Below are 62,455 nucleotides of genomic sequence, written 5' to 3'. Positions count from 1 at the left end.
TCGGGTTAAATAACATTGTCATGATGCACTTATACATGACGTTGCAACTGAAAAAGGTGTGTTTTGTTCTTGGAACAAGCTTTGGTTTACAAAATGGGGTCATGTTTTTTTTTTAGAAATAGAAAAGAAACTCAATTTTAAGATCCCCCCGCTACACTACAAGTGAAAATGAGAGAGAAATATTAGTATTTTCAATTAAAAGGACAATATAATATTAGCGTTATTAAAACGTTATAGCACAAATTACTTAGTGAAATTCAACTATTTCACTCATTACTAGACTACAAACACAGAGACACCAAGGTGCATAGTGGGAAGATGGCTGGATATTCTTTAGCCCTTGTCTTCCGGCCCTAATGCCCTAAAAGTGTTATTTTTCTCATTTATAAAAATTGGTAACAACAATTATAAAAGATTATCCTGTTTCCACGGCTTATCTTTCTTGCTCTGAGTGATAAAGAGGAAAATGTTTCAGTTTTAAAATTAATAGCAAACAAGAACTCGTAGTTCTTTACGGTAATAAAGTAATAACTATTATATGCTGTTAAGTTTTATAAGCAAGAATTCGCTATTTCGTTTTACATTTTAAGTGTTTATGAGACCAAATGAATTGGAATAAAAAAGATATGTTTGTTTTATGGCTTTTTTTACCTGTGTGTACCAAAAGCAATCACAGTTTTCATAGTCTTCTCTAACCCTCCACAAAACGAAAAAAAAAACGTTTGCCTTGAGATGCTTGAAAATTACCCTTTTAGTATCTTCTGCACGTCATTGCAGAGAAGTTCAATGAAGAAAAGCATTACGTCACTGCTTTGTAAATGATAACAACCTTCAAACATAGTACCAATTTTAAGGTACTTAAACATTCAGAAAATATCAAATTGTGTACAAAAAATTAGTATATTTCGTAAGCAACTTTCGTAACAATCTATACTCAGTAACTTTTACCCTTTGGACACGTTAATGTAACGGGTGATAAGTTTCACACCTTAACACTTTTGATCTCTATTTAATTTGCTTTAAGTGTAAAGCTACACAATGGGTTATCTTCACTATGCCAAGCATGGGTATAGGGCCACTTTCTTTTTTTTTTGGTGTTACAAGCCTGAAAGCTTACATCTGACCCATCGGGAGAAATGTTGACATTGACAATTACTAGACTGATCTAAAATCTAATTTCATAGTTTATGATATAAAACTTATACGAGTATGCATTTTGGAATTATTAGATTGCATTTAATAAAACTCAGTATATTGGTTTAGTATTAAGTGCAAAATTGGTTACATTTTATTTCTCCAGTTAAAAGCATCACTAAATAACATTTTGGTTACCAATTTATATCTCTTGTAATGTTCAACAGATGGCGCACCGACAATTACTTTAAAATGAAAGCAGTGAATAAATGGCACCATCAACCAGTGTAGTAGTATCGACGTAGTGGGAGAAAATTTCTAATTAGCTCAATTGATCCTAAAATTTATATAATTCGAATTCAGTTCGACCCATTATTTATTGAGTACTCTATGCAAAACTATGCAGTAGTTAATCTTAAGAGTCTATATCATTGTTACTTTTACTTTGAAAACTTTTGAACTCTTAGGCATGCGATATTTTTGTTGGTCTTTTAACATAAAATAGCAAATCAACCCGAAGTAAAATCACGCATATGTATAGATAGATATACTAAATTTAATAACCTAAAATTATTTCGAGTCAAATGTTGAAAATCGGAATTATTCTGATAACTGCTTTAACCCCTAAATTTTGTACGTTTTTTTTCTTACCTTTTGTTATTAAAACTTTGTCTTCCTTTGTAAAGGTGCTTCCATCGAGCTGTCTTTTACTTGAAAAGAAGATGTATGCGATTTATTTCCAATGAGTGAAGTTTCTTTTGAAGTAACAGATTTTATTACTCTCTCTTGTGGAACTACAAAACTTGGTTTAATATCGTGAATCACAGACGACTTAAAACCCTGAAATGAGATGAACGATTAGCCCTATAAGAGTTAGCTAACAAGCTCATAAAGGAACTCTGTTTGGACGGAAATGGATGACTGTCTACAAGTTTTGTCTTTTTCTTGTTTAGAGGCGAAATTATATGAGACATAATGGTGGTAGGACTTGATGTTTTTTTCAGTTTACTTGTTCTTGGAGTTTCTGTAGTAGAAGAAAGAGAACTAAATTTTGATAGGTCCTTACACAAGGTAGATAGTCCACCAAGAATACTTTTATTGAAAAGATTGTTATTGAAGAGAGAAGGCGAAACTACACCGTTCGTTATCTCTAACATTAAAGAAGTTTTCTCGTTATTTGACACCCTTTCGTCAGTAAACAATTCATTTATCATCGTTTCTGAATTTTCTTTGGTTGATTTTTTTTCTTTTGCTCGATTGCTGTTCAACGACGTCTTAGTTCTCAAATCGTGTACAGTTCTAAGTTCAGGCGTTGTTTTAGCACCAGTTGAAATGGGTAGAACAGGAGCAGAGTGAACAAAAGGAGAATTTTCCAAATACTTAGTGTTTGTCAAACGTTGTTTTGTATTGGATCTGAATAAGTCAAATGAACATTATTTGATATTATAAAGTTAGAATCTTGCTGGATCCAAAAGAAGAAGTCCTCCATATTTCAAAAGATGTAGATGTTCTTAAAGGTGTATCTTTTGCAGATGTAGTGTCTTTGGAGTTCGTATAGAATTCGTAACTTGGTTCAGGTATATATCTGGTGCTTGGAGCGTTGGGACTGTTAAACGACGGTTGAGTGCTGAAATAACTTCTGGAGACACCGAGAATCTTTGCTGTGATCTCAAGTTTTCATCACTGTTTGGAATTATGTCCACTTCCTTTTGGCAGATATCATTAAGAAAAAACTGTTGATTCCAGAAAAAATAAGTTTCAGGATAGATTTTAAACACGAGTTTGTAATAAAAACATAAATTTTTATTTCTAAAAGATGACATTTTGACTGTAGAATACTTTTTTTTTATATAATACTACTTAGAACAATGAGATTAGTCTAACTGAGTTCTAGGTCTGGTAATTCTGCTGAGTAATGTAAAGCAGCATTTTACTTTAGTATTTGTCACTCTCAAAACGTTTTTTTTTCTGGATGAACGTGCCAGAATGGTAAACCGGTACCATTTAACGAGGCTCTGCATGAGCAGGTGGTTAAGGTTTTCGAGATGTAATCTGAGAGTCGCAGGTTCGAATCTCCATCGCACCAAACATGCTTTCCCTTTCAACCGTCGGGGTGTTATAATGTAATTTTAAATCCCACTATTCGTTGGTAAAAGAGTAGTCCAAGAGTTGGCGGGGGTGGTGATGACTAGCTGTCTTCTTTCTAGTCTTACACTGCTAAATTAGGGACGGCTAGCGCAGATAGCTCTCGTGTAGCTTTGCGCGGAATTCAGAACAAACCAAACCAAGCCTACCGAGTGATCAATGCTGAAATTAAATGTTTCAAATGTTTATTTATATTGTTAATACAGCAGGTATGTACAAGAACGGTTGTGTAAACCTTATTGCTTTTTCTCCTTGTAATCATTGCTGTACATGCAACTTGTTTTATAAACATATCTATTTGTACAATATTAGTAACATATACGTTGTATTATCCTGGAAAAAATTTAACTGGAACAGGTTTATGATATACATATGTCATCATTATGCAAGCTCTTTAACAATATTTATGAATATTGCATAAAACTCTAAAGTAAAATGTTGAAGGCAAACATGCATTTTGACTATCAACAAATATATGGCGTTTCAATGGTCAGAACTCCGTTATTCCTTTTCCTGGACCTCGGCCCTCATAACAAGAAAACGTATACAGACTTAGTTACGTAGTTTGTGGTAGATGTTTTAAAATAACTAGCAACTGTTTTATATCATTAATGAAACTGGAATGTTATTATTACAGAAACTATCATTACTTACAAATACCAATAGATATTTAATTTTAATTAATAAATTATTTATGAATTATTGAGAAATCGTTTGCCCCTCGCTAGTACAACGGTAAGTCTACGGATTTACGACACTAAAATCAGGGTTCGATTCTCCTCGGTGGGCTCAGCAGATAGTCCGATGTGGCTTTGCTATAAGAAAAAACACACACAGAAATCGTTACAGTTAAACCTATTTCTAGCAGTATACTAATGTTCTGACGTCAGAGTCGGACTGTTCCACTTTGCAAATTCCTGTACCTACCTTTGACGGACGAGATTATGCACCAACGCTAATAGTCAATTATGAGTTATCAGAAAGTAAAACCTAATTATCTTAGAAAGCATGAAGAAAATATGACGTAGATGCCTTGTCTATTCTCTGATTCGCTACTTGTGATGCAGCAGGCAATTTTCGCCGAATTTACAGCTCACCAGTGGTGCTTAAAAGAGTGAACCAAATGAATAAGGTAAGCTTTACACACTAATGGAATGCAAGCATCTTGTTTGGTTTTGATGTATAGCTTTTATTTAAAACAATTTGTTGGTGTTTCCTAAAATCAAACCCGAATGAAAGTTATGAGAAAAGCGATCTCAAATCTTAACTGTAATTAAATACATAACAGCGGACAGTGGCGCTCATAGCCTTCCAGTAACTTTGTGCGAAATGTAACTAACAACAACATAATAATGACTTTACAAAAAAAAACTAATCACCTCAAAAAATGACAACTCGATTCCAAGTACAACTGTATTGTATTGAAAACCACGTAAAAAAAAACGCAACTTTGTATGAATTGATATTTTAGACTGACCTTCTACTCGCGACCTCAAAAGAATAATGTTTCTTAGTGTTGTAGCGGGAAACAATATGAACAGCCTATCATACAAGGTGTCAGAAGAATCGGAAACCATAGAATGAATTTTACAAAAATTTTTCACACGCTATTCTTGTAATTCGAAACATGTTTGTATTAACAGTAGGATTATTTCAATCTTTGACAGCGCCATAATCAGTCACGTATCTGAAATTAAGAAAAAACTGCAAATCACTTATATTTCCAGACTTTTGGGGCATCCCGTATAACATCAGTTATTTCTGGAACAAAATATTACATAATTCCGACACTAGGGGTCAGTGAGTTCTGCATTACTTACCCCATTTCTCATACATGATTTAAAAAATAATACTTTTATATTTAGTTAATATTGAAATAATTAAATTCAAGGCCCGACTAATACATGTACAGCATTAATGACTACTGATGCTATTAGAATGTAAGCAGTGGCTCATAAACATCATTTGTGGTTTGTCATGAATTTCACGTGAATCTACACGAGGGCTATCTGCGTTATCCGTCCCTAATTTAGAAGTGAAAACTAAAGGAAAGGCAGCTAGTCACCAGAGCTCACCGTGCTACAAGAGAGCTATCTGCGCTAGCCGTCTTTAATTTAGAAGTGAAAGACTAGAGGAAAGGCAGCTAGTCACCAGAGCTCACCGTGCTACAAGAGAGCTATCTGCGCTAGCCGTCTCTAATTTGGCAGTGAAGAACTAGAGAGAAGGTAGTTGACCATCACTTTGTTGGGCTACTCCTTACCAACGCGTGACCCTCAGTCGAGCTCTCTAACCCTCTGACCATGCCGAGCCCAAGTCATTTGTCTATACAAGCGTAAGTATTGTAATTTTATGTTATTAGGTGTTTTTTGTAACATTAACCTCTCTTCTCGAGCTTAATAACTAACTTATAAACAAGGTAAATATCAGTTTCTGTAACATTCAGTTTACTACAGGTTTGCTTACACCTGTGTCACCTTACCCATCTCTACAATATTTGTAATATTATGAACAAATTACATCGTTTTCATAAATAAAAAATATGCAGCAGAGAATTCCACGTTTACTAGTAAATCTGGTCAAACTCCCACCTGTATGCGAACTCGACTGCTATTAATATACTGAACAGACTAGTATGTTAAGTGTTAGTTAGATTTTAGCGGCTCTGAAGCTACATCTAAAACAATATCACAGAAAGTTATGCAAAACATTCATTAAATTTGTAAGTTATACTTTCTTTCACTTAAACTAATATGTGGTATCGAAAACACTAAATATATCAGCTATAGTGCTACTCACTTAGGTTTGGTTCGGTTTATTATGAATTTCACGCAAAACTACACGAGGGCTATCTGCGCTAGCCGTCCCTAATTGAGCAGTGTAAGACAAGAGGGAAAGCAGCTAGTCATCACCACCCGCCGCCAAATCTTTACCAACGAATAGTGGGATTGACCGTCACATTATAACGCCCCACAGTTGAAAGGACGAGCATGTTTGTGCGACGGGGATTCGAACCCTCGACCCTCAGATTACGAATCAAGTGCCTTAACCACCTGGCCATGCTAGGTCCTACTCACTTAGGACAAACTACTACATAATATTGTTTATATTTGGGATAGCCAAAAGAGAACAAAATACATATTTGATTGTTACTACATGGTATTGCATTCGTTATTTATAGGATAAGCTAAGAAATCCTAAAATATAATACTTGTTATATCTGAGACAAACGAAAGTACGTTACAATAGGTTATTGACATTTTATGACAAGTTCATGACCCAAAACAGAGAATACACTACTAGCTATTTAACGGTCACTATGGTGATAGGCATTACGTCACTAATTTATTCTGAGATACAGCACCAAAATATTGTACATCATTGGTTACTTATTCGACAAGTTAAGTGCACTTGCTGTATAGTATTGGTTATTTTAGACAATTCAAAAAAACTGTGGCCCTACATGGTCAAGCGGTTTGGGAGCTCAACTCTCAATCTGAGGGTCAGGGTTTAAACCGTCACACCAAACGTGCTTGTCCTTTCATCCGTGGGGCGTTATAAAGTTACGATCAATCCCACTATTTGCTGATAAAAAGAGTACCCATGTGTTGGCGGTGGTTGGTGCTGCCTTCCTTCTAGTCTTACACTGCTAAATTCTGGACAACTAGCGGAGATCTCCTCCTGTAGCTTTGCGCGAAATTCAAAAAAGCTTTTTATGTTAGTGGTTATTTTCCAAAACAAGTTACTATATACGAAAGGTTATTTCTTGGACAAGTAAAAAAAATCTACTATGAATTATCGGTCTTTTCCAGAAACGGGCAAAACAGTGCAGGGAAAATATTTTAGAAAGTTTCCATTACGTTTATCATTGGCAAGACTTACTCTTTACATATTGAACATTATTAAATTATCGAATTTACTTTGTCAATAAAATAATAATGGCAGCATACACACAGACACCTACCTGAAGCGTAAAAATAGAACCAAAACAAAAATCTTCCCCAGGTCTTTATGAACCAGTGAACGTAAGAAACGAGAAATGACATGCTGATTTCGAGTTCTTCCAGTTACTTCCCAAAACACGTTCCGAACGTGTGTATAGTAATGCTTTTCAATTGACTCGCCAGCTCAAACTAGTATTGTTTTTCCATGTAGCTGTGATTAGATTACAAAGAGAATCAGTATCAGATTCTAACAGAGAGAGCACATAATGGGATGTTTGTCATTTTTCAGTTATCAACATGCCCTTCCTTATCTTTATCAATACCGAGTTATTTACCACAAGACAATATATGGATATACCAAAATACAGTCGTAAAGCTAGGTTCATAAAAATCTTCTATTTACATTTTAATTTTGTTTTACTTTCTTAAAATTAATATTACATTAACAGACATAATCTCACATGACAAGGCCGAATCGGTTTAATCTAAAAAATTAGATTTTAAATGTTATTTATACATATATGTTTATTTCAAAAGCTGCTTTTACAGCATCTACTTTACATGTTATTGACAGTAAAAATTATAAATAACATTCACACTTTTATTCCCAGGAAATGTTAACTGGCAGTATTCTCTCAAGTTTTGCATACAGTATACGTTATTTCACAAACGTGCGTAATTCAAGCACGTGTGTTTACATTTTGTAAATACTAAACTGAAAGCTTTTAAAAAATTATATTCGACATTTTTAAATTTCCAAATACAGAAAGAAATATAGTAAAAGTTGTTTGTTTGTAATTTCGCGCAAAGCTACACGAGGGTTATCTGCGCTAGACGTCCATAATTTAGCAGTATAAAACTAGAGGAAACTTGCTCTTGGGCTACTCTTTAGCAATGAATAATGGAATTGACCGTCACATTATAACTTCCCTACAGTTGAAAGGGCGATCATGTTTGGTGTGACAGAGATTCTGAACTCCTGACTCTCGGATTAGAGCGCCCCAACCACCTGACCCATGCTGTTTCTGCTGAGCTACTTCAAATTATAACAAAATTCACGAGCAATTATATTCCAAATTAGAATGATTCATAAGCTCTGTGCTCATCATGGTAACATTTAACACTAACTTGGCAATCCAGTTTTCCTATATTTTAAAGTATACATTTCAAGCGTTAATAATTATATACAGTTCAATAACCTAAATATTTCACATAATAGTTTATTTCAATTGGTTTATTTTCTTATGAATAAATCTATTTAAAAGAGATTGTTATTTTTATCAGTTTCCGCACGTTATTTTTCTTCACTGAATGTTATGAACGCACAAGATTTTATATTCGAAACACCAAGTACAGCGCAATATACTTTTACAACAGCACTCCACTTCTTATACTATCCAACCATCTTAAATGAATTTTACTGAAATGTTCTGAAGTTTTGGTACTATAATAGTGTTATATAATATTAGTGCTTAAAAAAAATTGAACTATAATAAAATGCCGCCCAGTAGCACAGCGGAATGTCTGTGGACTTACAACACTAGAAACTAGGTTTCGACAGAGCACAGTTTGTTTGTTTGTTTGTTTTGAATTTCGCACAAAGCTACTCGAGGGCTATCTGTGCAAGCCATCCCTAATTTAGCAGTGTAAGACTAGAGGAAGGCAGCCAGTCATCACCACCCACCGCCAACTCTTGGGCTACTCTTTTACTAACGAATAGTGGGATTGACCGTAACATTATAACGCCCCACTGCTGAAAGGGCGAGCATGTTTGGCGCGACCGGGATGCGAACCCGCGGCCCTCAGGTTACGAGTCGCACGCCTTAACGCGCTTGGCCATGCCGGGCCGACAGAGCACAGATAGCCCATTGTGTAATTTTGTGGTTAACCACAAACAGCCTATACTGAAAAAAAAATTCAATGTAAAATTCTGCACTATAATTCTTGTTTACCACCATGAGTTATTTTCTTTATCCCTCGAGAGAAATCCGATCTCATATTTTAACACTGTGAGGGTCTGCCACTTTAAGCTTTCATAAGTTGATAGCTTCTTTCTAGTGTCAGCATCGCTTCTTCTCGAAGCATCATTAATGGTCATAAAACACTTTTCAGAAGGAGTTTGTGGTACAAAAAATATTAATTGCAATGACCCTTGTTTTATTAAAGATAAACGAAAAAACAACTAAAAGTTCATATAACGAATGGATTTTGTTCACTTAGTTTTTTCAGTTACGCGCTTCGACAGATGTAATTTTAAAACATTTACTTACCATTATGGAGAGGCATCTCTTAACGATGGCTGAAATTATACTACATGTAAAGACTTATGCATTCTGTAGTTTTAGATTCCAGTTATTGACACTCCTGTCTATTACACTGGTTTATAAAGAATCAACAATACAACATCTTAATAACCGGTTCGATAGAATAATATGTTTTAATTCATTAATACTTTATTCACTGTAGAGATTTTAATGTTTCTATATTCTGAAGACTGTGAATTCTATACCGTTTTTATATCTATATGTGCAAACTGGATCACCAAATAAAAAACATGAAGTTTTTCAGGGACTAAAAGTGATCTATAATGCGAGAAAAAAAAGATATAAGCTAATTTTACTTATAAATAATTGTATACCGTTATGGTAGATTGCCTTAAGTGAAAGGTGAGAGACCTTGTACTGATTGTCTTTAAGCAGTCATGTGAAGCCAAGTAGACAATTATGCCAACAGAGGACCTCATTTTTATGCAGTATCGATATCCACCTAGATATATTAACATGTGGTTTATTCTGCCACAAGACTTCAAGAAACTTGATAATTTCTTACATAACATAAATCGAGTCTTTACAATAAACAATAGCCACCTATATTTGAGAAAATCACATACTTTCGTATATAGCGTGGCTGAAAACAAACATAAGTGAAGTGAAGTTAATTTACTTAATAAGTAAATATGTAAATATAAGTTAATAAGTTAGCTATGATACATTTTGTAGTAATCGACATTTTTCAGTGAATGTTTTGTTTAAACAGTGAGTAGCCAGGTGTGATGGAAAAAAACAAATAAAAAAGCAGATATAGGTTATTAGTGTTCCTTTCAGCCCGGCATGGCCAGGTGGTTAAGGTACTCGCCTTTTCAGCCGTGGGAATGTTATGATGTGACAGTCAATCCCATTATTCATTGGTAAAAGAGTAGACCAAGAGTTGTTGGTGGGTGGTGATGACTAGCTTCCTTCCCTTTAGTCCAGTGGTTCTTAACCTGGGTTCAATCGAACCCCAAGGGTTCGGTAAGTTAGTCTCAGGGTTTGGCGGAGGTCAAGACACACACACTGTGTGTGTGTCCGTTTCGTTCACCCCACTCGTATGATTCGTGACATCATGCTCCACTTGGCCATCATTAGCTGCGGCTGATCACGTCACATCACTTGGCCTTAATATCTGTGCTGCAAGGAACTTCGTGCGCTTAGCAGTCGACTTGTGACTGTAGTAATCGTGCGTCATTTGTGATTTTTTCCTAATCTTTCAATCCCTTCATACTAACTGTGTAGAGTATAAACAAAAGTGGTCGGACGAATACGTACAATATGAATTCACGTGTATAACGGAACACGATAGAAGTCACCATTCTCAATGCGTGATTTGCAATGCCAAGTTGAGCAATTCTAGTCTAGCACCGGCAAAACTAAGAGAACACTCCCTAAAGCTGCATCAAGATGGGAAATACAAGAACACAACGCTTGCTGAATTCAAGGTAAAGAGAGCCAGGTTCGATGAAAAGGCTACTTTGCCTGTTCTTGGCTTTGTACCCATCGACAAATCAATCCTCACAGCATCGTACGAAGTTGCGTACTTGATCGCAAAGCAGGGCAAACCACACACCATTGGTGAAGCACTCGTAAAACCAGCTACGTTGAAGATGGCGAATATCATGCTGGGAAAAGCTGCTGAAAATAAGTTATCCCAAATTCCTCTTTCAAATGACACCATCAGCAGCAGAATAGATGACATGAGCGATGACATCTTGGCTCAAGTAGTTGCAGATCTAATTTAAAGATCAGCAAAATGCAGCCTTCAACTCGACGAGACCATCAACGTTTCCAATCTAAGCCAGCTTGTTGTATTCGTGCGCTATGTGAAGAACGACGAGATAAAAGATTTTTTTATTTTGTAAACCTCTTACAACAACAATTAAGGAAGCCGACGTGAAGAAACATGTGGATGACTTCTTAAGAGACAACGATCTTTCATGGGATATGGTTTCTTCATTTGTTCGGACGAAGCTCCTGTCGTTTTGGGACAAAACTCTGGTTTTGTGCGTTGGTGAAAACCGATGCACCACACATCATTGTAACGCACTGTGTTCCGCACAGGTATGCGTTGGCAACAAATTTTGCCTTCAAAACTGGCAGAAGCATTAAAAATTGTAATGGAATGTGTGAACTTTGTGCAAAATAGTGCTCTGAAACACCGCATCTTCAAAAGCTGTGTAATAAAATGGACTCTGAATTCGAGGTACTTCTGTACCATTCTAACGTTCGGTGGTTATCCGGGGAAAGGTGCTGAATCGTGTTTTTCCCATGCATGTGGAATTAGCCCTGTTTTGTGAGAGCACCAACATTGCCATTCAGATTGCTTCGAAAAATCTTGAGTTCATTCTCATTTTGGCGTACATGGCCGATATCTTTAATGCTCTCAATCAACAGATGCAGAGCGGTGGAGTCAACATTATCGAAGCGGAAGAAAACCTGAAGGCTTTTCAAAAAAAGCTACCGTTTGGAAACGACAAACGTTTTGCTTGATTTTCTACATACAAAATTCACTTATTTGCTTCTTAGAGATGTGTGACTATAGACATTTTAGTTCAGTTTTGATTACAATTTATTGTAATTAAGTTTTACCTCATAACCACTCTCATGTCTTTAAAATATTTAAATAAACATATAAACCTGAACAATAAGACAATGACGCTTAACTCATTGAATGGACTTGTATGACAGCCATATTTGAGGTGCATCGCCATCATATATACAAATTAGGTCAAATTTTTGCATAATTTGAATCTTTAGGTTATAGTAAACTGTTGTTTCCATGTGTGTTTTGGCTGTTTAAAATAGTTTAAAGGTATACTTGAACTAATTAGACATATATATATAAATCTGAATATTCTAAAAAAAGTATATAAAAGAGATATAGATTATCAACAATTACAGTTACAAAAGATAAAGCTGTACAAATAAATTAGTTGAAATTAATGTAGTCTCCTAGAATGTAAAATGAAGTAATATTTAACAAATCCTGAATTGTTTAAGATTACTATACTTGGAAGTGATTCATCGTTGTAACTTTTCCACCCATGGAAGTATTAATATCACTTACATAATTCTAGCAAATCAAGTGAAAAACTGCTGCTATTGTGAGATTCATGAAGAGTCAAAGGTCCAATAGTGTTATTGGTTTCATGTTCTATGTACTTTAAAATCAGCATCTTTGTAAGCTGTTTATTTGATTAATAACTTGTAAACTTTCTGGCCAATCCTTGGACACCTTGCTTTTCACTACTTTTAAGAGATTCTATTTACAACCTGAAGCTCACACAGAAAAGATTTTGATCATAAATCTTTGGCTTGGTCATGTCTGTCATTGAGTATAATAGAGATTGTGTAAAGGACACCAATTATTCCTTGAAGAACAGATTCAGATAATACTTGCAGTAAAAAAACAACAAAAAAAACATACGTGATTATTAATGGAGCTGGTAAGACCAAGTTTGTAGAACTTCCGCTTCAAGCTAAATAGTTCATGAATGGCCAGTTGCGTAGCATGTGAAACTTTCATTAACTATGGTTAAAAGGGTTATTAACACATTGCTAGATGGCAGAATCAGTAAAACTGTCAAGATTAAAACTAACTTCTTACCTGCATCAGTGACATCAATGTCAGCAGTTCTACTGGGCAGTCTGGTCCAGAATACTATGACATACAACCACTTTGTTTCCTAAACTTCCAGCATGGGGGATTCACTGAAAAAAGCTGGCTATAGTGAAATGTGCTATATATTTATCATAATAAATGATAAATGATATAGAGTATTGCATTAAGTCAGTTGTCTCTCTTGATAAAATTTGAAACAATTACAATCTTAACAGATTCTAGAATACAAAAAAAATAAATTATAAACAACTTCATTTTTGATACCTTGAAAATGATATATCAGTAAAAACTGATACTGTATACTGTAATGTATACTGTAAAAACTTGTAAAATGATTAAGTGCAGTTGAAGACCTAAACTTTATCTGTAAATAACTCCACATTTTTTGGGGAAATAGGTTCTAATATAATGTTAAAAAAAGCTCCAACTTCTTAGAAGCATACATACTATATCATTGTAGTTTTCTCCTTTCTATCTCTTCTTTAGTGATATCCCTGTGGACTACATTATTGTTTTAATTTCTGAGTGAAGTATGAGTCATTATGTAAAAATAGTAGTTCACTTGTATAAAGTTTTCCAGGGAAGATTGTTTCTCTACAACTGTTGTACCAGCCACACTATAGACATAAGTGTTGCCAATTTAATTGTGTCAGACAAGCTGTAATTGAAACTAAGAAATAGTTTGCTCATTGTAAAATTGGCAAGTTGCACGAACCCAGCACTGTGTATGGAATATTAAATATTTATTACCTTTTACATCTGTGATTAAACTTGTGTATCTGTTCCTTGCTACATCAAAATATCCTAGTCAGTTATAAAGTATTTATTATGTCTGTGCAGTTTTTGAAAGTTTCACACTATATTTCATTGAACACACTTTCTGAATATTAAATTTTGTATCATTCTTACACACACAATTTGTCAACACCTTGAGAAGCTGCTATATATTCTTATATAACATTAAAGATTGGACAACAGAAGGCCATTCAACCCATCAAGGTCATTTAACATCAAGGTCACATTATTCAAACATCTTTAGCATTATAAGTTATTGGTGATGAGTAAAGGACATTATACTTAATTCAATTAGAAAGGTTATTAATAATTATTAGTAATTTTGTGAGAAAAACATTGGTAATATATATATAAACAGCAAGATTAATTTTTTTACACAGTAAAGTGTGTTTCGATAGGTAAAAAGAACTACTGAAATTGGTACTCTTTAGTTTGTTTAGAGATCAATGCTGTATGAAAAAGCTTTTGATTCGAATACGGAGTTTGAAATAATTTTGATATGTTTACAAAAGTTTGTGAAACTATAAAGTCAAATAGGAAAATTGATAAAAAATAAGTTGTGGGTGGAAACTTTAAGTAATTTTATAAATTTTAATGTATCATAAAATAACCGTATAGTTTGATTCATAAATAGCAAATTATTACAGAATATTTAAACAGGTGTTTTACATGAATTCATCAGAAATCAAAGTGATTGTGTGAATTTGGAACTGGGGATATTTCAGTGACCTTGTGCTATGTCTTATAGCAAGGAGCATGTTTGATATCACTGCACAACAAAGTTTTTGCTTCTTGAACACTGTTGGATGTTTCTTATAGATTTTGGCTGCTGATCATGAAAATCACATCCAAATTTGTCCATCACATACTGTTTCATCAAAATCTTCAGTTTTGCTACAATGGAAAAATTATATCAGGGCAACTGGAATCCATCAATGCTTGCTGACTACTGTTGGACACTGCATCGTGATGCTCCGGACATTGAATACAAACGAAAATCAGGAGCAAAACACTTTTAATTATGTTGAATTTAATAGCATATTAGAAACATAAATGCAATTAAATACGTTATTGCCAGTAAACAGTTAACTATTTCTCATAGTTCCTACGTGATGAAGCAAAACCAAAACTATATATGTGCATACCCACCAGGTACCTGTCACAATCATCAAAATCTTTTCAGGAAGCAAAACTTTTCAAAAGAAATTGTTATACAATGTATTCATTTAATTTTTCTAAGACATTGTAGATATGCACACTGTATCTTAATATTAATCAAATAGAAATAAATAGCTAGAATTCAGAATTTTCATGCTTTCTTTTATTTTGGTCATAAGTAAAAAATATTGGGCACATTCCTATTTGGGGTTTGAGATTATACTCATGGTAATATCTGTGATTGTGTATAGTGTCAATTTCAATTTACACTTCCGATAAAGCCCTCTAAGTATCTTTTTAAATATAATCTGGCATCTTTTATGTATTGAGAAACCAACCAATTAATCACTAATATATTCAACACTAATAATGTCTCTAGTAGTGACCCTTGGAATAAATCTTAAATGTTTATTGATAGTTCTGTAACAGGATTTTATTAATGTATTAAAAATTCTAACTTTTTTAATGTAGACTTTTCAATATTTTCTGTTTCAACTTGTTTCGTATATGTGTAAAGGGGTGCACTGAATACAGCTCGCAGACTTGAAGAGAGAAATCGAGCAGTGTCATCTCTACAAGAGCTTCTGAGTCCTGAGGTGACTGCATTAAGGACTAGGTTTGTGCAGTATTTTGTTGTGTATTGTAATAAAATGTATGAAGTAAGTAAAAAGAGAATAAATGCTTATTTGTAATTTTCCTAAAAAAAAGTGTTGCTTTTGGGGTTTAATAGATAAGGATTTTTTTTTTTTTTTTGCATAAGAAGGAAAAGTTTTGTTATAAAAGTAATTTTTTGTACACTTGGTTAAGCCATATAGTCAGGCCTGCTCATTAATTCACAGGTAGCATATGCAAATAGATAGAGCTAGCTAATTAATTCCATTAATATAATTGATTACTGTTGTGTAGATTAATCGATTGGTCATAAAATAATCAGCTGATTACCACTGTTTTCATTAATTCCAATTATCCAGTGATAAAACTACAATGAATATCGCAAAACATAAACCAGTTGAAATTGGTTTTCCAATTATTTCAACTGTCCTATACTTAAAATATTGTGAATTTTGCAATTTATTAATTTAGTTTTGTTGAAAATAATCAAGTAATTGAAATTATGGTTTTAAATTTTTAAAGTTTTTGATAATTCCAACTACCCATATAATTGAAATAATACTAATGTTTATTTTCAAGAACTATTTTACACAAATTAACTACATGTACTTATCCATTGCAAGTATCAAAACCCAGTTTTAAGTACAAGTTTTATTTTTAGTTATCTCATAAGAATATTCATCAGTTGAATGTAAGCAACAACTCTTTTGAAACAGGTTCAGTCCCTGAAACTGACCTTGTAACCATTTTGTGGTTTTTATAGTTTTCACACTAACTTTTAAATTAGTTGGTAGATCTTTACAAAACATGACAGATTATCAGTAATCATTATTAGGCTTTTATTTTTTAGTTCTTTTTTGGATAATAATAGTTGGTGTTTTTTATTAATTATCTCATGGGAATTGTTGTTAGTTTAATGTAAGCAATTACCTCTTTTAGCATGGACTTTGTTCCTGGAACCAACCTTGTAACCATTTTATGCTTGTAATAGTATTCATGGTATAGTAAGTATATGTTTATGAAACTCGGTAGATTATCAATAAACACATGTTAGCTACCAAACATGCAAAATGATTTTGATTTAAAGATTAAAATGCTTTTATGTATTAAATTTTTAATTAGAAAAAAATTATAATTACCAAATGTTCTTTAAGCAAATGCTTCTTTTATATTATTTTATCCATAAAATCTATCTATGGGTTCAATACATTGCATTGATCTCATAACCACCATAAAAAATTTGGAAATAACTATAAATTATTATTTTTCCATTCCAGAATGACTAGAGATTATGACATGAAAATATAAATGTTATGCATACACACACATATTACCAAATCCAAGAGTGTAAAACTGACCTATAAAAAGTTTTTGTTTTAATATATTATACATGTCTTTATTACTATTTAAAATTACTATTCATAGATTTTAGTTATATTTCTTAAAACATAAAACAGTAAATAAAGAATAGTAGAAAGTAATTACAAACTTTGAACTCATCTGTTGTAGGTTGCTAAGCCTTATCAGGTTTCACATGTAGAGGATGTGAAATGAAATAATTGTTTTTAGATTTTATATACACATTTTGAAATAACAAAAATCACAAATTACTGTTACAATGCCATAGAATTCCTGAACAATTTATGAAACATAGTAATTATACTGTATTTGGGTTTAAAAAATATGAACTTTCAAGCTCACCAAAGACTCACCCTACCAACTTGGAATTTGTGATAAAAAGAACTTGTTTATTTTGTGAATAGTTTGCAAAGGCTTAAAGAACTATGTGGGAAACATTCTGAGCTTTCACTTGGTTATTCACATGTCATGGACATGTAAGCAAGAGTTTTCAGGAGTGGAAAGATGTGGGAAAGGCCACCGGGTTTAATTCAGTTCATGTAGTGATGTTTATGTAAATAGAAAAGGTAGAAGATCCTTGTTTTATCTTCAGGTTTGTCAGTGTAGGTAATTTGAGTTCCTAATTCATAAGAAATACTCTTTGTATTTGGACATCACAAGCATCTAATTTGAAGTAATGCCACATTTATTGTACTATGTGACATACAAAATCAATATTTGGGGTTGTTTTTTTTGTATTTACCTTTAAGAACTTAAATGAATTGATACTAAAATATGAATTATCTACAATTTAATACCAAATTTATTGACACAGATTTATCAAATAGTACTTCAATAAACTTTTGAATGTGAGTCAACAAATGCAGTGACATGGCTTTAGACCCACATGGACAGCCCAACAATTAATTGAGAAGGAAGCTACATTATTCTCCTTGCATAGAATGTAGAATAACTTCTTCCACTCCTTACATAATTTGTAGTGACTGGAAAATGGCATTTCATTAATACACCTCCCTAGAAAGATTTTAAAGGTTTTCAGAATTATGCATATTACATTTTGAAATATTGTGACAACTGTGTCACATTACACCAGTTTAACAGGATGAAATTAGACTTTGTACTATAAGTTAAAACTTGAGTGGTAAATATATTACGAAGCAACAAAACAACATAAAGTTAGAAACAAGTATGAATTCTTTAGTTTTCACTTTTGTTGTGTAGTACTAGTCCATAAGCTGAAAGACTGTTTTTTGGAAAAACAATTCAAAGCTTTAGCAAACTTTTTTTGGAAAATTAATGCTATATGTATGTTGTAAATGTTATAGTATTCATGCCTTTGTTTTAATATCTTGAATTTCATGGTCATGGTTTTGTATATAATTGTAGAAAATGTATATATGGTTTTAGTATTTGCAAAATGGTCAGTTTTTCTGCTACTTAGTTTTGGATTACACTTCTGGTTTCAATATGTAGTTAGAATACAGGTACAATTTCAGTATTTAATAAAACATTGGTTAGAGTTTTTATGACATAGTTGGAAATAGACACTACTGGTTCAGTTTCTCACTGTAGTAAAACGTATACAAATAATGAGTTTTAAATTTAAGACAATAATTACTTCTCAGTTCAATTTAAATAAAAAACTGAAAAGTTACCAATGGCTTTAACTTTTAATTCTTATATGTAATTCTTGGAATGAATTTTGTGCAATTATGTCACACTTGAGAAATCAAACTTGACACTAAACTAAAACATTTTAGTTTTTCATCATTTTGTTAAAATAGATTAATTGTGAAGAAGCGTAATGAATTACAAATAAACATTTTTTGGTAGGTTGAAAGATTACTGCGAGAGACTAATGTTTTCAGATCAAGTGGAATATGGCCTTAAAGCTGAGGAACTTATGTGGAGAAAAGTATATTATGAAATCATACAATTGAGTAAGCAACACCAAAAGGTAAACCTATCAATGTCTTATTGTGACAGTTTTAATAATTTAGCTATATTTGTATGAATTAATTGTCATTGGATATCATATCAACAGTTATCAAAATGTTCAAGTGAATTATTTTTAATTTTACAAAAGCTATTCAATACAATAGAATGCCCCAGTGTGGCAAAGTGTTTAAGGCACTCAATTTATAATTCAAGGGTCATGGGTTTGAATCCTTGTCACACCAAACATGCTAGCCTTTCAGCCATGGAAGCATTATAAAGTGGTGGTCAATCCCACTATTCGTGGGTATAAGAGTAGCCAAGAGTTGGCAATGGATGGTGATGACTTCATACCACGTAGCCCTCGTGTAGCCTTGTGCAAAATTCAAAACAACAGAAATTGTATTTTTTTTAATAATAATCTTCATCTTGTACCATAAAATTAGGTTCTGCATAAAATGCATTGCTCCAGTTACCATAGAAAAAGTATTAATTAAAAAAAAAACTGGTTGTAATAATTATATTGGTGTGAACATGTTGCTTTTGACATATTTTAAAGTATATTTTGTTTACCGTATTTGGTTAACCTGTTCAGTGCCACGGACGAGTTAATTTGTTCTCAAGAATACCTAACTTCAGTGCTAGATGTCAGCACCATACATGCATTTGACCTACTTACAAATTGTTTCATTTTCGATCCAATGTTTTAAAATTACTCAGTTTTGCTGAAAAAAGCCCAGTATAGGAGCTGCCATAGCAGCTGAAATACTTGATAGTCAACAGGTTAATGGGCAGAGTATATAATATTTTTAATGTAATTTTTTTTATTAAATTAAGCTTTAGTGAGGCATAACTGTCAATAATACCTAAAATAAAATAATTTTTTGTAGTTTCTGTTTAGTAAGTTTTATGAAACATTTGAGTTCAATAAATAAATTTATCTACAAAGGAAACTTTTTTGTCAACAAATGTTAATGTTTTAACAGTTTTTTAACATGGGAACTTGTTAATTAGAATACTAATAAATTTACATTTCTAGCAAATGAAGAAGCCAATTTTATATATATATGTGAAATTAAATAATTACATTTAAAGAAGTTAAGTAAGTAAACAAAATAATCAGGAAGGACTGTGCTAAAAATAGTGAAGGGTGATACAGATGTGGGACATTGTGGGCTTGAGCACTTGCATCTCACTCTCCTAATTTCTAATCTTTTCATGTGAGACTAGCAAATTAGAGGTTAAGACTGATAAGACAGTGTATCCCCACCACAATGTGGATCCCACATCTTCAGTCACCTCCAAAACCGAGGATACGTTTTATAATCCCATGTTGTAGCTTGTACCCTAGGATCTTTTTTAAAATAAATTTAAGATTATTTTGTTTAATTTTAATGTGTTTTACTTTGGCTTAAAAATTTATGGTTATATGTACATATATGTGTGTGTGTGTACATACACACACATTTGTTCATTTATGTATATTTACCTCAGTATCAGTTTCACTAATTGTTTCTCCTAAAATTTCCTGTTTATTATTTATCAAGCTAAAAGAAAGCATCATCTGTTGTATGTCACACATGTTTGTTTGTTTTTTTTTGTTTGATTATGAACAATCAGAATCAAGCAAGAGCAGCCACATTGTAATTCATGTTTATAATTTCTGTATATGTGTTCTTGACATATTTGGCACTAAAGTTTAACATCCTTCATTTTAAAGTTGTGTTAAAAAAAAAAAGACATCTGAGTGTCCAATGAGGTAGAAATGTTATAGTTGTGCCTTTCACAGTGTGTTTATCTTAAGTTATCACTGTTAAAAGAGAAAACAAAACAAACATTTCCTATTGTAAAATATTGAAGAATTTATAAATTTAGAAATGAAAAAGAAAGTTACTGGGATCAGTACTAATTAATACTTAATCAATATTAACAATGAGGCCTTAGCATGGTCAGGTGGTTAAGGCACTCGATTCGTAATCTGAGGGTCACATGTTCGAATCCCTGCCACACCAAACATACTTGCCCTTTCAGTCATTATAATGTGTCAATAAATCCCACTATTCATTGGTAAAAGAGTAACCCAAGAGTTGGAGGTAGGTGGTGATGACTAACTGCCTTTCCTCTAATCTACACTGCAAAATTAGGGAAGGCTAGCACAGATAGCCCTTGTGTAGTTTTGTGCAAAATTCAAAACAAACAAACCAGTTAACAATGAAGTTCTTGTACTTCTAGAAACTTGTGACTGAAGGAAATGAAGAGCTATCCCGATATCTTTTAGCAGGGATGAGAAGTTATCAACATTTGTTACTTCGGCTGCAAACAGAATTTTATTTGGATTTAAAAGGAAATGTTGATGTCCCTTTTATATGTCAACAAAATGGGACAAAAAAAGGTAATTTTGTAGGATGATTTACAAATTGTACACTGTATGTATTGTAAACTTTCATAATTATAACATGAAGGCACCAGATAAATTTGTTTTCTTATAGTGTAGGAAATAAACCCACTTATTTTAAGTCTTTTACCTTGATATAGATCAGGTGCTAACAAGATGTGACGGTGTTTCAACATGAAGGACTGTGGGGAAATACATACAGAAAATTTATTAAAATTTATCACAACTTTTAAGTGTGTAAGAATGTATACCAGAAATACTTTGAATCAGAATAGGTTATTTCAAAGTTATAGGTATCTGGTAAATGTTTAAATTAATATTGACTAATATGAAAAGTATCATGTCATTTAAGTTAAGCTAGAGTGTTAGCATGATTTTGTAGCTATAAGTCAGAAGTTTCGTTTACAGTTGTAAGATTAAAAGAGATGAGAAGACATGATCATTTAGGATGATTTTGTATTTTCATCCATAATTTGTTTTCTTCACCTGAAATTCTAGTATCTGTGGAATGAGAAATACTCTAGTGGAATATTACAACCTAACATAATTTAAAGAAGTTAGTTTACCCCTACTGCTGTAATCACTGCATTCCTTATTTGGATTGACAGTGTTTTTGTGTTCTTCGTTTTGGTATCCTGAAATCTCACATTGTTTGTTTGTTTGGTTTACTTTTAGTAGAATACTCCAAATGCTTTATTTTTGTGTGGATTTTATTTTCGTAAACTACGAGTGTTGTTAATCCAGTAAGTCTGTTGTTTTCTTTGAAATTGAATGCTGTTGTTAATATTTTTCATTGTTACACTTGAAAGATTCATAGTAGCTATTGATATGTTATTTATTTAATAATATAAAAATTATCATAAATAAAACCATTTCAGAGCAAAATCCAACAATTAAACTTTTATAAAAGTGTATTTTTTACATTATTTGATATCTATATTATAGAGCAATAATTAGTAGGAAACATTTCTTTATTGGTCAACATTTCCTTACAGTGACATGTTCCCAACTTTATGTAGTGAACAAGAACTGTTGGAAATTGACCACTATTTTTTTTTAGTTGTTATATGATCTCTAAATTCAGTAAAGTTTAGACTTTGAAGGTTAATCTCGCATTCATGATTAAATTTCAAAATATGAACATCTTTTACCCTCTATGTATCACTGAATATTACATGGAAATGTTGCCTGTTTGCTAAATAAAAGTTCAATAGTTGAAAGTCAATAGTCTGGTATGGTTTCAACCTGTTCAGATGTGTGACCTAATAAGAAAATTGTTTGATTCACTTTGGAACTATTTACTTGAAAGGTACATTTTAAACTGTATCTCTCATTTGTTTCTTTTAATTTCAGGTGTCTTAAGTATGTACATAATTTGAGGTTTTAAAGTTTAATGAACAAAGTTTTGTGATTTTATATTTCACTTTGACAAGGATCTTGCATAAGGAAAATTTTAATTTTGGTTTCCAGTGAGGTTAGTTATGTTATGGTTCTCATGGTTACTAATTTCAAGTCACAGGTTTTCATAGTGTCACTTGTATAGCTAATATTTTATTGGGTTATACTTGGAGCGATTATCAATGGTTGGTAATTATTATGTTAATATGACTCATCATCGTTAACTTGTTCATGTAATTATCTGTAACGATTTGTTTGTACGTAGTGTTACTTGTGTAATATCCTGTTTATTGACTTATAAATTCAATTTCTAATTTTTATTTTTTTATTTTTTTTTACAAACAAAAGGCAGAAAGTTAAGTATGTTATGTGTTTTGTCCATCTGTCCAGATCAATGACTCCCAAACTCTGTCTGAGAGTCCCTTGATGTGAATAAAAACGTTTGAAGTACCCCAACCAATAACTTCTGTTATTAACATCTTACAAAAGGTTAAGAGAATGTAGACTAACTTGTGCTTACATTGTAGGTGCTTCAGTGTGAATACAATCAGTCAGCACTCTCTTGAGTCTCATAATTAAGTGAAGTTTACTCCACCTCCCCACTCCCACTACTTTAACATGGTGGTAGAAACACACTGTCTTAACAAAAACAGTAACACCTCCTTTCAAAATCCTGCATCATTTAGTTAATTCAAAATAATTTTTTTATCTTATTATTTCTTTAGAATTAAAATTAATTCAGCATCTTTGTTACCAGACCACTTTTAGCAACCCCCCAAAAAAAACTTTACAACACCAACTTTACAGAACACTGGTCTAGGTGTTGATTACATGTATTTCTATATGTAAGATGACTTTTTTGTTTTAAAACAGAAAAGTGGAAGAAACGTCAGAAGGATCGTGAAGTTGAAGAACCTGTGCAGGAATGGTGTCGTCAAGCTTGTCATCATTTCCTTATTTGTTTAGGGGATCTTGGTAAGACTTCAGGAATTAGGAAATTATATATTTTTCTTGTTAATGTTATCATTTTATGAACTATGTTAATTAAATTGGGTTGATGTAACCATATAATTTTCTTGCCAGGCTGATGATAAAAGATGTTCAGTTTGCAGTACGTCACTGAACATCTTCAGAACTTTCAGTTTTGGAAGGACTATAATTAAGAAAATCAATCCAACTAGTCAGTTAAGAGTAACCCATTGATTACAATTGTTTACCTTTCTTCTAATCAGCATTTCTAAATTAGAATTGACTATGCTTGAACTTACAGATCCCTCACCTATTCGTTTAACCCATGTATGGCCCGGCATGGCCAAGCGTGTTAAGGCGTGCGACTCGTAATCCGAGGGTCGCGGGTTCGCATCCCAATCGCGCCAAACATGCTCGCCCTTTCAGCTTGGGGCGTTATAATGTGACGGTCAATCCCACTATTCGTAGCATTGTAAATCCGTAGACTTGTCGCTGTACTAATGGAGGGTAAGCATTTCATACATTTTAAAATGATTAAGCATTGGGGCATTTTACCAGAATTTTGAAAATTAGATCAAAGGGCATTATTTAACAAATACAATCAACGGTAAACCTCAAAGCTTACACTTGTGTTATACAGTTGAAACGAAACACATTTATGGAACCAATTTGAGTACTCGTTTCCTGGACAGAAGTTCATTATCTAATTGAAGGTAACTTAGGAGATCGAAAGTTGCTTCCCTTATACGTAATTGTAAACAAAACTTAGAAACGCCTATAAAACTGCAAAACACAACATGTGAAACCCAAAGTTTGCACGCAACACCCCGTGGACACAACAAACATTCATGTCACATTTGGTGAAGATCCACTAAGAGGAGGAGAGTATTGGTAAAAAAAAACACGTAAAACCGCCCACTAAAAACTGGAAAACGTAAAAATAAAAATTTATGTGAATTTTCCCATAAATCCAGTGAACTTCTATACCAAATTTGATAAAGATGCTTCCATGTGAGGTGAGATAGTGGTAAGAGAAAATGGGTGAGAAACGCTCATAAAACCCAAAATTGATTGTTTATGTCTATCTTCTCATGGACCTAATGAGCCTCTATACCAAATATGTAAAAGGCTCGTCTAGTAAATTCCCACTGAGGCCTCAGAAATGTACTTTTTCCAATTTTGCCATCTTTTCACTCTAACATATGAAGAAGCAAACTGAACAATTCGTTCCTATATCTCAGCAAATGTAATAAACATTTTACTGCGGACTCCTGCAACATAATTGCTGGTTCTTCTGTTTGTATTTTGTTAGAAAATTTAAAGGCTTGATTAACAAATCCTCTCTTATTATGTTTCAAATAATCCACGGTCGACACAAAATCGTGTTTTATTTTGTTTATTTGGTGTAATTTCAATCGTATTTCTTTTATCAACTAGAAGACTGCGACACTTACCTAAGTGTACATGAGTGCTCTTAACTCGTATTTAATTGGTAAATGTCAGTTTTAGAACTCTTTTGCCCCTCAGTGGCACAGCGGGTATGTCCGCGGACTTACAACGCCATAATCCGGGTTTCAATGCCCAAGGTGGGCAGAACGCAGATAGCCCATTATTTTGTTTGTGCTTAACTACAAACAAAATTAGAACTTTCCTATCGTCTTCCTATTTAATATCACAATACGAGATAAAATAAGAGAATTGACGATTTTTTAAAATTAAAAATCTATTTTCATGAAGTGCCCATCAAAGTGTGTTATTTAAGTATTGTCATCATTGTAAAGACTAGTTCTGTATGTCTTCAATCCCTTCGAGACGTCAGTTGTTCCACAGGACAGCTGTGAAAGCCCTCCGCTACGTTAGGCCTCTGTTCTGTCCAGATTTTTGCATCCCTTCGAGACGTCAGTTGTTCCACAGGACAGCTGTGGAGGCTCTCCGCTACGTTAGGCCTATGTTCTGTCCAGATCTTTGCATCCCTTCGAGACGTCAGTTGTTCCAAAGGACAGCTGTGAAGGCTCTCCGCTACGTTAGGCCTCTGTTCTGTTCAGATCTTTGCATCCCTTCGAGACGTCAGTTGTTCCAAAGGACAGCTGTGAAGGCTCTCCGCTACGTTAGGCCTCTGTTCTGTTCAGATCTTTACATCCCTTTGAGACGTCAGTTGTTCCGCAGGACAGCTGTGAAGGCTCTCCGCTATGTTAGGCTTTGTTTTGTCCAGATCTTTACTTTTATAATGTTGTTCTACAAAGATATCTTTTGGTCTTCCTCTGCGACTCTTCTAATTCACTACTGGCCTGTTGTTTGTCTTTTCAGTCTGTTTTCTGCTTCTTAATAAATGCCCATAGTACAACTTGAGGTACATACTATTTATAAAACAGTAACTTTTGCCAGACTTTGTTGAATGACTATTATATTTATTTCTTCTGATACAGGCCAAAGTTCAATGGTTATAAATGATTTTATTGTTAGTAGGATGCAGCTTACAATAACTGATTTGTTGTAAATAAGTTTTATTGTTAGTCAGCAACAGCTTACAATAACTGATTGGTTGTGAATCAGTTTTATTGTTAGAAGGCAGCAGCTTACAATAACTGATTTGTTGTAAATAAGTTTTATTGTTAGTCAGCAACAGCTTACAATAACTGATTGGTTGTGAATCAGTTTTATTGTTAGAAGGCAGCAGCTTACAATAACTGATTTGTTGTGAATCATTTTATTGTTTGCAGGCAACAGCTTACAATAACTGATTGGTTGTGAATCAGTTTTATTGTTAGAAGGCAGCAGCTTACAATAACTGATTTGTTGTGAATCAACTTTATTGTTTGCAGGCAGCAGCTTACAATAACTTATTGGTTTTGAATCAGTTTTATTATTAGCAGGTAACAGTTACGTAAGTCTTGCACCTTAAAGGTGAATTTTCAACAAATTTAATAATTACCTTAGAAACTGTACTTTGGTTAGGTAAAATTTCTGTGTGGTTGCCATATTTTAAACACTTTAGTTTTGAGTAATAAATGAAACAAAATATGCGATCCTCGAACACAAGTTCTTCTCGGTCGTTTGGCTGTTTCCGTGACGTTTTACAACTATGACGTAATAGTTGCCAAACACGCCTCGTTGCGCGCCGACCATTTTGTTCCTTTCAATGGTGGTGTTTTATGTAAATCTATCGGTGTTTTATTCGGATTACATACCTTGTTATACAATTTTGTCTTGATATTGCTACTTTATGTTTGTTTTATGATAACATGGTTTACTGCGTTGCTTATGGTTGCAGAAAAGGAATATGTCGTATAAATTATACATTTATGGTAAATATTGAATTAACTATTCAGCCTGCTACATCTAGTTTAATTTTATAAACGGAATTATGACGTATAATTGAAATTCATTTTGTTACGAGTCATAAATACCCGGTATAATGATTGTGGAAGGGCCGAGTATTAGTTACCATAGTCGGCAAAATATAAACAAATAAAACCCAGTCTGTGATACCAATAATTTATAAACACCAGACAGGTTTCGAGATGCTTAAAATTGGACGTAAAATAATACAGACCATATTTGTTGTCATGACTTAGGCTTACCATTCTTCCACTGGCGGTATGACCGACTCGCCACCGGCCTGAGCGCTATCAGTATCACTCACAGTTCCACCACTTTCGCTCGTGGAACTGTCCTCATCACTAGAACTTGTCAAATCTGTGTCAAAAGTAACTGTTCTAGGTTCGTTCAGAGTAGGTTCGAATTAATATGGTGCTACTCGACACTGTTCAAAACACAAAGTCAAAACAGACTCCGCCACTGTTTCTCTGTATGCATTGGCCATGTTTATTTACATTTAATGCACTGGCGTTGCGGTTTGTTTGGCAACTATTACGTCACAGTACCTTTCCTAGCTGCAAACGTAAAACTAAAACGTTCGGATTGCCACTCAGAAAGGGCATTTTCTGCACCAAGTTCTACGTTTCATTTATTAGCACATATTTTTATAAAAAATGTGAACCTGCAAAATTAATCAGTATGAGTAGTTCTTTTGACAGCAAAGTTCTTTTTCTGTAAAATTCACCTTTAATAAAAAAGTTGAATCAATAGTTTAATCAACTAATCGAAAGTTTATTTTAACCAAACAATATCTATTTTTTTTTAAATTAGTATAATGATTTGTTTGTTTGTTTTGAATTTCACACAAAGCTACGGGAGGGCTATCTACACTAGCAGTCCCTAATTTAGCAGTGTAAGACTAGAGGGAAGGCAGGTAGTCATCACTACCCACCGCCGCCAACTCTTGGGCTACTCTTTTACCAACGAATAGTGGGATTGACCGTCACATTATAATGTTCCCACGTCTGAAAGGACGAGCATGTTTGGTGCGACTGGGATTCGAACCCGTCATTCTCAGATTTATGAGTCGAACGACTTAACACGCTTGGCCAAGCCGGGCTTAGTATAACGAACTGTTTCCTTTGTAATGTTTCATTATAATGTTCCAGGTGATCAAGTTCAGACTTCATGGAATACTATTTAAGATACTTTACTCTTGGAATACTATTTAAGATACTTTACTCTTGGAATACTATTTAAGATACTTTACTCTTGGAATACTATTTAAGATACTTTTACATTTCTGGAATACTGTTTAGAGACTTCTTGATTCTTGGAATTCTGCTAAGGGCTCTTCTTCCCGTATCATTTAATTATATGGGTTTTACACATTGAATAATGTACTGTTTTCATTATATGTCGAATAACGTATTTTGGCTAATCGATATACACTTTACTTTCCAGTAACAACCTACTTTGTTCGATTTCATGACGTTACTTCGACAAGCTAGTCTGATTATTTTACGCACATTAAAAGCTTTCAGCTACCAATATAATCCTGACTCGCTAAACCGTATACCTTTGTTATCAAAATGACAGAAAATCGGGGATTTCAAACGTAGTTTCTATTTGCTGTATCTTTCATAATAGTTTCCTGGATTTTGTCACTGATATGTCTAAAGTCTCCGTAAGCTCTTTCAGCCGTGGGAGCGTTATAATGTGACGGTCAATCCCACTATTCGTTGGTAAAAGAGTAGCCCAAGAGTTGGCGGTGGGTGGTGATGACTAGCTACCTTCCCTCTAGTCTTATACTGCAAAATTAGGGACGGCTAGCGCAGATAGCCCTCGAGTAGTTTTGCGCAAAATTCAAAACGAACAAAAAAACAAACGTGAACAATGCTTTCCAGGTGGTGTATAGAAAATAGTGCTTCTATAGCGTAAGGATACATTTCAAAGACAGTGACGGTCAAATCTCGATTATTGGACAGACAAGAGTGGCCTAGGAGTTAGCAGTGGGTGCTATTGGTTAGCTAATTTCCCTCTAGTCTGTCAGTCCAATGTAGAGAACGACTATACAAACCCTTATGTAGTGTTCCACAAACATTTTCAATAAATAAACAAGCAGATAAATTATGTATTATCTACTGATAACTATGTAGCAAAAAAGAATGTAGTGCATGATTTTGATTTAACACTTGTGAATTTAATACAGTTTTTTTGGTTATTTTGTATTTAGTATTTCATAGCCATCAAAGTCCACGCACCACGCGGTATATTTCTAGATTTTTCACTGATTGAAGGTTTGGTGTTTCTTTGAGTAACATTAAAAGAGCATTTGGAATATCGTTCCTTTAAAAAAAATTGTTTAGTTCAGTCAAGTGGTAATAAAAAGAAAAAAATTCAGTGGATGCAAACTGAAATCGAATTTTCGACCCGGATGACACCTTATTTGCGCGTGCGTTAAGCAACTGGGAAGAGCAGGTTTTAAACCCAATGGTGTAATAGATTGCTGCTTTTATAAAGCAGCCGAAAGTGTAGAGCGTGTTTATGGAAATCATATCTACGATATTATGCTCTTCAATCCTTAGTCTAGCATGCTAACCACCAGGCTACGCCCAGTTTGACTAGACTGGAACTTTTGTATTTGGCGTAATATTTAAAAGACATGCTCTAGTGTCAACGCTATGTACTAACTTCACTATGAAATCATTCTCAAAACCTAAACGTTTAATTTAAGTAAAGAGAATAAGGAAAATTCCTAATAATATAAACTATACAAATGTTTCGTCGAGTATTTTGTTAACAAGCACAACATTCAGCACACTATTTGTGCTGGTAGAATAGTGGTAAGATTTTGGACTACAACGCTAAAATCCGGAGTCCTAATCCCCACAGTAGACACAGCAGACAGTATTTCATCCAAAACGAAATTTCGTGCAAAGTGATTTAAAATAGACTATGTATAACATTAATGGTAAACACAAATATATATATATATTCCTGATGTTCTAAAAACACGTAGATCAAAAAAGTCCTACAAGCCGAGCGCTCATATTAACACTAATTGTTTACAATTGTTAAGACTTAAGAAACAGAAACTTGCAAAATTTTCATAACAGCAACAAATATCATATATTTAAAAAATGTAGTAAATTAGTAGAATGAAACAAACTTTAGTGGTTAACTTATAACTCCTATCTTGGATGGTTGCATTATTATTATATATAGAAGCATAGAAAACCCGTTTAAATGTATTAGTCTGAGTATATGAGTTTACCAAATAATATATGAAATTTACTCTATTGTATGATATGACTTATTGAGGCTAATCTATTGTTTATTATAACTTATGAAAGTTACTAGATAATATAACTTATGAAGTGTACTTTGTTGGATATTATGATTTATGAAAGTTACTGTAATATGTAATTATTATGACTTTCTAAGGCTACTCTGAAAGTTAAGTTGTCCTGTGCCCCTGGTGTTAAGCCCGGCATGGCCAGGTGGGTTAAGGCGTGCGACTCGTAATCTGAGGGTGGCGGGTTCGCATCCCGGTTGCACCAAACATGCTCGCCCCCTTTAATCGTGGGGGCGTTATAATGTGACGGTCAATCCCACTATTCGTTGGTAAAAGAGTAACCCAAGAGTTGGCGGTGAGTGGTGATAACTAGCTGCCTTCCCTCTAGTCTTACACTTCTAAATTAGGGACGGCTAGCGCAGATAGCTCTCGAGTAGCTTTGCGCGAAATTCAAGAACAAGCCCCTGGTGTTTAGTGTGTTCGTCCTTATTATCCTATTTTGTTTGGAAGATAATAATAACACAATGTAAAAAAAAATTTATTCCTGGATAGTACGTGTTATTTATTAATTGCTTATGTTGTAAAAGTACAGAAAATGGCCATTATTCCCTTCAAACTTTGCTTTTGTGACCTGGATAATGAAATTTATAAATTAACCTATTTTATATGTAAAAACAGACAAATTTGCACATTTTCATTTACATAAGGTCTGAATAAACCAACATATGAATCAAGATTTACATGTATTTATACTAAAGATATACAAAATGTTTAGAAGTGAGAAGTTTTCGAGATTTGTGACTGTAATGTAAATTATTTTCACGTATCAGACCCCAAATATAGTTTCCCATCATGTTTTTGTTATACACTCCCAGGTCACAAAAGCAAAGTTTAAAGAGAAAAATAGGTCTTTTCCATTTACTTTAGGCATAAGCAATTGGGAAATAACACTTTCTGTCCAGAAACAGGAAAAAGTAAAAAATTTGTAACATAGTGTTACAATAAACATTGTGTTACATAGTGTTGTCGCTCTGACACGAATAGTGAATATTTTCGAAGTTACTTTTTTATAGAATTGTTGACGAACAAGAGCTCAAGTCTCGTAAAGTAACAATAATAACAATCTATAACATAAAAGTGATACAATAGGAAAACATCAACATCAAGCTGTTCTGGTGAAACAAACATATATTAACGGTCTCTCTCTACACAAAAGCCAATAGAAGTATACTCAGATGTCTGCTCTTTCAAATTAACAGCTGTACGTTAATGAGTTCTATTGAGAGAAGAACAGATAATGTGGGCTTAAGATAAAAGTTTTATCACTTCCAAAGATTCGTGTAAATAATAGGAAGGTTGTAAGTTCCTGCTAATGATGACAAGCATTCTGGTTTATATGAACAAATAAATTGCACGGTAACACTAGAATCGGTGCACGTGTGGAGCTAAGAGGTTCTCTTATTATATTCTTCATTTCGACAATAGGTGTCCTTTACTCTCCTCTCAAAGAAGATGAAAGTTATACCTAAACTAGTCTACAAATTAACAACTACTGAACTGTTGTTGTTGCAAGTGAAATATAGGTTTATTTAGAACAAAAGCAACAATTACATAAACAATTCAATAAGGGAACTCAGTTCCCAAAAATATAAATTAAATGATCTATAGGAACGACCTTTTAACTGACATATTACCTCTAACCTTATTTTAATCAAATTCTTCATTAAAACATCTGAAGTTTTGAGATATTTCAAATGGTGCTCAAGCTGTTATATAGAGTATGAACCTATCAGCTCATTGTTTATATGTTAAACTACTGCTGCGCTACCTGTTGATGAATGACGTTCATTAAATATCATAATGAACTTTGAAAAATTTCTAACAAACAAACGTAATGTTTTGTACACGAATTCTATGTTTGTGGTATTGCCCTCACACCTGAGTTTGTGGTATTGTCCTGACACCTGTGTTTGTGGTATTGTCCTGACACCAGTGTTTGTGGTATTGTCCTGACATCAGTGTTTGTGGTATTGCCCTGACATCAGTGTTTGTGGTATTGCCCTGACATCTGTGTTTGTGGTATTACCCTGACACCTGTGTTTGTGGCATTGTCCTGACACCTGTGTTTGTGGCATTGTCCTGACATCAATGTTTGTGGTATTGCCCTGACATCTGTGTTTGTGGTATTACCCTGACACCTGTGTTTGTGGTATTACCCTGCCACCTGTGTTTGTGGCATTGTCCTGACACCTGTGTTTTTGGCATTGTCCTGACATCAATGTTTGTGGCATTGTCCTGACATCAGTGTTTGTGGCATTGTCCTGACATCAGTGTTTGTGGCATTGTCCAGACATCAGTGTTTGTGGCATTGTCCTGACACCTGTGTTTGTGGTATTACCTTGACACCTGTGTTTGTGGTATGTCCTAGCTAAACGTGACTCGTCTTCTCGTTTTCGTTCACTGTCTTTGTTGAAACAGGCAGACAACAGTTACAAGTACTACGAGCTATTTTTTTAGCAAATGGAGTGTTACAATTAAACAAAAGTATATGTACGGGTTCAAAGCACTGTTACTGGCTGAGAAAATTCCAAAAAAAGCTACAAGGTTCTGTTTCAGGAGAGAAGGATTCCCAAAAGCAATAACGATTTCTTGAACTAAATAAGGCGTGCTCGCGGTTAAAAATGTTGACACAACAGTCAAAGTCATTTTAACGTTTTCATTTTCGCCCTTGAAATATGCGAGTTTGACCAGTTCAGGCATTCACGTTTCGTTTTCCTTTCCTTCCGTTTCGGATCTATAAAATGTTCTTTTCTGGATCGAAACCGGTTCAGACTTCCAAATCTTGTTTACATAGTGTAGATTATCTTGGAATACAAGAAAATGATTATCAATATAGGAAGGATAAACACCACTAGAAGAATCAGAGCCATGTATACTTGTCTGTGAAGGACGGACAGAGAGGAAGTGTAAAACTTGGCAACACAGAATGTTTTACCATCAGACAAGGTGACAGTCTGGAATACGTAGGCATTTGGTAAGGAGGGCAACAGAGATAGAACCCATGCACTGGTAATCAAAGCTTTGGTGCGAGCATTACGAAACAACGGATAAACTATGGCCGAGTGACGATCTAATGCAATCGCTAACAGCATGTAATTCAAAGAAACCACGGTGAAAGTTTGGCAGACCTTAAATGTCCGACAGAAAAGATCACCAGCAATTCATTCTCGGTCCATGAACTGCCAGACCAGTTGAGAACACATGGTGACAAGAGTGACCAAAATATCGGCAACAGTAAGGTTGAGAAACAGCACGTGGATGGCGCTCCTATGATGCCACTTCTGTTTGATGTGCAGACACATGGCTGAGTTACCTATTAAAGAGAATACGATCATGGTAACGAGAGTATAGACTCTCACCTGATGATGGTATTTCGGACCAAGAACTGCTCGTTTCTGGCCACAGTCCTCACGAGTAATGTTCAAACTACATTTGGTGCCATTGAACTCCATTCTGTCTCAGAAACTCTTCTAATATCTTTACTTAGTTTCTGAAAAGAAGAAAAAGTGATATTAAGTTCGAATTATCTTACGTTCGATCTTCATTTTACAGAAATTCTTATATTTGACAAAATATTATTGTAATATAAAAACATTTAAAATAATAATTTAAATATAAATAAATAAAACATTGTAAAAAAAAAGATTGATCTTGATAACCGACTGCTCAAAATAAAAATGATTTTAAAACTAAAGAAATGTTGAAATTATTCATAGATCAAACGAGAAAAATACTATTCGTTATATGAATCAATTAAATTATAACTATTAACAAACGTTACTAAGAAGGCAGACGGTCAGGGACTGTATTCTTAGATAATTCAATTAAAGGGTTCGTATCCCGCTCGCACCAAACATGCTCGCCCTTTCAGCCGTGGGGGCGTTATAATGTTACGATCAATCCCACTATTCGTTGGTAAAAGAGTAGCCTAAGAGTTGGCGGTGGGTGGTGATGACTAGCTGCCTTCCCTCTAGTCTTACACTGCTAAATTAGGGACGGCTAGCGCAGATAGTCATCGTGTAGCTTTGTGCAAAATTGAAAAACAAACGATATTTATTCACTGTGTGAAGAAACCGAACATGACATGTTACGTCATTACACTATTATGATTGGTTGGTTCCTCGGGAACATAAAACGTAAGTTGTTATTCAGGTGTTGTTGTTTCTTGTTCTAGAGTATCTTGTTTTTTGTTTGTTTGCTTTCAAAACAACAAAAAATGTGTCATGTTATCCTCTGAAGCTTCGTCGTTATTTCTGTCAAACCTCGCTTGTCAAGCGGAAGAAATGTCGCTTCGAAACAGACAGAAAGAAAGACCATAATTGGAACATCCATATATAGCCATTGAGCCTCGTGGTCTATGTGATACTGATAGCTCGGTTAAATACGCTACTAGTTCGTCCATACATAAGGATCGTTTGATCGTTAGCTCTTATGCCAATCTCCAACTTAAAAAAAAAAAGAAAATTATCACCCAAAGAGAGCCCCACTCCTCCCCAGGGGAATTTCTATTGTTTTTCTGTTTTATATTTGGCGCAAAACTGGTGAAAGATTACCTGTGTCAGTATTTTCTAACTTAGCAAATACAGATAGAGAGAAGGCAACTTATTGACGCTACTCAATGCCAACTCTTGATCTATACTTGTACCAAAGAATAGTGGGATTGACCATTACATTATCAGTGATGGAGACTCGAACCTGCAACAAACAGAGTGTGAGTCGAGCGCCCTCACCATCCGGCCATGCGAAGCCACCACCCACACTCACACAGTTGTTCAGCGGTAAGTCAGTGAACTTATAACTCTAAAATCACGTTTCGATACCCGCAGTGGAAAATCATCGTGTAATTTTGTGTGATTCACAAATCTGAAAATTTACCACCAAAAATGGTTAGCATGCTGTGATGAAAAGTTTCATTCCTAATATTCTAAACGTTTACATCAATATCAATATTTCTAAATGTTAACATCAATATCAATACTTGTAAATGTTAACATCAATATCAACACTTGTAAATGTTGACATCAATACCAATACTCGTAAATGTTAACACCAATATCAATACTCGTAAATGTTAACATCAATATCAATACTTGTAAATGTTAACACCAATATCAATACTTGTAAATGTTAACATCAATATCAATACTTGTAAATGTTTACATCAATGTCCGTAAATGAATAAAAATATAAATAAATTAATAAGCTATCTAATTGGACAAATACTTTGTGTATTTAACTTATCAACATTTTGTGTGATTTTGTATTATCCAGTAAGAACTAAAGAGACCAGGTTCAAATTGTTCACGAAATAAATAAGTTTCAAATTCAAGTGCGCGTCTTACTAATCGTTGTTAAGCTCAGGCGGTATGATCTTCCAGTAATACGGGTATAGTGACGTTGTGGTAGACATTTGAGATATTAAGAACAGCGATAAGTAAGATTTATAAATATTAAACTATCCATACGTTGGTACTTTCATTATTATTTTAATGACTTTGATTCTAAAGAAAATGTGTGTCTTTAATATTAATATTCTATTTTCTTAATACAACTTGCAATACACTGCTGGCCAAAATCTTAAGGCCAATGAACATAAAGAAAAAATATGCATTTTGCGTTGTTAGACTCAACCACTAATTTGAGTAGAGTTTCAAAAGATGAAAATAAGAAAAGGGAAAATAAAAACCTTTTTTAGTATTTAATAGTAAAAACGTGAACACTGTGAAATAAGCCTAAATGCTAGCTAGTCAAAAGTTTAAGACCACACTGAAATGAAGCGTTAATCGGTAAACACGTAACAACATTTAGTCATTTGTGTTCAAGCATTAGCGTTGTCAACATCTCCCACTGACATCTCCTGTGTTGCATTGGGTAAAAACATGGCAAAGGCTAAAAAGTAGACAGAGTTTGAACGTGGTAGAATTGTCGAGCTGCAAAAGCAAGATCTCTCTCAACGTTCCATCGCTTGTGAGATTGAGCGTAGTAAAACTGCTGTTGCAAATTCCTTAAACGACCCTGAGAGATACGGAACGAGAATTTAAAATGGTCGGCCCAAGAAGATTTTGCGGGCGTTGAGCAGGAGGATTCGACGGGTTTTCCGGCAAAACACCAGCCGATCGTCGAACCAGTTTAAGGCCCTTACGGACGTAGAATGCAGCTCAAGAACAATAAGACGGCATCTACGAGAGAAAGGCTTCAAAAACCGTAAACGTCTTCAAAGGCCACGCCTCCTTCCACACCACGAAACAGATCGGTTAAACTTTGCTGAAAAGCACCAAACATGGGACGTAGAAAAGTGGAACAAAGTTTTGTTCTCTGACGAGAAAGAAAAAAAAACCTGGATGGTTCAGATGGCTTCCAACATTACTGGCACGATAAGGATATCCCACCGGAGACATTTTCTACACGACACAGTGGAAAAGGTTCCATCATGATCTGGGGTGCTTTCTCCTTTCATGGAATAATGGAGTTTCAGATTACACAGAGGCGTCAAACAGCACTTGGCTACATTGGCATGTTGAGAGAGCATCCTTATTGACTGAAGACTCTCGCTTGTGTGGAAATGACTGGATCTTTCAACAGGACAACGCTGCAATCCACAATGCTTACAGGACAAAGGACTTTTCATGGCGAATAACGCGATTCATTTGGACCATCCAGCGTGTTCGCCCAAACTGAACTCCATTGACAATGTTTGGGAGTGGATGGCAAGGAAGTCTGTAGAAATGGACGTCAACTCCAAACAGTGCATGATCTTCGTGAAGCCATCTTCACCGCTTGGAATAACATTCCAGCCAGCCTTCTGCAAACTCTTTTATCGATCATGCCAAAGCGAATGTTTGAAATTATTCGCAATGACGGCCGTGCAACTCACTGTTGATATCTCTTGTTGGGCATTTCTTACCCCGTTTACAACTTATTTTTGGTATGGTGTTAAACATTTGATCAGCTGGTATTTAGGCTAATTTCATAGTGTTCACATTTTCTCTATTAAATGTTTTTTTTATTTTCCCTTTTCTTATTTTCATCTTTCGAAGCTCTGCTCAAATAAGTGGTTGAGTCTAACCACGCAAAATGGATATTTTTCTTCATGTCCATTGGCCTTAAGATTTTGGCCAACAAGGTATAACAAGTTTTAAGACCAACGTTATACGTTCTTAATATAAGGTTAACAAGTTAACTCTTCATATCAGCCACAAAATTAAAAGTACTATGTTTTAGTGTCAACTTTCAACTTAAAGTTTAACACTGCTATGTTTTTATGTCAACCTTCAACTTAGATAAAGTATAAAAGTAGTATGTTTTAGTGTCAACTTTCAACTTAAAGTTTAGAAGTGCTATGTTTTAGTGTCAACTTTCAACTTAAAGTTTAAAAGTGCTATGTTTTAATGTTAGCTTTCAACTCAAAGTTTAACACTGCTATGTTTTATGTCAACTTTCAACTTAGATAAAGTAAAAGTACTGTGTTGTAATGTCAATTATGTTAATTTTTCTTCACAGTAACCTACAGTTTCAAAATTGGTATTATTTGTTAAAATTACACTAACTAAGGAAGTATTGTCTTTGCTATCAAACTCCATTAAGTAAAGAGGAACGGTTTTTGATAGCAAACTGAGGCAGTGCGGTCTTTGATATCAAACTATGTCAGTTTAATCTTTGATACCAAACTGAGGCAGTACGGTCTTTGATATCAAACTTCACTAATTAAAGATGTACGGTCTTTGAAACCAAGCTACATTAATTTAAAAAAAATATATTATTACATATTATTGGCTTGTCACTTCCTTGTGGTTAGGGCATTCAACTGGTAGTTGAAGTTCCGTATCTTTCTATTCTAAACAAACTTACAAACTAAGTTAGAGTAGGAAGTACCAGATTTCTATATTCTAAACAAACTAACAAACGAGGTTACAGCTGAACGTACCGTATTTTTCTATTCTAAACAAACTTATGAACTAGGTTACAGCCGGAAGCTCCATATCTTCCTATTCTAAGGCCCGGCATGGCCTAGCGCGTAAGGCGTGCGACTCGTAATCCGAGGGTCGCGAGTTCGCGCCAGCGTCGCGCTAAACATGCTCGCCCTTTCAGCCGTGGGGTGTATAATGTGACGGTCAATCCCACTATTCGTTGGTAAAGAGTAGCCCAAGAGTTGGCGGTGGGTGGTGATGACTAGCTGCCTTCCCTCTAGTCTTACACTGCTAAATTAGGGACGGCTAGCACAGATAGCCCTCGAGTAGCTTTGTGCGAAATTTCCAAACAAACAAACAAAAATCCTATTCTAAACAAACTTACAAACTAGGTTACAAATGGAAGTTTGGCGCCTTTTCATTCTAAACAAGTTTACAAACTAGGTTACAGCCAGAAAAACCGTATTTTTTATTTTAATAAACTTAAAACTACGTTACATCTGGAAGTACGGTACCTTTTATTCTAAACAAATTTACAAAATACGTTACAGCCATAAGTACCGTATCTTTGTATTCCAAACAAATTTACAAACTAGGTTACAGCCAGAAGTACCGTATCTTTGTATTCTAAAAATTAAAATATGTGTTCTTATATACTAAGCAAGAAATGGATATTTTTATGATGAATCAGTAGTTCTTGGCGAGTATACTTTAAACAATAATAAACAATTTTGATTTTAACAAAACGTTCGGTAAGAAATAATAATAAAAACTGTTAACGTATGTGATTTTTTATATTTAGCAAAGTTTTTTTTCTATCGTTATATAAGGGGAACAGAACAAAAGCTTTATTTATGATAAACTTCTACGAAGAGTTACATGTCCCAGTTATCTTTCTCAGTTTTATTTTCCCTCGTCTGTGATTGACGTCTTCTAACCATTTGTTAGCCAGCCTGTTTTATTGAGCGGACTTAGCAGTCAAAGCGACCCAACTTTCTTCCTTTACAAACACTAGCAAGATTCTGACTCTCATCTACACAAAAGATGATGATGGATGACGGAACTGGAGGATTACAATAAGAAATCCATTCGTGATGAACAAAGGTAAACTTTCAATCACTCATGAGTCATAACAGCCATCATAAAACCATTGTCAGTTTAATAAATTAATGCCTGGTAAGCCTAACCAGTGTGATAAGCTTCATTGGTTTGTTACGATTTAGCTCAAATTGATGTAGACAGACAACGTAAGCTTTATTTTATGTCTGTTTAAAATCTAATTTCAAATTCATTATGGAACAATTAAAATAAATAAGGTGAAAAACAACGGTAGTCAAACGTGAATGTCATTATATTCGCTAACCCTAATGAACTTTATTGCTTCGGCAACTTAGGCCTGTCATGCTGAAGCTCTAAGCTTCTTTTCCTGGTATTACTACTAGTGTTTTAATACATTTGATAGAAATGTTGTCCTTGGTGTGGAATTTAATAGTTACTTCCATATAATTTAGTGTTTCAAACTACGGGGTCAAATAAGTTTTATGAAAATGATTTTGGATATTTCAACAAGCAAATCACCCCACAATCATAGTCAATATAAAATCGCTGTGGAACGGGATGTATCAAAACTATATTTTGACTCATCTAATATTACGTAGATAGTGTAGCATCGCCAAAAATTTGATCTCTTTCGGGAAGAACATGTAACAGTCCTTTTTTAATCAAAATATTTATATATTTAGAACATAAACATATGTACAGATTAAGAGTTAGATTTTCCAAGGCGGGAACACACCTTGTAACTAATGTCATTGGAAAACAAAAGAATAATGACCAACAGGGCACACCTTGGGCATCCAGAAAGAGACCTGAACAAGTCGTATCCTAACTACATTAAGTGAAGTCTGAAGTCTGGTAACAGTTGTGAATCGACGAATACAAAGGTCATTGGCAAAAGTCGTCCATTTGTTCCAGACAACAGTGTGCAGCATAATGAAGAAGGACTTCCTTTCGGAAATGTGACCAATAGGGCACGAGCTTACCAAGAAAAGGCTTAGAATCTTGTGTTCCGACAAACCGTCGCATAACTGAAGCAGTGGAAAATGAGTAGGATATTCAGGATATTTTTTAATAAGACATACCAGCTAAGTCGCCGGATGCAACATCTGTATTCTGTGTTATCGAACTGTTGAAACTAACGCTGGGAAACAGTCGCCCTCTTCAAATAGATGGAAAGCATTAAGAGATTAGTAATGTGCTTTGGACATGACAGTCGTTAGTAATGAAAGCTACACTGCTGGCTATTAACACGACGAAGGGTTGTCATACCAACATGGACTGTAACATCGTGGTGGATCTTTAATATAATAATTGAGGTCAGAATGATATTGGGATTCGTATTAATTGTATTAGCACTCCTCTTACCTGTCATGTTGACACGAAACGTTTCGAGTTATATATTTTTGATGAATTTAGGGATTACGGTTAACAAAGATGAAAATTGTTGGTTTCATACCATCAAGTTATCAGCAGATGATCGGCCCGGCATGGTCAAGTAGGTTAAGGCGTTCTACTCGTCATTTGAGGGTCGCGATTTCGAATCCCCGTCGCACCAAACATGCTCGCCCTTTCAGCCGTGGGTGCGTTATAATATGACGGTCAATCCCACTTTCATTGGTAAAAGAGTAGCCCAATAGTTGGCTGTGGGTGGTGATGACCAGCTGCGTTCCCTCTAGTCTTACACTGCTAAATTAGGGTCGGCTAGCGCAGATAGCCCTCGAGTAGCTTTGTGCAAAATTCAAAAACAAACAAACAAACATGAGTATTTTAATTATTAATAAGGTCATTTAAACAACTTCGACCTACTTTTATGCGGATGAACACACTGTCACCTACAAATGCTTGTTTAGTGTGTGTTTTTCTTATAGCAAAATTACATCAGGCTATTTGCTGAGCTCACCAAGGAGAAACGAACCGCTGATCCTAACCTTGTAAATGCACAGGCTTACCGCTGTACTAGAGGTGGCGCTCCATTATAGTATGCAAATTGATAGTTACAGTAGATGGAAGTCCGGCATGGCAAGTGTGCTGAGGCGTTGGACTCGTAATCCGAGGGTCGGGGGTTCGAATCCCGATCGCACCAAACATGATCGCCCTCCCAGCCGTGGGGGTGTTATAATGTGACGGTCAATCCCACTATTCGTTGGTAAAAAGAGTATCCCAAGAGTTGGCGGTGGATGGTGATGACTAGCTGCCTTCTCACTAGTCTTACACTGCTAAATTACGGACGGCTAGCACAGATAGCCCTCGAGTAGCTTTGTGCGAAATCCAAAACAAACAAACAATACAGTGGATGGTGGTTCAGAGTTATATTAGTTATTTTGAATAACTGGTTGGGTCCCTTCACTCTAGTATTAATTGTCTGCTAGGCTACTAATTAGTTCCTTACCTTCATATTTGGAGCTGGAATGCCAATTTCAGGAGGTAAGTTTATCTTACTTACCCCAAATGGTGATATGTTATTATTTTGATTTCTTCTTCTTTACTTTGGAGAGCAGTCACTTTTCCACAATTGTTTGCTGGTAGTAAAGGGTGATATAGATGTGGGACACCCAAATCTCGCTCTCCTAATTTCAATTGATTTTGATTATTTTATTGCTCTTGAATTTCTTCATGTGAGACTGGCGAGTGGAGGTTAAAACTGACAGTCAGTGTTTCCAACCACAATGTGGTTTCTACGTCATCAGTCACCTTCAAAATCTAAAGTACTGTTTATATATCACATTATAGCCTGTATCCTGGGGATCCTTTTAATTGGTGCAGAGTCTTTGATTTTTGTTTATTACAAATATATGTTATACAGTATATTAATTATAGAAATGTAAACTAATTTGTTATTGATAAGTGCCGTACCTATGAAACGTTATAAATGCAAAACTATGCCATGCAAATTAAATGTTGAACTGTTTGTTTATTTTTGTTTAAAGTTAACTACATAAATACACAATGGGCTATCTGTGGCTGCCCATCACGCTTACCTAAACTTATTTTATAGCATTATAAGTCCACAGAAATATAGAAGTGAAAGCCATTGAGTCATTGTTTAAGTAACACATATTAACACATACCTGCATAAAACATAGTGGAGTTTTACATAAGTAAAAAAAATAACGTATTTAAAAATGTAAAATATGCCATATATTTGAAGTCTTATTTTACAATAGAGTAAAACTACATTTACTAAAATCATAGTGTGTGGTTGTTTTCAATCATAAGATACTTTTAAAGTGACTCTAAAAGCGAAAACTATAAATATAGTGTTATAATATGAAAAGATCAATGTTGACACTTCGTCTTGTGGTAATGGCATCACTTCTAGCAGTTCACCCTCTGACATTTGTGACATGATCATATTATGTTGCCTGATATCATTCTCGTTTTGAAAAACATGGGTTTTCATATTAAATATTTGAAACAAAATTTGATATTAAATTTGGTTATTACTCCAACTTGTATATTAATTAATTTAATTTTGCATATCACATACATATCCATCATCTAATTAATTTATTAATATTCAATTAAATAAACTATTACTTAGATATTAATTAAGAATTTGCACTTCACCGTATATTAATCATATTATTAATTAATCTTTAATCAATAAATCTCCCCAGTAACACCTCAACCAACCTCCCTCCTGGTGTTGTCCTTTGGCAGATGGTACATGGCCAACAAGATCTGTTCACATTTTTGATGATTCCTGGGCAATGGATATAACCAGTGGATCTATCTGCTATCTTCTTTGCTCTTAGGTGTCCTTGCACAGTCAACTCGTGAATTTGTTCCATCAGTTGAGTCCTGTATTCTGTTGTTTTGATTTGCTGCACTTCCCCAGTATAATTTCTCTGTTTAATTTGGTACAGCAATTCCTTCTAATACTCTGCTCTATAAGTGCTTTACCCATTTGTCTTCTGCTCGATTTTTTCCCATATTTTGTCACAAAGGTTGTGCAGTGAAGAGTATTTCTTTTACGCTTCCTTCAATTCCTGCAAACCTATATTCGTGATATCACCTTTCGACCTTTGTAAGATCTTCGTGTTATGTTTGCTCTTATTTTCTTGAGTTCTATTGGTGACTGCCAGTGCTTCTTCCTTTATATATATATATGTTTTTCATACATATAGTCTTTGATAGGTCTGATATAGCACTCCCTTTTGTTTCTCTATTCTGTTGGTACCATCTTCTTTGTCTGTTAAATTTTCTCCCAGGTATTGACCCAAAGTTTCTGCAATGGAAGGACTTTCTTTTATGATTCCTTCAGTTCCTACAAACCTACATTCGGGATGTCCCCTTTTGACACTAGTAAGGTCTTGATGTCTTGCTTGCTCTTTTTTTTCTTGACCACTAGAGGTGACCACCAATGGTTCATCCATCTTCTTTCGGTCTGGTATCTGAGTTTCTACAAGCTGGTATGTTTTAAACAATTTGGTCAAATATGGATGTTTTATACTGTTGTCTCCAGGTCTCCCACATAATATAGTGCATTTATCTTTATTTTCTTATGGGACACTTTTCATTGTCCCATCAATAAGTACACACACACACTCACATGCGTAGTTTGGCTCTCATTTGGTCATAATATAGTAGACTGGTTCTCACTACTGCAAACAATTTCTTGTAGGCACTTCACTCTTTTGTCCCCAACATATTCTTCACTCACTGGCATGTTGTGGTTTGCTGGTACTTATGAATATCTGTAACATGCTCCAATCACTATTGGCACTGTTGATCCATTTGTTAACTTAAGTCGATTGTTAGTCGTGTATTGATTAACCATGGAAATGGAACTTCCTTCTCATAGTAAATCTGGCACCTTTATTGATTCTCTTTCTTTTGCCAGCAGCATCTATGTTGACAGTCAAACTTTTCTAGTTTCTTAACAACACCATCTATAGAAGTTGCTATAGCAGCTTTATACTGAGATTTCTGCTGTTGCTTGTTAGTAATGGGCTTCCATTCATTCGAAACATTTCTTTACCCATTTGTCTGTTAATCCCATGTAACCTTTGGTAGACTCCTGTTTCTAGTCAACTAGCAGTTTTTGTTTTAAATAATAATCTCTTCAAAATGAGACAAACGTATGTACAAAAATTATTTACATGAAATATCACAGTTGTATCCAAAACTCTAAATAATTAATCCTTATTTTCTAATATCCACTTAGGCTGATTCAATTACTTAAGAATATAATTGACGATATAAACTATTTTTCTCACAGTACTTACTTTTACTCACAGTACTTTTAGTAAATTATTCACTCAGTAAGTACCCCATGGGTTACAACAGTTGTATCATAACTTTAAAAAATTCTCTACTTTTCATCAAAATCCACAGAGAATGGTTCAATTAATATAGATCCCCTTTACAATGCAAATTATTATATTTATTAAACTTTGAAACTAACTTTATCATATCGCTCGATATGGTTAATTATTCTCGCACCAGCTAACTTCACGTTTTCTCTCCTTGACTAATTTTCTGAGAAAAGAACAATTTTTCTCAATGTAGCTCACAGTTTGTTGATAGCCCATATATTTATAAATTGTTCATTGAGGCATCAAACTTTGTGCAAACAACGCAGTGACGTGTGAGTGTAACAATACAACCTTGAGTTAACATCAAAAAATACAGTAACTTGGCGTCAATAATTGACTCACACAATGTACGACTCTTACCACGTTGGACCCGGCATGGCTAAGCGTGTTAAGGCGTGCGACTCGTAATATGAGGGTCGCGGGTGCGCATCCTCGTCTCGCCAAACATGCTCGCCATTTCAGCCGTGGGGGCGTTATAATGTACGGTCAACCCCACTATTCTTTGGTAAAAGAGTAGCCCAAGAGTTGGCGGTCGGGTGGTGATGAATAGCTGCCTTCCCTCTCGTCTTATACTACTAAATTAGGGACGGCTAGCACAAAGCTACTCGAGGGCTATCAAAAATCATAGCAAGAGTGTTGAAGTGATTATTTAAGTTTGGTTGTATAACGTGGTAAGTTTGTTTGTATAACGTGGTAAGTTTGTTTGTATAACGTGGTAAGTTTGTTTGTTTGCCACGTCATACAACCAAACTTAAATAATCACTATTATTTTTTTTAAATCATTAAATATTAACTCACCAAATAAATTGAATAATAACTCTTAAACTAAACAGTTTTGTACATCCAAAAAATATTAATTACTAATTTAAAATCATTCTTTCCCCAGCTTGTGTGTCTACAGTGAAGTTATAATTTATAAAGCTTCTGTAATAAATAATCATTTTTTTTGAAACAAACATGGATTTTTAAAGCGATAAAACAGGCAATTTTTAAATACTCTATAACTTTTTATTTTCTATTTACATGGATTTTATTTTAATTTTTTTATCGATGTGAAGTTTGTGAAAATTCGAGACAAGAAAACATAAATCGAGTTCCACTGTCTCTTATTAGTGAAGAAAATCGTCCGATCATAGAAGTTCTTCTATTGTTGTCTTGCATCTGGCTCTCTAATTCGGTTAAACACTAGTCAAAACATTCTTGTGGATCTAAATATGTTTCAGGAGCTTACGTTTCTCAATTTGTCTATCAACTCTAGTTCTCAGAACCCTCTGACTCTGATGATTTCCTTTCATGAAACAAATCTCGCAGTTCTTTGAAGTAAAGAGGTCTCATTGATTTATATTTCGTAAATTTGTTGTAACGTCTACAATGTGAAGGAACCTTCTTCCTTTTATTTAACAGAGTTTCCGATATATATGAGAATATTGGTTGATAATAATGAGGTTGTGTTGATATAAAATATTTGGCATGTGATCCTTCAAGACTCGTGATAATGTTTGTTATTTTACTTGAGGCATTACTATTTTGAATGTCCTTCCTATTGGTAAAAACATTCGCCTTTTTTTCTTTCTAAAAATAACAAGAATCGGGATAGGTTGATATTAGTTATCATAATATAGAAATTACCTCCTGGAAATTAATACAATGAAACTACCGATAACTGGGCTATATAAATTTAGTGGATATCAATTCAAATACGTTTTCGAACAACACTTTTATTGAAATATCCAAATTTTGAGCAAACTAATTGACTCTATAAATTGATTTCTAATAAGTAAAAGGGAAGGGAATGTTTATCTTATGCATATCGAAATATTTACAACTTCACTTCGGGGAAAAACTTTGTAGAAAGTATCATATTTCTCCAGTACTAAACAGAACAAAATGTAAACAATTACTAACAAGCGTTATCAGAAATTTGAGAATTTCAAAAATATTCAAACTAAATACTTTTATACTTTTGAGAATGATAAATTGCATGATGTATATATTTTAATTTAGTTGCTGCAATTATCGAGAATTTTACTCTACATTGTTTTTTGTTGGTTTTATCAGAAAACTTCAAAACGGACTATATGTGTCTGCTCACCAAACAATTTTTATACTTAAAACTAAAATCAAACACCTTTTACAGTTAAAACTCAAACCAAACACCTTTTACACTTAAAACTACAACCAAACACGTTTTACACTTAAAACTAAAACCAAACACCTTTTACACTTAAAACTATAAACCAAACACCTTTTACACTTAAAACTAAAACCAAACACGTTTTTACACTTAAAACTATAACCAAAAAGTTTTACACTTAAAACTAAAACCAAACAATATTTTACACTTAAAACTAAAACCAAACACTCTTTTACACTTAAAACTATAACCAAACATCTTTTACACTTAAAACTAAAACCAAACACCTTTTACACTTAAAACTATAACCAAACACCTTTTTACACTTAAAACTATAACCAAACACGTTTTACACTTAAAACTATAACCAAACACGTTTTTTACACTTAAAACTATAACCAAACACGTTTTTTCCACTTAAAACTATAACCAAACAAAACTACAATTTTTACACTTAAAACTATAACCAAACACGTTTTTACACTTAAAACTAAAACCAAACATTTTTTTACACTTAAAACTAAAACCAAACACGTTTTTACACTTAAAACTATAACCAAACACGTTTTACACTTAAAACTATAACCAAACACCTTTTACACTTAAAACTATAACCAAACACGTTTTTTTACACTTAAAACTATAACCAAACACGTTTTACACTTAAAACTAAAACCAAACACTAAAACTTTACACTTAAAACTAAAACCAAACACGTTTTACACTTAAAACTATAACCAAACACGTTTTTTACACTTAAAACTATAACCAAACACTTTTACACTTAAAACTATAACCAAACACGTTTTACACTTAAAACTATAACCAAACACCTTTTACACTTAAAACTATAACCAAACACGTTTTTTAACACTTAAAACTAATAACCAAACACCTTTTACACTTAAAACTATAACCAAACACGTTTTACACTTAAAACTATAACCAAACACCTTTTACACTTAAAACTAAAACATCTTTTTACAAACAAACACACCTTTTACACTTAAAACTAAAACCAAACACCTTTTACACTTAAAACTATAACCAAACACATTTTTTACACTTAAAACTAAAACCAAACACCTTTTACACTTAAAACTATAAACCAAACACTTTTTACACTTAAAACTATAACCAAACACCTTTTACACTTAAAACTATAACCAAACAACTTTTACACTTAAAACTAAAACCAAACATCTTTTACACTTAAAACTAAAACCAAACACCTTTTACACTTAAAACTATAACCAAACACCTTTTTACACTTAAAACTATAACCAAACACCTTTTTACACTTAAAACTATAACCAAACACCTTTTTACACTTAAAACTATAACCAAACAACTTTTTACACTTAAAACTAAAACCAAACACTTTTACACTTAAAACTATAACCAAACACCTTTTACACTTAAAACTAAACCAAACACCTTTTACACTTAAAACTATAACCAAACAACGTTTTACACTTAAAACTATAACCAAACACGTTTTACACTTAAAACTATAACCAAACACGTTTTACACTTAAAACTATAACCAAACACGTTTTACACTTAAAACTATAAACTAAACACGTTTTTACACTTAAAACTAAAACCAAACACCTTTTACACTTAAAACTAAAACCAAACACCTTTTACACTTAAAACTATAACCAAACACTTTTACACTTAAAACTATAACCAAACACGTTTTACACTTAAAACTATAACCAAACACCTTTTACACTTAAAACTATAACCAAACACGTTTTACACTTAAAACTATAACCAAACAAGATTTTACACTTAAAACTATAACCAAACTTTTTTTACACTTAAAACTAAAACCGAAGACGTCTTTACACTTAAAACTAAAACCAAACACATTTTTACACTTAAAACTATAACCAAACACGTTTTACACTTAAAACTATAACCAAACACGTTTTACACTTAAAACTATAACCAAACACGTTTTTACACTTAAAACTATAACCAAACACGTTTTACACTTAAAACTAAAACCAAACAATGTTTTACACTTAAAACTATAACCAAACACCTTTTACACTTAAAACTATAACCAAACACTTTTTACACTTAAAACTATAACCAAACAAACACGTTTTACACTTAAAACTATAACCAAACACCTTTTACACTTAAAACTAAAACCAAACACGTTTTACACTTAAAACTATAACCAAACACACGTTTTACACTTAAAACTATAACCAAACACGTTTTTACACTTAAAACTAAACCAAACACGTTTTTACACTTAAAACTATAACCAAACACCTTTTTACACTTAAAACTATAACCAAACAATTTTTTACACTTAAAACTATAACCAAACACGTTTTTACACTTAAAACTATAACCAAACACCTTTTTACACTTAAAACTATAACCAAACACACTTTTACACTTAAAACTATAACCAAACACGTTTTACACTTAAAACTAAAACCAAACACGTTTTTTACACTTAAAACTATAACCAAACACACTTTTTACACTTAAAACTATAACCAAACACCTTTTACACTTAAAACTATAACCAAACACCTTTTTTAAACACTTAAAACTATAACCAAACACACTTTTTACACTTAAAACTATAACCAAACACGTTTTACACTTAAAACTATAACCAAACACGTTTTTTACACTTAAAACTATAACCAAACACGTTTTACACTTAAAACTATAACCAAACACCTTTTTTACACTTAAAACTATAACCAAACACGTTTTACACTTAAAACTATAACCAAACACTTTTACACTTAAAACTATAACCAAACACCTTTTTACACTTAAAACTATAACCAAACACTAAAACCAAACACTTTTACACTTAAAACTATAACCAAACACGTTTTTTTACACTTAAAACTATAACCAAACACAACTTTTTTACACTTAAAACTATAACCAAACACGTTTTACACTTAAAACTAAAACCAAACACCTTTTACACTTAAAACTATAACCAAACACCTTTTTACACTTAAAACTAAAACCAAACACCTTTTTACACTTAAAACTATAACCAAACACGTTTTACACTTAAAACTATAACCAAACACGTTTTACACTTAAAACTAAAACCAAACACCTTTTACACTTAAAACTAAAACCAAACACGTTTTTACACTTAAAACTATAACCAAACACCTTTTTACACTTAAAACTATAACCAAACACGTTTTACACTTAAAACTACAAACACCTTTTACACTTAAAACTATAACCAAACACGTTTTACACTTAAAACTATAACCAAACACGTTTTACACTTAAAACTATAACCAAACACGTTTTTACACTTAAAACTAAAACCAAACACCTTTTTACACTTAAAACTATAACCAAACACGTTTTTACACTTAAAACTATAACCAAACACGTTTTTACACTTAAAACTATAAACCAAACACACTTTTACACTTAAAACTATAACCAAACACGTTTTACACTTAAAACTATAACCAAACACGTTTTACACTTAAAACTATAACCAAACACGTTTTACACTTAAAACTATAACCAAACACCTTTTTACACTTAAAACTATAACCAAACACGTTTTACACTTAAAACTATAACCAAACACGTTTTTACACTTAAAACTAAAACCAAACACGTTTTACACTTAAAACTATAACCAAACACGTTTTACACTTAAAACTATAACCAAACACCTTTTTACACTTAAAACTATAACCAAACACCTTTTACACTTAAAACTATAACCAAACACGTTTTTACACTTAAAACTATAACCAAACACCTTTTACACTTAAAACTATAACCAAACAACTTTTTACACTTAAAACTAAACCAAACAAACCAAACAACTTTTTACACTTAAAACTATAACCAAAACACCTTTTACACTTAAAACTATAACCAAACACGTTTTACACTTAAAACTATAACCAAACACCTTTTTACACTTAAAACTATAACCAAACACGTTTTACACTTAAAACTATAACCAAACACCTTTTTACACTTAAAACTATAACCAAACACTTTTTTACACTTAAAACTAAAACCAAACACCTTTTTACACTTAAAACTATAACCAAACACGTTTTACACTTAAAACTATAACCAAACACGTTTTTACACTTAAAACTATAACCAAACACGTTTTACACTTAAAACTATAACCAAACACCTTTTACACTTAAAACTATAACCAAACACGTTTTACACTTAAAACTATAACCAAACACGTTTTACACTTAAAACTATAACCAAACACGTTTTACACTTAAAACTATAACCAAACACGTTTTACACTTAAAACTATAACCAAACACCTTTTACACTTAAAACTATAACCAAACACGTTTTACACTTAAAACTATAACCAAACACGTTTTACACTTAAAACTATAACCAAACACGTTTTTACACTTAAAACTATAACCAAACACCTTTTACACTTTTTAAAACTACTATAACCAAACACCTTTTACACTTAAAACTATAACCAAACACGTTTTTACACTTAAAACTATAACCAAACACTTTTTACACTTAAAACTAAACCAAACACCTTTTACACTTAAAACTATAACCAAACACACTTTACACTTAAAACTATAACTAAAACACGTTTTTACACTTAAAACTATAACCAAACACCTTTTACACTTAAAACTATAACCAAACACGTTTTACACTTAAAACTATAACCAAACACGTTTTACACTTAAAACTATAACCAAACACGTTTTACACTTAAAACTATAACCAAACACGTTTTACACTTAAAACTATAACCAAACACGTTTTACACTTAAAACTATAACCAAACACGTTTTACACTTAAAACTATAACCAAACACGTTTTACACTTAAAACTATAACCAAACACGTTTTACACTTAAAACTATAACCAAACACGTTTTACACAAAACTATAACCAAACTATAACTTTTACACTTAAAACTATAACCAAACACGTTTTACACTTAAAACTATAACCAAACACGTTTTTTACACTTAAAACTATAACCAAACACCTTTTACACTTAAAACTATAACCAAACACCTTTTTACACTTAAAACTATAACCAAACACGTTTTACACTTAAAACTATAACCAAACACCTTTTACACTTAAAACTAAAACCAAACACTAAAACCAAACACCTTTTTACACTTAAAACTATAACCAAACACCTTTTACACTTAAAACTATAACCAAACACGTTTTACACTTAAAACTATAACCAAACACGTTTTACACTTAAAACTATAACCAAACACCTTTTACACTTAAAACTATAACCAAACACGTTTTACACTTAAAACTATAACCAAACACGTTTTTACACTTAAAACTATAACCAAACACGTTTTACACTTAAAACTATAAACCAAACACGTTTTTTACACTTAAAACTATAACCAAACACGTTTTACACTTAAAACTATAACCAAACACCTTTTACACTTAAAACTATAACCAAACACCTTTTTACACTTAAAACTATAACCAAACACGTTTTACACTTAAAACTATAACCAAACACGTTTTTACACACTTAAAACTATAACCAAACACCTTTTACACTTAAAACTATAACCAAACACCTTTTACACTTAAAACTATAACCAAACACCTTTTACACTTAAAACTATAACCAAACACGTTTTACACTTAAAACTATAACCAAACACGTTTTTACACTTAAAACTATAAAACCAAACACGTTTTTACACTTAAAACTATAACCAAACACGTTTTTACACTTAAAACTAAAACCAAACACCTTTTTACACTTAAAACTATAACCAAACACGTTTTTACACTTAAAACTATAACCAAACACCTTTTACACTTAAAACTATAACCAAACACGTTTTACACTTAAAACTATAACCAAACACACTTTTTACACTTAAAACTATAACCAAACACTTTTTTACACTTTTTACACTTAAAACTATTAACCAAAAAACTACCAAACACCTTTTTTACACTTAAAACTATAACCAAACACGTTTTACACTTAAAACTATAACCAAACACGTTTTACACTTAAAACTATAACCAAACACGTTTTACACTTAAAACTATAACCAAACACCTTTTACACTTAAAACTACTTAAAACTATAACCAAACACGTTTTACACTTAAAACTATAACCAAACACGTTTTACACTTAAAACTACACTTAAAACTAAAACTACCAAACACCTTTTACACTTAAAACTATAACCAAACACGTTTTTACACTTAAAACTATAACCAAACACCTTTTACACTTAAAACTATAACCAAACACCTTTTACACTTAAAACTATAACCAAACACGTTTTTTACACTTAAAACTAAAACTAAACAAACACGTTTTTACACTTAAAACTATAACCAAACACTTTTTACACTTAAAACTATAACCAAACACCTTTTACACTTAAAACTATAACTAAACCACACACGTTTTACACTTAAAACTATAACCAAACACGTTTTTTACACTTAAAACTATAACCAAACACGTTTTTACACTAAAAACTAAAACCAAACACCTTTTTACACTTAAAACTATAACCAAACACCTTTTACACTTAAAACTATAACCAAACACGTTTTACACTTAAAACTATAACTAAACAACACGTTTTACACTTAAAACTAAAACCAAACACAAAAAACTATAACAAACACGTTTTTTACACTTAAAACTATAACCAAACACGTTTTACACTTAAAACTATAACCAAACACGATTTTACACTTAAAACTATAACCAAACACGTTTTTACACTTAAAACTATAACCAAACACGTTTTACACTTAAAACTATAAAAACACGTTTTACACTTAAAACTAACCAAACACGTTTTTTACACTTAAAACTATAACCAAACACGTTTTACACTTTTTACACTTAAAACTAACCAAACACCTTTTTACACTTAAAACTAAAACCAAACACCTTTTACACTTAAAACTATAACCAAACACGTTTTACACTTAAAACTATAAAACACCTTTTATAAAAACTAAACAAACACGTTTTACACTTAAAACTATAACCAAACACCTTTTTTACACTTAAAACTAAAACCAAACACGTTTTACACTTAAAACTAAACCAAACACGTTTTTTTACACTTAAAACTATAACCAAACACGTTTTACACTTAAAACTATAACCAAACACACTTAAAACTAAACCAAACACATTACACTTAAAACTATAACCAAACACGTTTTACACTTAAAACTATAACCAAACACGTTTTACACTTAACTTAAAACTATAACCAAACACTTTTTACACTTAAAACTATAACCAAACAACACTTAAAACTATAACCAAACACGTTTTTACACTTAAAACTATAACCAAACACGTTTTACACTTAAAACTATAACCAAACACACTTTTTTTACACTTAAAACTATAACCAAACACGTTTTTTTACACTTAAAACTATAACCAAACACGTTTTACACTTAAAACTATAACCAAACACGATTTTACACTTAAAACTATTACCAAACACTTTTTTACACTTAAAACTATAACAAAAACACTTTTACACTTAAAACTATAACCAAACACCTTTTTACACTTAAAACTAAAACCAAACACCTTTTTTACACTTAAAACTATAACCAAACACGTTTTTACACTTAAAACTATAACCAAACACGTTTTACACTTAAAACTATAACCAAACACCTTTTGACACTTAAAACTATAACCAAACACGTTTTACACTTAAAACTATAACCAAACACCTTTTACACTTAAAACTAAAACCAAACACGTTTTACACTTAAAACTATAACCAAACACGTTTTTACACTTAAAACTATAACCAAACACCTTTTTACACTTAAAACTATAACCAAACACCTTTTACACTTAAAACTATAACCAAACACGTTTTTACACTTAAAACTATAACCAAACACACTTTTTTACACTTAAAACTATAACCAAACACGTTTTTACACTTAAAACTATAACCAAACACGTTTTACACTTAAAACTATAACCAAACACGTTTTTACACTTAAAACTATAACCAAACACGTTTTACACTTAAAACTATAACCAAACACGTTTTACACTTAAAACTATAACCAAACACGTTTTACACTTAAAACTATAACCAAACACGTTTTACACTTAAAACTATAACCAAACACCTTTTTAAAACTATAACCAAACACAAGTTTTACACTTAAAACTATAAACCAAACACGTTTTACACTTAAAACTATTTTACACTTAAAACTATAACCAAACACGTTTTACACTTAAAACTATAACCAAACACGTTTTACACTTAAAACTATAACCAAACACGTTTTTTACACTTAAAACTATAACCAAACACGTTTTACACTTAAAACTATAACCAAACACCTTTTTAAAACACTTAAAACTAAACCAAACACGTTTTACACTTAAAACTATAAACCAAACACCTTTTTTACACTTAAAACTAAAACCAAACACGTTTTACACTTAAAACTATAACCAAACACCTTTTACACTTAAAACTAAAACCAAACACCTTTTACACTTAAAACTATAACCAAACACGTTTTACACTTAAAACTATAACCAAACACGTTTTACACTTAAAACTATAACCAAACACGTTTTTACACTTAAAACTATAACCAAACACCTTTTGACACTTAAAACTATAACCAAACACCTTTTTACACTTAAAACTATAACCAAACACGTTTTTACACTTAAAACTAAACCAAACACCTTTTTACACTTAAAACTATAACCAAACACGTTTTACACTTAAAACTATAACCAAACACCTTTTTACACTTAAAACTATAACCAAACACGTTTTTACACTTAAAACTATAACCAAACACGTTTTACACTTAAAACTATAACCAAACACGTTTTACACTTAAAACTATAACCAAACACGTTTTACACTTAAAACTATAACCAAACACTTTTTTTACACTTAAAACTATAACCAAACACATTTTACACTTAAAACTATAACCAAACACATTTTTACACTTAAAACTATAACCAAACACGTTTTTACACTTAAAACTATAACCAAACACGTTTTACACTTAAAACTATAACCAAACACGTTTTACACTTAAAACTATAACCAAACACGTTTTTACACTTAAAACTATAACCAAACACTTTTTACACTTAAAACTATAAACCAAACAACTTTTACACTTAAAACTATAACCAAACACGTTTTTTTACACTTAAAACTATAACCAAACACGTTTTTACACTTAAAACTAAAACCAAACACGTTTTTACACTTAAAACTATAACCAAACACGTTTTACACTTAAAACTAAAACCAAACACTTTTTACACTTAAAACTTAAACCAAACACCTTTTTACACTTAAAACTATAACCAAACACCTTTTTACACTTAAAACTATAACCAAACACGTTTTACACTTAAAACTATAACCAAACACGTTTTTACACTTAAAACTATAACCAAACACGTTTTACACTTAAAACTATAACCAAACACGTTTTACACTTAAAACTATAACCAAACACCTTTTTACACTTAAAACTATAACCAAACACCTTTTACACTTAAAACTATAACCAAACACGTTTTACACTTAAAACTATAACCAAAAACACACGTTTTACACTTAAAACTATAACCAAACACCTTTTTACACTTAAAACTATAACCAAACACGTTTTACACTTAAAACTATAACCAAACACGTTTTTACACTTAAAACTATAACCAAACACCTTTTTTACACTTAAAACTATAACCAAACACGTTTTTACACTTAAAACTATAACCAAACACGTTTTTACACTTAAAACTATAACCAAACACGTTTTTACACTTAAAACTATAACCAAACACGTTTTTTACACTTAAAACTATAACCAAACACGTTTTACACTTAAAACTATAACCAAACACGTTTTACACTTAAAACTATAACCAAACACGTTTTTACTACACTTAAAACTATAACCAAACACGTTTTTACACTTAAAACTAAAACCAAACACGTTTTTACACTTAAAACTATAACCAAACACGTTTTTACACTTAAAACTATAACCAAACACGTTTTTACACTTAAAACTATAACCAAACACGTTTTACACTTAAAACTATAACCAAACACCTTTTTACACTTAAAACTATAACCAAACACCTTTTTACACTTAAAACTATAACCAAACACGTTTTACACTTAAAACTATAACCAAACACCTTTTACACTTAAAACTATAACCAAACACGTTTTACACTTAAAACTATAACCAAACACCTTTTACACTTAAAACTATAACCAAACACGTTTTACACTTAAAACTATAACCAAACACACGTTTTACACTTAAAACTATAACCAAACACGTTTTACACTTAAAACTATAACCAAACACGTTTTTTACACTTAAAACTATAACCAAACACGTTTTACACTTAAAACTATAACCAAACACCTTTTACACTTAAAACTATAACCAAACACGTTTTACACTTAAAACTATAACCAAACACGTTTTACACTTAAAACTATAACCAAACACGTTTTACACTTAAAACTATAACCAAACACGTTTTACACTTAAAACTATAACCAAACACGTTTTTACACTTAAAACTAAAACCAAACACGTTTTACACTAAAAACTAAACCAAACACGTTTTACACTTAAAACTATAACCAAACACCTTTTACACTTAAAACTAAACCAAACACCTTTTACACTTAAAACTATAACCAAACACGTTTTACACTTAAAACTATAACCAAACACGTTTTAACTTAAAACTATAACCAAACACGTTTTACACTTAAAACTATAACCAAACACGTTTTACACTTAAAACTATAACCAAACACCTTTTACACTTAAAACTATAACACCTTTTACACTTAAAACTATAACCAAACACGTTTTACACTTACACTTAAAACTATAACCAAACACGTTTTACACTTAAAACTATAACCAAACACGTTTTACACTTAAAACTATAACCAAACACCTTTTACACTTAAAACTAAACCAACCAAACACGTTTTACACTTAAAACTAAAACCAAACACCTTTTACACTTAAAACTATAACCAAACACGTTTTACACTTAAAACTATAACCAAACACCTTTTACACTTAAAACTATAACTATAACAAACACGTTTTACACTTAAAACTATAAACAAACACGTTTTACACTTAAAACTATAACCAAACACGTTTTACACTTAAAACTATAACCAAACACGTTTTACACTTAAAACTATAACCAAACACGTTTTACACTTAAAACTATAACCAAACACGTTTTACACTTAAAACTATAACCAAACACGTTTTTACACTTAAAACTACTACACTTAAAACTAAACCAAACACGTTTTACACTTAAAACTTTTTTACACTTAAAACTATAACCAAACACGTTTTTACACTTAAAACTATAACCAAACACGTTTTTACACTTAAAACTATAACCAAACACGTTTTTTTACACTTAAAACTATAACCAAACACGTTTTTACACTTAAAACTAAACCAAACACCTTTTTTACACTTAAAACTATAACCAAACACGTTTTACACTTAAAACTATAACACGTTTTAAACACCAAACACGTTTTACACTTAAAACTATAACCAAACACGTTTTACACTTAAAACTAAAACTAAACAAACATTTTACACTTAAAACTATAACCAAACACGTTTTACACTTAAAACTATAACCAAACACCTTTTACACTTAAAACTATAACCAAACACCTTTTACACTTAAAACTATAACCAAACACGTTGTTACACTTAAAACTATAACGAAACATTTTTTACACTTAAAACTATAACCAAACACGTTTTAACTTAAAACTAAACAAACACCTTTTACACTTAAAACTATAACCAAACACGTTTTACACTTAAAAAACTATAAACCAAACACGTTTTTACACTTAAAACTATAACCAAACACTTTTACACTTAAAACTAAACCAAACACTTTTACACTTAAAACTATAACCAAACACGTTTTACACTTAAAACTATAACCAAACACGTTTTACACTTAAAACTATAACCAAACACGTTTTACACTTAAAACTATAACCAAACACGTTTTACACTTAAAACTAAAACCAAACACACTTTTTTTACACTTAAAACTATAACCAAACACGTTTTTACACTTAAAACTATAACCAAACACGTTTTACACTTAAAACTATAACCAAACACGTTTTACACTTAAAACTATAACCAAACACCTTTTACACTTAAAACTATAACCAAACACGTTTTACACTTAAAACTATAACCAAACACGTTTTACACTTAAAACTATAACCAAACACCTTTTACACTTAAAACTAAAACCAAACACGTTTTACACTTAAAACTATAACCAAACACGTTTTTACACTTAAAACTATAACACAAACACAAACACTTTTACACTTAAAACTATAACCAAACACGTTTTACACTTAAAACTATAACCAAACACGTTTTTACACTTAAAACTATAACCAAACACGTTTTACACTTAAAACTATAACCAAACACGTTTTACACTTAAAACTATAACCAAACACGTTTTACACTTAAAACTATAACCAAACAAACGTTTTACACTTAAAACTATAACCAAACACGTTTTACACTTAAAACTATAACCAAACACGTTTTACACTTAAAACTATAACCAAACACACTTTTACACTTAAAACTATAACCAAACACCTTTTACACTTAAAACTTTTTTTACACTTAAAACTATAACCAAACACGTTTTACACTTAAAACTATAACCAAACACGTTTTTAAAACTACACTTAAAACTATAACCAAACACTTTTTACACTTAAAACTATAACCAAACACGTTTTACACTTAAAACTATAACCAAACACCTTTTTACACTTAAAACTATAACCAAACACGTTTTACACTTAAAACTATAACCAAACACGTTTTTACACTTAAAACTATAACAAACACCTTTTTTACACTTAAAACTATAACCAAACACGTTTTACACTTAAAACTATAACCAAACACGTTTTACACTTAAAACTATAACCAAACACGTTTTACACTTAAAACTATAACCAAACACGTTTTACACTTAAAACTATAACCAAACACGTTTTTACACTTAAAACTATAACCAAACACCTTTTACACTTAAAACTATAACCAAACACGTTTTACACTTAAAACTATAACCAAACACGTTTTACACTTAAAACTATAACCAAACACGTTTTTTACACTTAAAACTAAAACCAAACATTTTTTTACACTTAAAACTATAACCAAACACGTTTTTACACTTAAAACTATAACCAAACACGTTTTTTACACTTAAAACTATAACCAAACACGTTTTTACACTTAAAACTATAACCAAACACGTTTTTACACTTTATAACCAAACTTTTACAAACTATAACCAAACACCTTTTACACTTAAAACTATAACCAAACACCTTTTACACTTAAAACTATAACCAAACACACCTTTTTACACTTAAAACTATAACCAAACACGTTTTACACTTTTACACTTAAAACTATAACCAAACACGTTTTACACTTAAAACTATAACCAAACACGTTTTTACACTTAAAACTATAACCAAACACGTTTTTTACACTTAAAACTATAACCAAACACTTTTACACTTTTACACTTAAAACTATAACCAAACACTTTTACACTTAAAACTATAACCAAACACGTTTTACACTTAAAACTATAACCAAACACGTTTTACACTTAAAACTATAACCAAACACACTTTTTACACTTAAAACTATAAACAAACACTTTTTACACTTAAAACTATAACCAAACACACTTTTATATTAAACACTTAAAACAAACAAACACGTTTTACACTTAAAACTATAACCAAACACCTTTTTTACACTTAAAACTATAACCAAACACGTTTTACACTTAAAACTATAACCAAACACGTTTTACACTTAAAACTATAACCAAACACCTTTTACACTTAAAACTATAACCAAACACGTTTTACACTTAAAACTATAACCAAACACGTTTTTACACTTAAAACTATAACCAAACACGTTTTACACTTAAAACTATAACCAAACACCTTTTACACTTAAAACTATAAAACAAACACGTTTTTTACACTTAAAACTATAACCAAACACGTTTTTACACTTAAAACTATAACCAAACACGTTTTTTACACTTAAAACTATAACCAAACACGTTTTACACTTAAAACTATAACCAAACACCTTTTTACACTTAAAACTATAACCAAACACCTTTTTACACTTAAAACTATAACCAAACACGTTTTTACACTTAAAACTATAACCAAACACGTTTTTACACTTAAAACTATAACCAAACACCTTTTACACTTAAAACTATAACCAAACACCTTTTTTACACTTAAAACTATAACCAAACACGTTTTTACACTTAAAACTATAACCAAACACGTTTTACACTTAAAACTATAACCAAACACGTTTTTTACACTTAAAACTATAACCAAACACGTTTTACACTTAAAACTATAACCAAACACGTTTTACACTTAAAACTATAACCAAACACGTTTTACACTTAAAACTATAACCAAACACGTTTTACACTTAAAACTATAACCAAACACCTTTTACACTTAAAACTATAACCAAACACGTTTTACACTTAAAACTATAACCAAACACGTTTTACACTTAAAACTATAACCAAACACGTTTTACACTTAAAACTATAACCAAACACGTTTTACACTTAAAACTATAACCAAACACGTTTTACACTTAAAACTATAACCAAACACGTTTTTTACACTTAAAACTATAACCAAACACGTTTTTACACTTAAAACTATAACCAAAACACGTTTTTACAAAAACTACCAAAACACGTTTTACACTTAAAACTATAACCAAACACGTTTTACACTTAAAACTATAACCAAACACGTTTTACACTTAAAACTATAACCAAACACGTTTTACACTTAAAACTATAACCAAACACCTTTTACACTTAAAACTATAACCAAACACGTTTTACACTTAAAACTATAACCAAACACGTTTTACACTTAAAACTATAACCAAACACCTTTTACACTTAAAACTAAAACCAAACACGTTTTACACTTAAAACTATAACCAAACACCGTTTTACACTTAAAACTATAACCAAACACGTTTTACACTTAAAACTATAACCAAACAATTTTTTACACTTAAAACTAAAACCAAACACGTTTTACACTTAAAACTATAACCAAACACCTTTTTACACTTAAAACTATAACCAAACACGTTTTACACTTAAAACTATAACCAAACACGTTTTACACTTAAAACTATAACCAAACACGTTTTACACTTAAAACTATAACCAAACACGTTTTTACACTTAAAACTATAACCAAACACGTTTTTTACACTTAAAACTATAACCAAACACGTTTTTACACTTAAAACTATAACCAAACACGTTTTTACACTTAAAACTATAACCAAACACGTTTTTACA

At 32.4% G+C, this 62,455-nt stretch overlaps 1 protein-coding gene across 1 annotated transcript; it reads left to right on the top strand.

Moving 5' to 3' along the window:
• Window positions 1–15,627: 15,627 nt before the first annotated feature.
• LOC143224171 (nonsense-mediated mRNA decay factor SMG5-like) lies at window positions 15,628–30,044 on the top strand. Its single transcript, XM_076452607.1, has 5 exons — window positions 15,628–15,723; window positions 18,912–19,035; window positions 21,246–21,405; window positions 23,680–23,781; window positions 29,001–30,044. The coding sequence occupies exons 2-5, from the start codon at window positions 18,937–18,939 to the stop codon at window positions 29,009–29,011; spliced, it is 372 nt and encodes a 123-aa protein (XP_076308722.1). The 5' UTR covers window positions 15,628–15,723; window positions 18,912–18,936; the 3' UTR covers window positions 29,012–30,044.
• The last annotated feature ends 32,411 nt before the right edge of the window (window positions 30,045–62,455 follow it).

The sequence above is a fragment of the Tachypleus tridentatus genome, chromosome 8, assembly GCF_004210375.1.
Source record: "Tachypleus tridentatus isolate NWPU-2018 chromosome 8, ASM421037v1, whole genome shotgun sequence".
Classification (NCBI taxonomy): Eukaryota; Metazoa; Arthropoda; class Merostomata; order Xiphosura; family Limulidae; genus Tachypleus; species Tachypleus tridentatus.
The sequence above is the reverse complement of the archived record's forward strand: the minus strand, read 5'-3'. Positions and strand labels throughout refer to the sequence as shown.

Coding starts and splice junctions, on each gene's coding strand:
- LOC143224171 (XM_076452607.1), top strand. CDS start 18,937: ATGTTTTCAGATCAAGTGGAATATGGCCTTAAAGCTGAGGAACTTATG. Junction 19,036..21,245: donor TGAGTAAGCAACACCAAAAG/GTAAACCTATCA, acceptor TTGTACTTCTAG/AAACTTGTGACTGAAGGAAA. Junction 21,406..23,679: donor ACAAAATGGGACAAAAAAAG/GTAATTTTGTAG, acceptor GTTTTAAAACAG/AAAAGTGGAAGAAACGTCAG.